General features: G+C 32.4%; 2 protein-coding genes across 2 annotated transcripts; one reads left to right on the forward strand and one right to left on the reverse strand.

Moving 5' to 3' along the window:
* Nucleotides 1-530: 530 nt before the first annotated feature.
* On the forward strand, nt 531-7876 carry LOC132718592 (CD109 antigen-like; the record flags this gene model as incomplete). The annotated part of the gene is given in 9 exon segments (XM_060702308.1): nt 531-720; nt 890-1089; nt 2468-2623; nt 3072-3140; nt 3507-3616; nt 3983-4130; nt 4593-4695; nt 7314-7429; nt 7752-7876. Coding segments are annotated over 9 exon segments (1122 nt in total), but the record flags the coding sequence as incomplete, so codon positions are not given.
* A 6719-nt stretch (nt 7877-14595) lies between these two features.
* On the reverse strand, nt 14596-55636 carry LOC132718593 (adhesion G protein-coupled receptor L2-like). Its single transcript, XM_060702309.1, has 29 exons — nt 55486-55636; nt 45472-45701; nt 43753-43981; nt 41133-41232; nt 40189-40243; nt 39500-39731; nt 38973-39230; nt 38198-38461; nt 37186-37323; nt 36648-36746; nt 35863-35951; nt 35196-35384; nt 34582-34653; nt 33947-34052; nt 33560-33679; nt 31576-31651; nt 29895-30000; nt 29061-29107; nt 26414-26546; nt 25638-25744; nt 24967-25069; nt 24192-24342; nt 23635-23704; nt 22625-22691; nt 19983-20068; nt 18372-18498; nt 16976-17017; nt 16464-16544; nt 14596-15347 (listed from the first exon to the last, which is right to left on the reverse strand). Exons 1-29 carry the CDS (start codon nt 55589-55591, stop codon nt 15321-15323), a joined length of 3510 nt encoding a protein of 1169 aa, XP_060558292.1. The 5' UTR covers nt 55592-55636; the 3' UTR covers nt 14596-15320.
* Between the last annotated feature and the right edge of the window lie 16453 nt (nt 55637-72089).

The following is a 72089-nucleotide window of genomic DNA, read 5'->3' on the forward strand; positions in this document are numbered from 1 at the left end:
AATATCAATTACAACAATACAAAATTATTTCACAACATGTTTAAGCATTTCGGTTTCACTGGTCCTGTTGGTTCATTTGTCGCTGCTGCACATGAACAGATTTGCAAGCATTTCATAGCGGAATAGTAGAAAGGGTTTCCATATAGATAATAATGAAACAATAAATAATAACTAGGTAGACTCATACCTTCTTTGCGTAAGCGCTGCCTATTTGGTTTGTGATAAAAAAATATACCTTATTAGTTTGAATACACTTTTCTTAGCAATTACTTTTCTCTTATTGTGATGGCGATTTTCATGTTTTGGTTATATACCTAAAAAACGCTGCAACAAACCACCGGATAATGTATACAAAATGGAAAGTTAATATTAATATGCGGACAGTACAAAGCATAAGATTAATCTTTAATTTAAAAAAAATAAAATTGGTTTAATTTGTTTTTGAAATTAAGTATAAATTTAACTATTGAATAAAATTAGCCTTTACTAGATATATCACCTAAATAATATTTTCTGTCACGTTTATCTAGTTTTGCGACGACTGTCTCAATCGACTTGACAAGTCCATTAAAGATGCCTCCAATTTTTTAGCTAACAATCTAGAGAATCAGACATCAGTCTATACTGTTGCAATATCAGCTTATGCATTAACCATAACTGACCATAATGGGGCGTGGCGTGCTAGAAATATGCTAGATGACTTATCTAAAGGCGGAACAGGTATACAATAAAAGTTTTTATGAATATAAACAATTTTCTCAGGAAGTAATAAAGTGTTGAATATTTGTTAAAATCATCACCATAGCTTAGCCAGATTTCAATTAAATATCAAATGTTAAAGGCGGGATTGATAAACAAATTGTTTAAATGTTTCTTATTTGCGTGACAGGACAAATGTACTGGGAAGAGCGAAACAAACCTCCAACGTCAATATTTCACTTTGGACGAAATACCCTTGCTGCATCAATTGAAATGACAGCATATGGTTTGTTGGCGTTTGTTGAGTGGGGGTCTACTGTTAAGGGCTTACTAATACAAAAATGGTTAATTGCTCAACGGAACCCATATGGTGGTTTTATTTCTACACAGGTTAGCTCTTACATAAAGAAAAATGCATTTATTTTTACCGAAATTTTACGAGCAATTCTGTTCTAGAGCAGATAATTTAATATTGTATATATATTAATGTTTTTAATATTCAAATAATAAAATAACTTTTATAATCCGTTGATTAGGTTGTTAATTTACTTTGGTAAATAGTTATTGTCTAATACATTGAAAGGCTAGTTTATCCACTCATAATTTTTCTGTCTCACATTACTAACTATGGTCATGATCGAATTTTTTGCATCATCAAAAAAACTTTCAATTAATTCATATTTTATAAAGTCAATATTATATAAATAACACATGGGTTTGTGGGTAATAGTAAAAATATCATCCCATGGATAATACTGTTACCCGAGGCGAAGCCGAGGGTAACAGTATTTTTACGAGGGATGCTATTTTTACTGTTACTCACAAACCCATGTGTTATTTATTTTATTACCCAGAACAAAAATACTGTGATGATCTGAAATTGTCAACTCACTCTAACTTTTACAAAAATAAACCAAAAGTAACAATAACTAAACTGCCCTTACCTTTTAAGTTTTAAGTGTACTTTAGGCCTACTTGAGAAGTTTTCTTTTTCTTTTATTCTTTAAGCAACTGATGATTTCTACAAATTATAAACATACAATAAGCTAGGTTTTATCTAGAAAGCAAAACACTAACCCATTTACACGGTTATGATCTGTGAAATCTAATCCTTCTGTTTCGAGAATATTCTTAGCATGGTTTGTGACAAATAACGATGATATCTTATGTCTGTCCACCATATCTGTAACGTTTCACTGATTAAAATTTTGAATAATCCATTGTTGCATGCTTAAACCGTCTGCATGTTCCAGTTTGACACATAATTATTTACATTGAAATTACTTCCGTTTAAAACGGATGTTCGTATTTTGACTATTCAACAAAAAGATATTTTATACGCGAAAAGCACACCAGGGTGCGAACAACTAAATTTTATGAGTGTCATAGTTACTCCTGAGAAGAAATTGATGTCCTATCGGTGTTTAACGTCGAAAATAAGAATGAATCGAGAAAAGAAATGGCGGCCATTTTATTTAATTCTATTTATAAAATAGACCACGTGACCAGATTTTATACTATTAAAAATACTGTTACCTATGTAACAGTACAAAATTCTAAGTCACGTGGTACACTTGCATTAACAGTAAAAATAACTCCCAGAGGCCTATGGGAAATTAGCATTACGAAAAAGGTGAGGGGTTAATAAAACAATATGTGCACAGGAATCAAAAACATTAAGAAGCAACTATTGAACTGTTTTTTTTATGCACACATTTTACATCTTAATTTTTTTGTATGTCATAGCTCATGACGTTAATTATTTTAGGATACAGTAATTGGTTTACAAGCTCTGTCTGAAATGGCAGCTTCAGTAAACTCTGCTAGAGATATGACAATAAAGTTGTCATACACAGACATTCGTCCTCGAGAAAAGACATTCCGAATAACTGAAAATAATGCAATGATTGTGCAGATGGAGGATGTAAGTTATAATCACAAGTTCAAACATTAAATATATTAACGTTGTCATTCATGGTGCTTTCGTAAAATGTGATTAGTAATATACACATGTACTGTATATTAAAAGATTACAACGCTAATTTACTAAGTTAGAAAGTATAGTATACTGTAGTACTCGTAGTAAAATTATTACACGTATAATTGTCATTAAACTAAATGTGAACAATACTTGGTTTTCGAATATTATGATATACTCGTACATTAAATATGTAGAACAAATAAATTTATTTCAAATGATTTTTCTCTTGTAAAGCATGAAGCAGTAGCCAATAGGATGGTATAAACTTGTACGTTACAATGTTGATAATTATGCAAATTTTGTTGTTCTAATGATAATGTTCCTACACAAAATTTACTATATGATTGGTTACTCTCACGTTGTTCATCATACTTTCTGTTAAAAATGAAAGCTGTCAACAGATACAAGTAAGATTAGCATATACGCCTGGGGAAAGAAGGGCTCAACAGCTATTTTCACCGTAAGTATATAAATTATATTTTAGTCTAGTGATTTTGGTAAATTTAAGATCAAGTTACATTAACATTTGATTGAATATAAGAATGAAGAAAAGAAGACAAGCTTTCAAGAACAATTGGTGAATGGAACGATATGAAACTTAAAAAATATTTTTACTGTAAGCAAATGTTGAATACAAGTTTCAAAGATAATTATCAAACTAATACTGAATATTTTGTGAGTGTTTGGGTTTGTTTACCCTCGCCACCGGGAAGAGACAATATAGGCGAGCACTTACTGAATAAACAATTTTAAAGGTCTTTATAAGTTAATATAGTGGGAAAAACATAGGAACAATTATAACTTACCGCTTCATTATTTTAAACAGGTATCTTTATTCTATAACATAAATATGGACCTTGAAGCCAGGAGTTTAAAACTGAACGTAACTGTACTCAAAGAAACAATCAATGGATTTACATTACGGTCGTGTGTCAGGTAATAATCAAAAGACATATAATGATAATATGTATTGGATTAAATAACTAGTGCTAATTAAATAACAATCTTGAAAATGGCAGGTCTCTCGGAAGTCAGGACCAATAAAAAGAGGCACGTAAATAGCCAATATTTCACTACTGCAGACCCGATTATAATGACTATGTTCATAAGTATTAATATAATACGGATAATTCTCAGTGAATGTTGACTACAAAGTATACACTTTCTTAATCCTTTTTTGCTCTCGTTATTGCTTGAAACAATAATACCGCAAAGTTTCTAATTGGCTTCCTTGAAAACACTTAATATCATGACGAAGACCTTCCAGACTTTCATACTTTATACATATGTTTCATATACCAGATGGCTAGAAGATGAAATCAGTGGCATGATTGTTGTTGAAGTTGGTATTCCGTCTGGTTTTGAAGCTAACAGGTGGAGCATTTCTGAACATAAGCTTCTCAAAAGGACTGAAATAGAGGACAGGAATGTCATTCTTTACTATGATGAGGTACCAGTATCTCATTCTCAGAATATTTCAACGTAAATATTGTTCTTACAGGCACATAAAGCTATAAAGACATAATTAAGTTGTTGAATATATATGTCATTATTTTCTCACAAACGGAATTCATAATAATTTATAATAACTGCTTTGTTCTTTCTTAAGAACGAATTTGTTGATACTTATTTTTTCATCGAAATGTTTGGAAACACTAGAAAATGGTTATTTATCATATCTCATTTAATTCATACATATTAGTAAGTCGTTATCAAATAGATTGTTTTCCACTTAGTTGATATTTAAACCTTGATAATTTAAACATTTTGATCATGTTTGATAAGTTTTTGTTTGTTTAGATTAATGAACTATTGATGATATATGAAGAAAAAATGAATCATTCTTCTATTTAATGTATTGTCATTCAAATATACTAATTATCTTTACATTGTAAATTTTAATGTTTTTAAGGTTACTTATGCGGATATATGTACAGACATTTCTGTTGTAAGGGACAAAATGGTTGCACAAATAAAACCGGTGCCTTGTAAGGCGTACGAGTACTATGAACCAAGTATATTATTTATTTCTGTGCAATGTTTTTTCCCGGGAAATGTTTCTCCCCTTCAAAGTATCATCTCTGTGACAGATAAACTATTTATGTCAAACCACCTTCTTAAAATTGTCTTTTAATTTTTCAGCATACTCAGCTTTTTACTGTCTTTAATTTCTGAGAAACTGCGAAAATTTTGATGTCTGTCCTAATTAACAAGATTTCAATTTTCTATACTGTTCATGATCGCTTGACTTTAGGCATCCCATTTTGTATATTTCTGTTTTGTCACCTCTAATGGCAGTTGTATATCAATGATCGCAAAACATTCTGTCACTTTTACAGTATTTAACTTTTTACCATGACCATAGGTGTTATTCAGCACTAAATTAATAACCATCTGCTGGATCTCGTCCTAATTTTATTGTATTGTGCTTATATGAGCACTGTATGAAGTACATACATGTACATATTTTTGCGATTTCCTTTAGATTATGCCACAAAGTGTTAGGCATACGGTAAATGTCGTCATAACATTAGGAAACTTTCATACGTTATTGACAACTTACTAAGTTTTGAAGAAAATTTGTTCTCAGTCGGCCTAAACTAATGCTTTCATATCTTATGTATGTAAGTAAGTAAGTAAGTAAGTATTATTAATTTATGAAAACATATTTGAGCCGCGTCATGACAAAACCAACATAATGGGTTTGCGACCAGCATGGCGCCATGCTGTTCGCTTACAAACCCTATTACAAGTAGAGAAACTGATAGCGAACAGCATGGATCCTGATCAGACTGCACGGAGGCGCAGGCTGGTCTGGATCCATGCTGGTCGCAAACCCACTATGTTGGTTTTGACATGACGCGGCTCATTTTACAAATCAAATTATACAACATATTAAATACAGCCGGTCCAATGGGCCTATAAGTCATCTTATAAACATGAAATATTTATAAGTGATTATATTAACAGGCTTATCTGTAGATAACGTAGCTATAACGTGATTGAACTATTATATATACTCTTTGATTAATTTTTAGTTCATAAGATATTTGATTTATATTTTAAATTTATCTATACATGCTTTGTCGTCTGTACAAGTATGCTTTGACAATGTATTTAGCCAAAGTTCTAGATTTGTTTTTCATCAAATAAACTAATTTTTCTGGATCAGTCTTTGAGTAAAAATCATTTGTATTATTTAGTTCACCAAAATATTCATAACGTATATGTCTATAAAATAAGCACTTTGCAACAAAATGTTCTTTGTTTTCGATAAACTGATCCGTACAAAATGCATGTTTACTTTCTTGAAATAATGTGTCTTAATCAACTTCAAAGTGATAAAACCAATATAAAATCGTATTAAGCACGGGCGTACATCTTTGCTTGACAACCAGTCAACCGTGTGGGACAATCCTCGTACTTTCATAAATGTTGATAAAACTTACGCCGCCAAACTTTTGTTAGCGCCGCATCCACATAGTCGCTGAATGTCTGACGTAATCATGGGGACGTGCATATGTTTCCTTCGCTTAAATATTAAAAAAATATTCGATTTACGAACTGGGAAAGCTTACAATAAAATGTAAGAAAAGATGTTTTTAGCTCACCTGAGCATGCTCAGGGTGAGCTTTTATGATCGATGTTTGTCCGTCGTCCGTCGTCCGTCCACATTTAGTTCGTAAACACTCTAGCAGTCGCATTTATTCCTCAATCATCATAAAACTTTGTCAGATTATCTGTCTCAATAATATCTCGGATGAGTTCGATCATGGGTGACCTCCGATGAAAACCTAGGTCACAGGAGCTAAAAAAAGAAAAATCTTGTTAACACTCTAGTGGCTGCAGTTTTGATTCAAATATTCTGGAAATTTGTCAGGAATGTTGTTTTGATGATTTCTAGGTCAAGTTCGAAGATTGGTCATCTCCGGTCAAAAACTAGGCCACAGGAGCTAAACATAGAAAAAGCTTGGAAACACTCTAGTGGCTGCAGTTTTGAACCAAATATTCTGGAAATTTGTCAGGAAGGTTGTTTTGATGATTTCTAGATCAAGTTTGAAGATTGGTCATGTCCGGTCAAAAACTAGGTCACAGGAGCTAAAAATAGAAAAATCTTTTTAACACTCTAGTGGCTGCAGTTTTTATCCAAATTACCTGGAAATTGGTCAGGAAGGTTGTTTTGATGATTTCTAGGTCAAATTTGAATAAGGGTCGTCTCCGATCAAAATTAGGTCACATTGCCCAAATATTGAAAAACCTTTTTAACACACTAGAGGTCACATGTTTGACCCAGTTGTCATCAAACTTGGCCAGGATGCTTGTCTAAGACATTGCTTGGATGCGGTTGATGGGTCAGGGGAGCGATCAAGGGCCATCATGGCCCTCTTGTTTATGAATATGCCTTGTCATATCGGATGTAGAAAATGTTGCAATTTTCTCCCGTGTAATATATAGAATATTCACGAAAAGCTAACAATTCTTTGTGTGGTAACCGTTACATTTGATGTCCCTTTTCAAGGTAGCCGTTTGTGAACGATTAACACTATCCTTTTTAAACATTTTTATGGGGTTGTTATTTTTGAGTGATCTTAAAGATTATTACTGTAACAATATGATTAATCTTTTATCCTAGGTAATCAAGTTACTGTATTCTACGAACCTTTGTCGGCAAAAAACTCGAATATCTGTAATATATGCGGCATTGAGTGTGGATGTAACGTGACCGGGGAAAAACTTTGGTTCCCACAGGTAAAACGTGCTATTTTTTCCCTTTTTCTTACAATCATTACCTCATTAAGTAACAAGAAATTATTACTGTGTCACGGTTCAGAACTGTTCACTATTTAGGGGAGAAGATGTGTAAGCGGCCGGATAGCTCAGTCGGTATAGCAGCGGTTCGGTATTCCGAGGGTACCGGGTTCGAGTTCAGGTCAGCTTGCACATTTTTCTCACCCTGTGACAACAGTTGTATACAAATTACCTCCCTTATTACCAAACGCTTCAGTTTGGGAAAACGATGATATGTTTTGCTTAGCATATATACTTTTAAGTTTACTTTATTTCCTTGCAGAAATGGTGCAAACAGAAGATGAAAGGTTAAAACAGGAGAAAATTAACACCCATGACTGCAGCGGAAGTACTTAAATTTTGATTCAAAGCTGTAATATAGCATAAAATAAATCTAAAATAAAACGAGGTTGTTTAACTATTGCTATTCTTTTTCACCGTGTATATCCAGTAACGCAAGAATGTGTAAATAACGCAGAAATTGTGCAAAAGTAACGCAGAATTGTGCAATTCAATTGGAAAAAATGAATGAGTGCAAACCTTTGTTGAAACATTGTACTTAAACCTCATAAAGAATATTTCCATGAAAGTGTTTATTTTTCAAGATTATTTGTGAAAATGACAAACTGACTATTGATGGCTACTTTTGATTCGTTGATATCTTTAAATACAATTACGTATGTATTATTTCATGATTTTTTATACTTGGTGTACCTGAGACATTTTCCAATCTTCTCCTGTCAAGCAAATTAGTCGTAATTGAGACCATTTTTACGACGTTACGCCGAATTCGTGAATGAAGCACTAAAGCAACGGCGATTATCTCATTAAAAATAACTAAATCTTATTTTACAAGCTTCCTTCTACACTCAGAGGCACTTATAACCCGACAGTTACATTGTCCGGTATAACTTGGTTACTTGTGAACAGATTTTGTTCAGTCTTTGAACATACAAAACTCAACATATCATACTTATTTGCTATAATTTAATTTTTACTTTCAATTCATTAACAAGAAAATAGAGAAAATAACACTGCAAAATGAAAAATCACAAAATGACTGTAAATATCGTTACACAATGAAAAGTCTCTAAATCCCACTGATTCTGTATAATAACCAGTTCTAATATTTTCTGTGTCATCCCATGGCTATAACAAAGTGTAAACACCTTTCTCATGGTTATGACGTAGTGAAGGCTTGAGAAAAAAAACTCCATTCCGGAATAAGGGCTTCCTCGAGTTCCAGCAACTTCTGTTTTCCAAGTCATAGATCTTAAGATCTCACTTGTCGGCTGAATTGAACAGGTGTGTGAGAAAGCGACCAAAAGCTCCTCGCAATTTGCTGGAACAAGAGCAAGCCCTAATTTAGGAATAGAGAACTATGATGCAGAAGTGTTTACTTCGTTATAGCCAACTGGGAGGACATACAAAGTGTTAGAACTGGTAAACATACAGCTTTAATGGGATTCAGAGACTGTTTATTGTGTTACAATTTTACAGTCATTTTGCGATTTTTCATTTTACAGTAGCCTATTTGTTATGCTATTTTATCTATTTTCTTATTAATGAATTGTAAATATAATTCCAAGTAGTAAGTATGATATGTTGAATTTTGTAAAGTCCAAATTTGATTAAAATCCGTTCACAAATAATCTATTTATACAGAAAAATGTCTGTGTTGGGTTATTAGTGCCTCTGAGTGTATGCTTTGGATTCAAGTTGAAAACGAGGCAGTAGATGGATGGTATTTCCGTGCAGGTGTGGCTCAAGAGTCGTTGGAATGTGTGCCCATATTGCTGCCATAGTATGGTATCTGTCCAACGGACGTCATAGCGGGAGAGAGAGTCAAACGCCACAAAATTTCAAATCGACGTTGCAGTTGACGAACCATCTGGCAGTGAGGCAGACTAATATATCATATCTTGTCGACGTTGCTTACGTCATTACCTTAAAACAATGTTGATACAACTTTCATCATTATTAACTATTTTATTTGTTAAAGTCTCTGTAAATAGCAAGAAACATTATTTATTTATACAGTGTTAAAAAATGGTGTAAGAAATGATACAGAAATTCTGTCTTTAAGGTGGCATGATGCTGAATAACAACAGTTGATTTTTTCACATATTTGTTCAATATCTAATTCAATTGACTATGATTAAGTTTCAAGCGATATCACATAAATTTTCTTTAAAAAGTTGTTATAGTTTTTATAACTTGTTGATTGTTGATATATATAATATTTGTTCGGACACAAATCCTTAGATATCGATTTTATTTTCTTACCCTTTATTTAAAAAGCAATGTTCGCATTTATCATCCTATTAATTACGCTATGTTAGCTGATGGTATTTTACTTAACAAGCATCATAACCCAATCATTTTTTTTATTTATGCGTTTATATTCATTATTTTATATGTTAAATATATGATATATGAATTTAATACTTATTGACTATTCCTGCAACATTTTTTTTTTAAATTTTGTTATCAATCCTTCTTAAGCAAATTTGTAAATCTAATTTTCATTCAATTCATATTCAAATTTTAAAAGTGCAAAACTTATGATTTTCAAGATATAACATGTGAATTTCACTCCTTTTCTGACATGACTGAAATATAATAAACAAAAAGGCCAAACTTGTCCAAATTTTGTGTATCCAAAAATTGGTTAACTGCTTTATTCTTGGAAAACATTAAATTAATACAGTTAATTTCATCAAAGCTATCTAGTAAGGTAAGGATTATTCTTAAAGGAAAAATTCACATTAAATATAGTAGACGTTATTTTTATTTTGCGCGATCAATAAACGTTTGATTCTAATATTAACCGGAATAACAGGAGAAAATTTTGACGTCATCGTTAAGAATTTTTGTTAAAAAATGTTTCTTTCATCAACTAGATATATTTAACCACTAATTAAAATGTTTTCAGCTATTTCTGAGGTTGGGCAATTTTCAGTGGTTAGTGAACCTAGCTCTTTGACATCATTATTACGGGTTTTTATAAAAATTTACCAGTACAAACATTCTATTTTATTTTCTCCAAAAGCAATCAAACAAAGTTGATTTTTCCCGTCTGCCATATTCACAATTCAATTACAACAAAGACTGAAAACATAAACATAATGCAAATCGTTTGTGCTAAGAAAAAAGAAATTTGAAAAACTGTTTGATATATACATACAGTTTAGTTGTTTTGAGATACACAATTCTAAACCACTAAAATATATATTATTTTAGAATTGAATAAAATAAATAATACCTTAAACTTTTTATGCAATAAAAGCTGAAAAATATTTTAAATTAAAATATAAAAACTTGCCTTTATAAAATATATAAATAAAGACAATCAAACTGAGAATCAATTTGCATAATGCATGAACAAGATACCAAATATTCGTAATTTATACTATTTATTTTATGATCACTTTATTCGATCTTTTTACCAATTAGATACTTTGGCCATTTAATGTCTCATCATTTTTTATCAGGTCAAATCAAACAAACGTTCAGTACTACGTTATAGTTATTTGATAACTAAAATGACCCTGTAATAACATTAACATATAATGAATGGGTTATTATACTCCTCTCTTATATCCTTTTATGAAAGTATTATCTAAAAAACAATGAGTATTACGTTTGTTAATGACTTGAAAACCCCGTTTTCGATGTACATGTATGTTCCAGAATGCAGATTAACTCAACACGCAACTAAATAGTTTGATTAAATGCTTTAATACTTAATATGCAGCGCGTATAAAAGAAATCATGCTATGCTAGTCCCCCGTTATAAATAAACGAACTGTTTTATTGATAAACCTTTCATAGTTGTTTCCACTACACGTCATAGGACTTCGGATTCAACAACCTTTTTAAAATTGTTGAGAAAAAAGCTTGTTGATACAAACAATACAAAACATGTTGTTATTGTCTGTGTTTTCTTTTTTTCGAAGACTATTGACCAAATACTTGTAACAACTTTCAGCTCCGACATCTAACAAGGCCGACAACTATAATTATCACATGCAACAACAGATTATTACGACAAGAGCAAGTGTCTATAACTATTTAGATGTGACATGACTCGGTGGAACAAATGATCTTAAAAGTAACTCGTAAATAAAATAAATTCGTACCGAAATTGCAGAAACTGCTGTCTTTCATATGTTAATATATTTTTAAGTATTTTTTTAGTATTGACTATACGTATGTTATATAAAATGTTACGAAGAATTAATTCTATGCAGTATATAGTTAACAACAGTCTTATGTAAGTAGCATGTTGCAAACGCTTTCACTTAAAGACCGATTTTACTCTGTAGGTCACGTGTTCTGATATTTATGATTTTTACATAATTATAATAATGTTCTCAATGTATATTTAAGTGAATGCCATTGTGAACCTGGAGTATGAAGTATCTTGATAATCAAAACAAAAATACCAAAAGAAAAAATAAATAGATGAAAAATAGAATGATATTTAGATTTTTTCATGACATGTTAATAAGAAATATATAACAGGAAAGTAAAGACTAATTTTACAGAATGGTTGTTGTAATCGCATGTGTCATTTGTATTGTCATCGGATATTTTGGTAACATACATTATCATTTTATTCCAGTTTAAAGATTATTGCGTTATTACGATACATTTGCGCACCATATTACAGATGCGGTGTATGATGTTTTTTATTTCTCCATGGAATTGTAATAACTGGTCTATATAGGCAAGTGTCTGGTCATGCTTGTCTAATGGCTTTTGTTTACTTAAATTACATAATTTAAATTACATAAACGGACACGCTTTCATTCACAATCATATTTTAATCGAATTATGGACACATATTGCCTCAATAAAACTAGTTTCATATGAAACCTATATATGTTATCAATCGGTTAATACCATCAAACATAAAAAATAGCAAATATATACCGTTTATTGTGTTTTTTTATAGTGCTTGATCCAAAGATATTCTTCTTGCATGGGTCAGGTCAGGTTGGCATTGTATATACACAATTAATTTTTGTATCCTTGAAGTAACGCAAATGTTTTGGAGACACAACTTTTCTTTACAATTTACGTATTCTTACAGAAAATTTCATTTTATCATTGATTTTTTCTAAACGCATGTGTCCAATTTTGACCATAACATTTCCATATATAGTATACAATGTTTGTTTGTTTCATTTTACGCCTTTAACCCATTACTTCATGAGCATTTTGTGAAAAATGGCTGTTTTCATTGAAAAGTCTCCCGTTACAAGTTCAAATTGCTATAATACTATAAAAACTGCTTCAACACTAATCAAACTTGGCACAAATGTTGACTGGACCATTGCCCTTGCAACAACATGCTCAGGCTTAAATTTTCTGTTACCATGGCAACGAGGGGACATCTCAAAATTGCCAAAAATCACTATTTTGCGTTGATTTTTTCCATCAAAATTGATTTCAAAGTGCTGTAACTTTTCAATGGATTGAGATAGAGTCAAATGCTTTTCAGCGTTGGTTACACGTTACCTTATGATCAATCTGGGGTCATTTACAGCCTCTCACAAGTCCAAAATTTTCTTGGCGATGAGGGGGACTCCGCCACCCTTCAAACCCCCCAAACAGAAGGGGGCACATCCCCCTTCTGGCAACCCCCTGATGTATCTTTTGGTTGGGGGGCCGCGCCGAAAAAGAGGTCACTTTTTTTAACAACATTATTCAAACAAAAACAAGTGTTTGGGGCCTAAATAAGGCATTTTTTCATCATTTGAGACAACAAAAAGGGGGGGGGTGATAAAGGCGTTAAATGGCGTGTATATGAAGTAATGGGTTAATATACAATGTAATCGCAGTAGCAAGAGGGAGAGTTTGTTAAATGTGGAGTATATTTAGGTGATATATTGCATACAAGACTAAGTGTGCATACTTGATCATCAATTTCAAATATAACTATTTTTCTCTCTATTATGTTTTATTCTTTAAAGTATGTAAGACAAAAGACAAAAACTTTTGATACAATCTATTATATTTTTATCAGGGCTGGTCATAAAATGTATCACCAATATTCAAGCTTTTGAAATGTGGTAAAATATTTTTTCATTTATAAATCTTCAAAATCTATTCTAAATTAAAAATAGCCACCATCCTGTAAATTGTCGTTTTCATGTTTTTTAATTGAATGACTGACTTTTGTTGTCTGTTTTTTGTGATATCATGGAAAGTGTACAAGCTGGAGCTTTTTGTTGAAGGGAATTTACTCTTACAAGATGTTATTAACAATACCATATGTATAGTTCTTGTTAATAATATTTTGCACCGTCTTTACACTTTATTTGCTAGGAAAATTGTGGTCTGTTTAAGATGTTGTCTGCTTAATTTTGATTTGTAATAACATTGGTCTGGAAAAACAAAAACTTTTTTTCCTTTCATATCAAGATAACTTTCATATAAGGAAGGTATCCAGTCAGCTTACTTCTATTCAGGTGCATGCTCGTGCTGTAATAATCCAAGAAGAGGAACCTGGGGTCACGGCACTTTATCAACACAGTTAAAGTACATAAATGACATTTAACATAAACAATGCCTACTTTTGATGTCTCATATCTAACAAAAAAGCGCTTATTAATATATAAACATTCAGGCGCAGATCTAGGTTATTTTAGAGGGAACAACAAAATTTGGCTAGTGGTCTTATATTTCCTGCCACTCAATCACTGGGTCATTGATTTAAGTTGCAGATAATATATACATGCTTTATTGTTGATGTATAAGTATCGATATGAAAAAATATGATACTTTTGATATCATGATAAAAACAGCAAAACATCTCTTATGTGGGTCCTTTTGAGATACTTTGTGCTCCTTATGTACCTCTTTGTTCCGATATATTAGTACAAATTCATTTGTTTAAACCCATTCATGTTATTAAACGTGTTATTCCAAAGGATGTTATTTTTAGTTTTGGTATTTTTGGATTTGTGGCAGGGTATTGGTTATGTTTGTCTACTTCCTAATGAAGACATTAAAACTTAAGACTTTCTTTTTTCTTAAATGAAACATAAAGTTCAATCATTTGCATTGATAACAAAATACAATTACAAATATGTTATCTACTTTAATAAAGTAACAGTTTTTTTACAAAAAAGGTGATACATATATAGATTTGTATAGTTTTAAAAAGTACGATAAATGTAAATTTAAAAAATATGAGCTACAATCACTATCAAAATATCAAACCATTTCTTAATATCTGAATAACAATTCGACATGAACCACAGTGACAATGGCTGTTCATTTATTCTTTATTCTTTGCAAGAACACATTTGTATTTATCCATATTATATAAAAACAAAAGAAACAATCACACATATTTGGAAGTTTATGCAATATCACGTACACAAGATGTTGTATATAGTAAAGAATTTGCAATCGTTCGACAGATCTATATTTGGAATACTACATTGATAGACATTCTGAAGGCTGAAAATTAGTAGATGTCTAGGAAATCGATGATTAAAATACTTTATCAACTGATCCATTGAAAACTATGATGTATCCATGGAAATATACAGACAATTGGCATACTGACATATGAAACATTCAATATTTGATTGGGAGGATAATTTAGAATATGAAAACATTCAACAAATACAACATTGATGGATCCATTGAATTTTGTAAATATGCGTATGGCCGACAAACATATATTTGAATTACTCGATGGATCCATGGAAAGCTCTGAATGAGCAGACATTTGACAAAATGATGTTATAGAAAAAACTCCAGTTGTAAAAATTCAGTATGCCCGACAGATTTATTTGTAGTCCTCATTCGATTAACTCAGTCTTCTTTGTCTTCAAAAGTCAGATGTGTCCTCTGTTTTCTTAAAAGAGAAATAAGAACGAACTGATTTTGGAAGTTGACACCCGGTATATGTAGATACAATTAATATTGAGTTCCTTTTTACCGTTTTTATGATAATTAACCAATTACCGCATGTGCATTTTGTGAACAATGTCTGTTTCAAGATCATATTGCAATGAAACTATAAAAAATGTTTTAAAATTAATCAAACTGGACCATAGCCTTTGTAACGGTATGCTCAATCGAGGGGACATCTCAACAGTGCCGAAAATCACTATTTTGCGTTGACTTTTTCCATCAAAACTGATTTCAAAGTGCTGTAATTTCTCAATGGATTGATATAGAATCAAAGGCTTTTCCGTGTTGGTTACACGTGAACTTAAGATTTTTAACAACACTTCTCAAGAAAGTACAACTGTTTGGGGTCTAAATAGGATACTAATTATGATATTTTTCACTATTTGTTGGAGTGAAACGTCGTGAAAACACGCCTATATGAGGTAAAGGATTAAGATATTGCACGCTCATTATGCCTCCGAAATGTTTTTATTTTCATTTCTCAAGTCCTTTTTAATTTTGTTGTCATCTTACAGTTTCCAAAAAGTCACTTGTCGGCCAAACACCTGAGTATCTGATATGTTGTAAAACTTTCAAACATATTTATGTTTAAAACTCATGTTTTCCGTTTATCAGTTCGAAAGTAAGAAAATTACTTTATTCGTTTTTGAGGCATAATGTGCCTATAATTCATTAGTCATTTGTTGGCCGCCGTTGTTTCGTAATGATTAAAAGCCTTAATCTGAATAATTGTTATGATGAATTTATCTCATTCAAAGTTTACTGAATTCAATTATCAATTAATAGAAACAGAACTACCAACAACATTGAACGTGGTCAAATAGCACGGACGTATAGGATAGCTTAGCTCTGTACTAGTGACAAATGCTTGTAAGTTTTGGTTTCCAGCAGGTTATGGTAAAATTAAATAACTATGTACTGAAATTTACAATTAATCAAACAATTTGCTAAAAAATGTATTGTAACCCATAATAAAATATAATTTTAATAGCATTGTTTTAATGAATCATAGTAAAGATCTTTATGTTCTTTAATTTATGAAAAATGAAGTCAATACATTTCTCTTTCCTTCAGGTACTCCGAAACTCTGCAACGACTGAAGCCACTTGTATCTCTGTTTTGAAAGCGCATCTTTTATCTGAAATTGAAGTCATGCCATGTTTTATTGAATTCATTGATGTTTATTTTCATTAACGAAGAAACAAACATAACTGTGACAATCTAGTAAGCAAAATGCTGTTGATTGTGACATCAAATCACATACACAAACTATTTTGTTCTAGACTTACTTTTTAATCTCAATTTAAATCATCAAGATTATGTCGCTTAGTGAAAAATCTGAAATCTACCGATAGCAATGATCATATAAACAAATAGCTTGACAACAGAGCTATCCAGATTACATTTTCTTTCAAATAGTAAAAGATCGATAAAACAAGAAAATCATTTTGTTTTAAACCTATCATTAAACAATGCCTTTTTCTAAAAACTATAATAATTTATTTCAACGGAATAAGACTATAAAAATAGTGATGATACCAATGTGTGGTAAATGAAAAAAAGGGTTACCTTTTTGTCCATCACACAGTGAAATATGAATATCAGCAGTCCCTGTAAATCATACTAATTCTCATCAATACAAAAAGGTCATTCAAAAATGGAAATTATTAATATTCTAGACAATGGTGTCATTTATTATATTATAAAAGCAACATACGAACATTTAGTATTATATAATGATCCGAAAAGAGTACAAAATAATGCTGTTATGAAAACGCTGGCCATACTTTCCTGTATCAGTTTGACACTATTGTCTGGCCCTTGATAACTTAAGGGATAACAATTTTTCTAATGCACAAATGCTATGCTGCGCAACTTTCTACGTTTAGAGAATTACACACCTATCGCAGTCTCATATGGTGTGTGTAAGTTTGTGTCATCAAACGGATTTTAGTTTGGACATAGCGAAGATGTAGTTCTTTATGTAAGAACTGGTTTTATAATGTATTAGGAAAGTTTCTGACTTGTGATCTAGACATGTTTGCTTAAATATGTACACATACATATGTATTATTACATATGTACACATACATATGTATTATTACATATGTATGTCTAAGGATTTTTTTGTAAAGACTATTGAAAAAATGATGAATGAATGTACAGTGCTTACAAGCCAAACAAGTATAACAGGTTCGGGTGGAAAGAAGAACTTACAGTACCTTTAAATCAGATTTTGTCCTGAAGCTTATTGTCATATGATAAAGCTTCCAAAATATTAGAAACAGAGATACATTATGTAGTGTTATTATTATATGCATGAGTATATGACGTATTAAGTAAGGCTATTATGACTGAACGTTACCTAAATGTATATGAGACAATTCTTAACTAAAAGGGGAAATACAACTTATTTAATTATGTAATTAGAAATGTGTGAGCGAATATATCTATTAGTATTTTTAACAGCTCCATCTTTAATAGTTAACGTAAACGTAAACAACACAAAATGAAAAAGAAAATAGCAGACATGATATAGAATAACAAGATACTTTAAATATGCTGTTAAAGGGGAAAAGCTTCACATACTATATTACATAAACTTACTTTGTATATGTACTGCAGATAAAATCGCATTTCTATGGTTTCAAATACATAAAAAAGTAGGATAATATAGCAATTCTCTAGATAAGAATTACGAGAGACTATACACATATAATTAACAACGTTAAAACATTTGAGACATTTGCAAATGTTAAACATTATTAATAGTTACTGTGACGCTATTAATATAATAGTAAAGGAATATGCTTATTTAGAACTTGTACATGACTTGAGTTCTGTATATTTCTTTGGTGTGCTATGCTATAAATCAAGAGGCGCGGGCTCGCCGTGAGCGATCAGCGTTAATCAATTGTATGAGATGCAATTTGTGCCATAAAGATTTTAATTGATAACTGGATACCTGGAAACTATTTAGAATAGCGAAAATGAACTGGAAAACAATTGTGTCACTATTCAGAGACAATGCTCCAAAACCCCATGTCAGACCCATCAACGGCATGAGTATCAATATGCAACGTAATGCTGCTCTGAAATCATATGATATATTACATTATATTAAAATCAGTTTTCACACTTTAAAATACTAAAAGTCCTTAATACACAAATGGAAAATGCGATATTGTATTTCTGTGCAGATTCACTTCAATAGGAAAGTAAAGACAACATAAGAAGGCATTTTTTTGTTATCCAAACATTACAAAAGTCAGTAAAATAATTAAACCTACTTATCATCTTGAATGTATTACTCAAATTCGTTAAATGTCCCTTTGTTAATCAATCTTCGTCTGTAATTAATATATTGATTTCATAAAAGTGTTTATTAAACACACATTAGATATCTAATTTGCAAAATTTTTAAACTGAAAGATAATATTTCAATTGAAATCACAAAAGATCGACTATTGAAAGTTAACGGGTATTTCGTATTGCCTTCACAAAACAAGTGAAGAAAAACATTACACAAATACAATTCGAAAGCAATGATATTGATATTTAAAGAAAGCAAGTTGCACTTAAAGGTTTAAACTAGAGCGATCAGTGATCACATGTGTCGCGTCATGATGGCCAATTTCATGTTGGAACAAGTTTTGTGACAGACGAACAGACAGACGGACAGTGCACAACTAGACTTGGTACTGATCATTCCTGTAAAGTTTGGATAAAATTGCACCAGTAGTTTATGAAGAGTATTCCGGACAAGCTTTTATATAACTGGCAACACACAGAAAAAAACACCTTTTTATCAAAGGGCCATAACTCGACCAAAACTCATCCAACCATAAAACCCGTGCAATGTGCGCAAGGACTTGAGCTACAGATCAATCCTGTAAAGTTTCAATAGAAATTGCATAAGTGGTACAAGAGAAGTAGTCTGGACAAACTTTAAAAATAAAAATCATCAAAGGGCCTTAACTCTGACAAAAATCATTGAACCGAAAATGCTTACAATATGCACAACTAGACTTGGTTCTAATCATTCCTGTAAAGTTTGGATGAAATTGCACCAGTGGTGTATTAGGAGTAGTCCGGGCAAGCTTTTGTGTATCTGGCAACACACAGAAAAAACACCTTTTTATCAAAGGGCCATAACTCGGCCAAAAATCATTCAACCGGAAAACCCGTGCAATATGCGCAAGGACTTGAGCTACAGATCAATCCTGTAAAGTTTCATTGAAATTGCATTAGTGGTATAAGAGAAGTAGTCCGGACAAACTTTAAAAATAAAATTTATTAAAGGGCCATAACTCTGAAAAAAAAATCATTGAACTGGAATATGCTGAAAATATGCACAACTAGACTTGGTACTGATCATTCCTGTAAAGTTTGGATGAAATTGCACCAGTACTTTATGAGGAGTAGTCCGGACAAGTTTTGTGACGGACAGACAGAGGGACAGACAGACGGACAGACAGACGACGGAGAAGTGATCCCTATATGTCGCCACTACGCCGTAGAGGCGACACAAAAGGCATTTAAAGTACAAAAATACACAAAAAAGCAACTGTCATACTTTGCCCGTCCTTTGGTTGATTTCTTCGACATTGCTGTAGTGCCGCACATTGTCCGAATCACTAAGACAACAATTATAAAATTAACCTGAAATGAATTGTTTAAAACAAGAACATGTTTATCAATATATTAACAAATCCATTAATTATCTTTATCATCATCTAGCAACCAAATAACTTGTTTGTTCAAATTTTCATTTTCTTAATGAAATATAACTTTAAACACATGTTGCCCTGACTTTGAGGTGTTTTAAATCGTGACTGACTTTTATTTATGCCGCTTTGACAACTCATGCCAGAAGCAAATACATTAGGGCCTAAGAAATGGTTCAATTCCATGAGAATTAAATGAATCTCTAACGTTCTAAATTGCACGGATAGTCGCCTCGGTTTTATGAAGACCCAAATCGACTTTGCGACTCTAGAACAACTAGATTGCTGATACTGATAAAGTTCATATGATTTCACATAGTCGTTAAAAATTATTTCAAAAATCAAACCATCTTAGAGTGAAACACATTTAATGCATATGCGAATTCAATATCTACTTTCAAAATTTGACAAAGCTCAATAATTTCATACCTTATTACTTCTACGTTGTGATCTTTAGGCTAATACATTTTTAACGGCATGATTTTTCTTAATTTCCGTTATATCCTTTGCAAACTTATGAAGATATAACTTGCATACGAAGTGCTTGTGCAGTCATACCACATACCATGGTCTACATGTTTGTTGCCAACATTTTTATAACAGTATTGAAACCTAATCAAATAACATTTTAACTTCCTTATCTAAAGCAGGACACGTGTTATTGTCATGTTTAGCAGGATCAATAGTAGGGTCTAGCGTATTAGCTTATATAATTTTAGAAAAAGTAATATTACCCAATAAACCGGTAAATAGTTGATGTCCTAAATAATAGACCTTAAGCTGATAATTACCTATGACCTAATATTCTTATCAAAGTCTGAATTATTAATAATAGTAGCCTTCGACAAAAAATATTCATACGACAGTTGAGGACATAGGTAATATTAATGTCATTATCATCCGAAGAAGCTCAAACTTAAGCAAGTGCGGCATTATAAAGATGATTAATTTAAAATGCATTACTGTCCAATAAAAATCGACATAAAAAATGTTCAAAATTATAAGCTGTAATAACGAGCACCGCTAGGCGGAGCATTATATGCCCGAAAATGTTTTTTTTAGTAAGGATGAAGCTTTTGTAAGACTTGGGAATTCGCTGTTCATCCTATAAAATTTAACAGCTGTAGGTTGATTTGATTAATACTTAAGTTATTAATAATGACCTTAACCTTTGATCTTGTGACCTCAAAATCAATAGGGACTTCTACCTTATATGAACAATCATCCTAAGAAGTTTGAATATTGTGGGCCAATTGGAACTTTAATTATGCTCTAGAAACTGTTTTCAGTATTAAGGTAAAAGTGACTTTGACCTTTGACCTTGTGACCTCAAAATCAATAGGGGTCTTCTACCCAATATGGACAATCATCCTATGAAGTTTGAATATTGTGGGCCAAATGGAACTTACGTTATGCTCTGGAAACTGTTTTTGGTTTTAAGGTAAATGTGACCTTGACCTTTGACCTAGTGACCCCAAAATCAATAGGGGTCTTTTGCCCAATATGGACAATCATCCTATGAAGTTTGAACACTGTGGGCCAAATGGAACTTAAGTTATGCTCCAGAAACTGTTTTCAGTTTTAAGGATATAGTGACCTCGACCCTTGACCTTTTGACCCCAAAATCAATTGGGGTCTTTTACCCAATATGGACAATCATCCTATGAAGTTTGAACACTGTGGGCCAAATGGAACTTAAGTTATGCTCCAGAAACTGTTTCCAGTATCAAGGTAATAGTGACCTTGACCTTTGACCTTGTGACCCCAAAATCAATAGGGGTCTTCTACCCAATATGGACAATCATCCTATGAAGTTTGAGCATTGTGGGTCAATTGGAATTAAGTTATGCTCCGGAAACTGTTTTCAGTATCAAGGTAATAGTGACCTTGACCTTTGACCTTGTGACCCCAAAATCAATAGGGGTCTTCTACCCAATATGGACAATCATCTTATGAAGTTTGAACATTGAGGGTCGAATGGAACTTAAGTTATGCTCCAGAAACTGTTTTCAGTATTAAGGTAAAAGTGACTTTGACCTTTGACCTTGTGACCTCAAAATCAATAGGGGTGTGTCTTCTACCTAATATTGACAATCATCCTATGAAGTTTAAACATTGTGGGTCAATTGAAACTTAAGTTATGCTCCGGAAACTGTTTTCAGTTTTAAGGTCATAGTGACCTTGACCTTTGACCTTTTGACCCCAAAATTAAAAGGGGTCTTCTACCCAATATGGACAATCATCCTATGAAGTTTGAACATTGTGGGCCAAATGGAACTTAAGTTATGCTCCGGAAACCAAATTGCTTACAGACGGACGGACGGACGTACGGACGGACGGACAGACAGACAGACAGACGGACGCCAGGGGGTATAACATAATATGCCCTTTCGGGCATATAATAAAGCACGCAAAAAGGAATAGGTGTTATATGTTCAAAATTGGTCGAAAGCTGATCTGTGTTACAAGAAAATAATTCAGTCATACATACCAGTATAACAACAAGAACCGGAGCAAGAAAAGCCCATATCAATCCAGTTTCAGTCGACAACCAGCATCTGGAACAAATCTAGATACATAATATCTTTAACATGAAAACATTGTTAATTCAAAGCTATATGAAACTTTGTACTGTTTATGTGTAACCTTTCCTAGGTCAATCAGCTAAATTCTTGTCGATAAAAGAGAAGTAACAAAAATACATGAACTATAATGTATATTATACTTTGGGTTTTTTTCTGATTGTTAATAACAGCATAGAGTTAGTCTTTATTGTTTTTGGGAGGTTGTTTTAACTACAACGTATTTGGGCTATACTAAAGAAGCACCGTTTTAAGCTTTTGGAAAAAATGTTATTGCTCTATTCGTACATTTATAACATTATATTATCATAATATAAACACAAAAGTAGCAAGAAGGCTGAACCACGAGTTCTTACAACATCAGCAAACGGTTCTACCGTGATATATGGTGTTATTTAATAATATTAAGACAGCTACATACTACCTGTTTTTGTAACTGTCTTAATATTATTGTAACTGTTTTAAACTTGCGCTTGTGCAATGGCATAGAAACGTCAAAGAACTGCAGTGCCGCATGTGATTCTATTGGTATATAGCAAAAAAATAATCGTACAACTGATAACAAGTTTCATAATGAGGCCAATAAGAAAATATGTAAGAGTATATACAGCACAAATATTTTGCATAATTTTGCATAATAACTGCGCATGCAAGTACACATCAACGGAGAGGATAATATGCTTTCGTTACACGAAAACGAAGGTAACACGTATATTTTTTTCTGCAATGCACATTATTTTCGTTCATTTGCAGAAGCCCTTAGACTTTCCGTCGCTCTGTGGGCACACTCGTGCTTCTGCTGATGCTAATGTACGGACAAATTATGCATTTAAGTTATATTCACAAATCTATCAGAAAACAAAAATGAAAGTAAAAAACTCAGTTTAAAAACTCGTTTCATAAAATAAAACAAACTTACGTCTGTTCGGTTCCATATCCATGAAGTTGTGATACACCCATAGATACCACGACTATTATAACAGCGATGACTTGAAAGTAAAGGATATAGTATTTAAATGTAACATACATACACATGCTATTGACTTCCCTTGTTTTCTGTAATCATTCAGTATTTTTTTTATTACTTACGTTTCATAACATAAGGAAATATATATGCAGGTAGAAACTAAATGAAATATATTGCCAGATTAAATGAAAGCCAACGCATCTCTTGTGTACAAATGTATTTTGATATAGTATATAACTGTGTAAACTTTCCAAGTGTCGATAAAATTTAATGTGAATTAATAATAACCTCATTGAATCAGACTTTATGACACCATCGTGGAATTTATCAGAAATATCCTATACTATACTCTACAGTAAGGAGATCGGACCTACGGAAATGACCGGTGCATTATACGGAGCAAATAATTGGAAAATGCCAAAGATAGTACAGAAATCCTGCGTACAACGGTAATATTATAATGTTAAAAGGAATATGAGTTCATCTGATTTACTCAAATACATATATACCATAAGACGCTATCATTAGTGGTATTCCAGGTTTTCTAGAACTCAGTGGTTTGAGAACCGTATATGAAAGATTACATCCCTCTGTCAGCATTCCGAAGAAAATTATAAGAAACACCAGGTGAAGAAGTACCGCAATTAATGTGCAAACGTCCTACAAATTGATAAAAATGTATCAGATTAAGAAAAACGGAACTACGAACTACTAAGAAACAAAAGATTTCTTACAGAAAATTGGACAAAGGTATAGAGTATAAGAATAAATACTGTATTATTTTATTTAAAACAACAATCAAATTGTTCATACTGAGATATATATTGGCCTATATATTCAAATACATCTGCTTAAATTTTTTAGGGTGAATTATTGTGGCAAATGCTGGAATAGCCGTTCACAACATGATGTCAATATTTAACATAATGACTTTGTACGTATAGAATTAACAATATAACCAGGAGATTAACATGTAGTAAACGTGTATGACATATGTCATCTCCTTTCTACACCCATAAGAATGCACAAAGCAGAATGGCGCGAAAACTTGTTCGGTGCTATACAGTGAACATTTTAATTACATTATTTACGATATATTTATATATTATTGCTGAAAAAAAACATTAAACATAAAGTAAAAGTAAAACATAAGTAAAAGTAAAACAATTAGAGAACTTTAGAAATGACATAAAGTTTATATTTACAACATAATCTTTACGAGATGGTCTTTAGATACTGTTACAGTGTTTGGTTTTAGTTTCGTAATGCTCAATTATGGATTACCTTGTTTTCTGTTCTGTTTATCCCGGCAAGAAACAGAATATATGCAACAACTAACCAACAGGATAAATTCATGTGAATGATTGATCGCACAGATTTAACGAACCTGAAAAAATTTTTATTTATTTTTAAAATTTAACCTTCAGAATGATGTAGTTTAAATATTATGCCTCCTGAAAATCGGCATAGTTCGCCATCTTTCGTGATTAATAAAGATCAGGAAATATTAAATGTTACTTCGAACTGCCACTGAAGAGACGAATATGAACCATCATCTCAATGGCACAAAGTTTTCTTTAGGTCAATCTATACTCATTTTAAAAGCCTAATTTGCCACAGAGAATCTTCTTTTTTATAAATAAAAGCCTTTTATTTTTGTGGTCATATTATCGCTTCCAAAAAAGAAGGTTACTTATCAGCCAATTACATAATATATCATATTTGTCTTCTGTCGTCTTTTGCTAATAAGATCATTATAGCGATTAAGTATTTTGGCTACTTTAACGACAAGTTAATTTCACATTCAATGCTAATTCTCGAGAATATTATCGTCTATTTTTTCTTTAAAACCAGTATATTTATATTTTAAGAGATATGGGTTCGATTTGTTTTGTTTTGGTTAAATTGTCATATTTTCATTCTTATTTTGTGTGATATAACGAATGACTTCAAACCTCCAGAAAAATGCATGTATAGCTAAACACAATACTACACATATTATGGAAACGATACATCCTATCATGGAAATGATTGATAGTGCGTTGCTTTGATCCTCGTCAATCTGTAAGTATAACATATATACATAAAAACTAAAAAAGGCCCGACCCTATTGTAGTTGATACGATATCTGAAAAAAATATTCTTGTTTTAAAATTTCTACGTTACTCCACAACAAATTGCCATGGAGACATGTAAGTAAATTTATAAGTAGAACTTTTCCAATTTCCTTATTTAACTCGTATTAAAAAGAAGTTGATAAAAATAAATTTTCTTCATAGCATTTTACTCCCTTGTCAAATACAAATGTATAACAAGCAAATCATATCTTTATTTGCACAAACGCACTCTACTTACAGCATACACTATGCTTCGGCAGTAAATATACTAAAATGAAAGTTACAATATTAGAATATTAGAATGGGCCTTGTGCAAGGATGACTACCATGCCATTTGACAACATTCTTGATCAATTAAAACAGTTAGAGGTATTTTCCCATTATAAGTCAGAAAAGCGGGTACTTTGGAAGAACCGACCTAGCTAGTAAGCTCTTTAGGAAAATATAGTTTATTAACTGTCTTTAGCGATTGTTGCGACAAGCATTGACTAAATCATGACTGATTGATATTTATTTGTCATCCGCCGGTGTGTCCGCTGATACTAATGTGTCTTCCTATAAGCAAAAACTATTTATATAAGTGAATTGTGCAAAACCTTTTAGTAATTACTAACCTTTGTAGAGGATGGACTCATAAGTAAAGCAAAATTAGTAAGATGATTGCAAACGCAAACAACAACATCTTTATCCTTGTTAACTATTTTCTGTCTACATCCCTCGTCAGACCAGTAACCTTGTGACGTTTCGCTTCATAATAAAGATACAATAATCAATATACTGCACATTTATTACATCGACTTTCATTGGACAACTTTGACGATAATATAACTTAAATACAGAAAAATGCAAATGTATTAAAAGAAAAGGGAAAGAAATTGTGCAATAATATTAGAATTTAATAGGTGATTTGACCACATATATAGAGAATATGCATTTTTATTTTTCTATAAATACAGGTCTTATTTTTATAGTGTGATTTCAAACTAAGTATTTATGAGTGGCTCTAGTCACGAGTAGAATATGATAAATTTCATACCACAAGATGAAAATAAATCCTGTTTTCACAGAAAAAAAACTTGAATTTTTGGGTGTATTCTATACATTTTATCTTTTTTAACATTGCCATATAAAAGACTTTCCCTTAAATATTGTGAATTGGCAGAATTTAGAAGGAAGTTGTTTCCTTGCAGTAAAAAATAAATTTTTACAGTGGAAATACGAAAAATGAAAATAAACATTTTATTTTATCAATATTTCTCAATATTTCCTTTAAAAGTATATAATGAAAACAGATATATTTGCTATATATATATATATATATATATATATATATATATATATATATATATATATATATATATATATATATATATATATATATATATACATTATAGCAGGGATAAAAAAGTGGTAACCGACTGTGTGTATTATTAATTAAACAGTGACAATTGCTAAGAATACCACAGGAGTCTATCTGAAAACATTTTACAGGGACACTTCCAGCCGGTTGACAATATATTTAATAATGATGATTGCGATATTAACGGTATTATACAAGAACTAGAACTCTCAATGGAAAAAAGTTGAACTGACTTTAAGAAAATAAGGAAAAGGTCGAGAGTATGAAAAATTGCATGATTTGATGCGGATTGTAGACAAGCAAAACGAAAATCATAAATATTGCTTAAAAACTTTAAAAAAAGAAAATGTAATGAAACGTTAAATGTTTATTTAAGAAGTAAACGATATAATAGAAATATATGTAACCATACACATTAGTTACATAATAAAAATAATTATTATAAAGAAGATTCATGTGTTTCCTATACATGTATATTGGAATAAGTAACAGATTATCTTTGTACAAAATGACTGAGGCTATGTGCACTAATTTAAAAGCAAAAAAGGTACTTTTATACATTCTCAGTTCATTTCAACATATTTCTTGTTTACCATGTAAAACAATTTTCAAGATTTTTTATTGTACAGTTGCATCCATAATATTATATGGATCAGAATTGTGGGGTCTTAAAGACAATAAATGTATAAACATTGTTCAATTATATGCTTGTAAACGTTTTTTGTTACTGTCAATGTTTCTGTTTGTACTGACGCTAATCTTGGCGATCTGGGTAAATACCCAATGCATATATTTACTGTAAAATGTTGTATTAGATTTTTTCGGATTAATTCTAGAGATAGATATATACTGTTAAGTAATGAGATGTGGTGTTTTATGACTGTATCAGATACAAAAATTAGGTGTTCTGATTAAATCTTTATGATACATATAGTAGCCAGTCCTTAATTATTTATAGTGCTATATGAATAGTGTCTTAATGACCAGTTTATGCAAATTTGGCAATAAAAGTGTATAGATAATGTAAAATTAAATCATTATACATGTATTATGTATAAGACTTCCTTTAAAACTGAAAAATATATTTCTGTAGTAGATATTGACAAGTATAGAAAGTGCTTTGCTAGTTTTAGAAGCTAGTCACATTGTTTAATGGTTGAAAAGGGTAGACATATTAATCTCGATAGAGAATCGTGATTTTATGTATTGTGAACCAATTTAAAAGGACGAATATCACTTTTTTTTCGTGTGTTCATTCTATGAAATTTACGTTCATCTTATATACTATTGTATTATTATTGATATCTGACTGCTGAAAAGTTTAACTCTTTGATGGCAACTGAAGACCAGTCATGGCACGTAATGTTGATATGTATATTTATTATGCAATGGAAGAAAGAGACAATTTCCTCAGATATTTTGAATAATGAATATTGAGATTGTATTGTATAATTATATAAGACATTTGACAATTACTATATCTCCAGCAATGCTGATTTGTATTGCATATTTATGTACTATGTATGGGCCGGAGGCCTTTTCAACAATAAAGCTATTGAATTAATATAATTGTGACAAAATATACGAAGCAAAGGTAGCATTTTTTGCCAGCAGTTACACAATTATTTTACAATCTAGTTATTTTGTGTACATAAGATAAATAAAGTAATTATTTTGATCTGATAAACAAATCTTTTTGGAAGTAGGATACATGTTAATCAATTAACTCTCTAGGAAATATGTCTCGTTATTAATCTAACTGACTCGCAAACTAACTAGTTAATAAAAGTAAAAATAAGTGTTTAAATGCTGGCATAATTACGCCACCATACAAAATACAGCAACAAAGATGAACTTTGATCTGCGAAAAAAATATTCTTGACATTAATATGATACTTTACCTCTTCGAGTCCTTCCAAAAAGAACATCTCGCATTATCCAACGAATGCTGAAAAAAAGAAACAATAAGTAAACGTTTTACGAAAAGGTTATTCACTTCTGTAGAACATCTCTTGCACTTTATGAACAGCTTTTTTGTTAAAATATCGACGAACTTGTTTTAAAAATACTATTGCGCAAGTATTACAAAACGCATGCCTATGCATTTTTTTAAAAGTCTATTTACCGATTGCTTTCGTAGCTAAGAGGTTAAGGACACCAATATAAAATCACTTGACGCTCAGCGCTGTGGATTCGAATCCCGTCAAAGACTTTTGATTCTATCATGTAAAACGGACGGACGGACGAAAAATGGTCTCCTTAGGTACCTGTTTATGCTTGAAATAATGCATTAAGTGACTGCTGTGGTCATTTGTCAGGCTTTCCAATTTTAATTCTGTCGTCAGTTAATACACCAAAACATCCAAATCAAACAACGCCATGAAGTTATTAAGCACATTTTATTGATCTATCTTTAAGTAAGACCTCTTGCCTGACCCTTAAATAACCAGATATACGTTTGGTGTTCAGTCATGAGTAAGAACTTTAAAGATTTTAATGAACAATATAAGAACAAAAAGTACCAATTTTTCATTTATATCTAAATTGAAAGTTAACAAATCCCGCCAAGATGGCCTAAATACGTCACCATGTACATGAAGTTTCATACTTTATAAAAGAATATATCGAAGTTATTTATCTTCAATCTTCAGTCGTGTAAACATTGCCCATGTACTTACCTAAAATTGCAATCTCATAACATTTTGGGACATTTGATGTGGAAAAAAATGACTTACGTTAAACAACTGAAATGTAATTTCCACTGGGTTAACAAGTTGTCGCTTAATGATGGGATAAAATGTAAATGATATGACCGGGGCATTCACACGAAGATCTTCAGACCTGATGAGAAACGAAAGAGAAAGAAATGGTTACGAATTGCTATATGAAATATGTATCAATATCTGTCATAAGATAATATCTCAAATAAATATTTATGAATCAAGTTCAGAACAATGTTATAAAGCAAGCATCTGGGAAATTTGATGCCATCTTTTTTGTTCGACACCTAAGGCAACGTTTTCAAGTAACATGGCATACAAAAAAATGTACCAAGTAGTGAACGTCGACTCGTCACGGCGCGTGCCCAAGACCACTTTATTCGAAACACCAACCAGCGCAATCGCATCCAAAATGCCAGAGATACTGCTGCTAACACCCCTGGTACACATAACAACAGTTTATCTGCCCAAACAGTTCGCAATTGCTTACGCAACGGTGTGCTATGTGGAAGTCGACCATTGTTGGTTGTGTTTTGAGGTGACGTCACCGCTTAAATCTTGTTAATTGGACATGAACACACCAACGCTGGCTTGGTCACAATTGAAAGGCATTCTTTTTTCTGGAAAGTCGAGGTTTTCATTCATCGAGCTTATAGAAGGATTTGTGTACACTGTAGGAGAAATGAACGTTTTGCCGACTGCTGCGTATTTGAATGAAACCAATTTTTGGGTTGGGGGATTTCTGTCCTGGTCTGGGCAGGTATAACATTCGGCTTTCGCACTCATTTCGTCGTTATCAAAGGAAATTGGAACGCTACCGAGATAAAATTCACGTGAGACATGTTATCCAACTGTTTCAAAATAATGCCAATATCACTCTTTTTCAACATGATACTACCACAAGCAATACACCTAGGGTCGAATAACATTGCATTTATTATTGATACGCCTGCTAAACGCCCTGATCTGAATTTCATTAACCATCTTTGGGATAATTTGGACCATCGTGTAAGATGTCGCCGTGTTTCACCGTCAAACGTCATTTAGATAAGACAAGCCTTAATCCTGGAATGGAACACCATTCCACAAGCGGAAATCAATACGCTGATCCCAGGCAGTCCTTCATGCTTAAGGTGGTTATACCTGATATTAATTTGTGATTTTGTAGGGCTCCCCATTCTGCAGTTTAACTATCATTTCACTACTCTTGGACTAACCCGAGGCAATATTTTTCACAAACAATCGCAATGAAATACTCTTTTAATACAAATAAATCTACTTTAATGCGATTTTCATATGCGTATCTCTCCTCTAAATACAGGGGATTTTTTTTGTTTTGTTCAGTATATACTATGATTTTCATAAAAACATGATCAATCAGCACAAATAATCAAACAATGCATGTCTGATAGAGCTTCATACCAATTCTAATTAACTGGATCAATTTGAACTTATTTATGCATTTGATAAAGTAAACAATTGGTCGCAAAAAAGTGAATTGGATTTTTTATTTGCATACAAACAAGTATTTAATAAGTTGTACGATCAGGTGAAAAAATGAAGTCTTGAAATTTTATATTATAAACAAAACAGTTAATAGATCACTGTGGTGATACTACATTTGCAAACAGGATATTATGAAGTTAACTTGAATTAATCTTCAAAGAAAAAATAATTTAAAGAGAAATAAACCTACTTAGTGCTGCTCGTAAACGACGGTATAATCATTGAAAGATTTCTGTACATTATTCCACTAAAAGATTCGACAGTGCCTGCAAAGTAGTAACATTTAAAAAAAACTCATCATTTAATATTCAAAAAGCATGAATTTAAAAATATGATAATTGTGTAGTGATATTTTCAAACATTACAATGTAAACAATAGAGATAAAAAAAGTTATAAGAAAATAAGTATTAAAATGATTATAGAAGGCTACTTAGAAAGTTGTTTTTATCAGGAAGTTTCTTCCATGTGTTGAGAGCATACGTTACACAGCTTACGTTGCTTCACAATACGTAATCATTTTCGTTTGAATAGCAGTTGATAAGGCTTCCTGTTGCTTTTACTCAATTAGACGGAAAAGAGTGGAGCATAACAAGTTATACTTAATGTTCACATATTCCTTCAATAAAATATTACAAGATGACAAGGAATTATAGAAAAATTGTGAAATTTGAGAATTTATTTAATTCATAAATGATAAACACATTTCTATGTAAACAATTATTATATTATAATATTCTAACGTTTAATAGTAAACAAGAGGGCCAAGATGGCCCTAGATCGCTCACCTAGCCAATCGAACTCATCCGAGCAAATTTGTACACAAGCACCCTGACCAAGTTTCATGACGGGTGAGTCAAAACTGTAACCACTAGAGTGTTAACATGGATTTTTCATATTAGAGCAGTGTGACTTAGTTTTTGACCCCAGGTAACTCATATTCACACTTGACCTAGACATTATCAAAACAAACTTTCAGACTAATTTCCAGGATATATGGATCAAAACAGTAATGACTAGAGTGTTAACATTTTTTTTCTATTTTTAGCACCTGTTACCTAGTTTTTCATTCGAGATGACCCATGTTCGAACTCATCAGGCAATTACATAGACAAGCATCATGACCATTGACCAATTTTGATGACAATTGAGTCAAAAATGTGACCACTAGAGTGTTAACAGGGTTTTCCAATTATTTGAGCGGTGTGACCAAGCTTTTAACCCCATGTGACCCATATTCGAAGTTAACCTAAAAATCATCAAAACAAACTTTCAGATATGTTGCCTGCTTTTTAAATTTGTCTTTGGACGTCTTATCTGTCATATGCAGGCTTCATAACCTCTGATCCCCTTTCAAAATTCCATTTTATTTAGTTCCGCCCATTGTTTTCTCGTTTAGGGCACACGCTTTATATTACTTGGGGACCGTACGCCGCTTTTCATGGAATTGCACGGAAGTGTCACATTGAGGGTTCCATGATAACCGCCTTATGAACACATCTGCGGATGTTTCTAAATTCAAAATTTTACTATTTCATGTTTTAATGTTGAATTCTGCTTAAGCCGATGCTAGGGGGCGTGGACGGTAACTTGCACTTTCCAGTACCGTCCATGAACAGGCTCAATCAAACCGAGCCTGCAACATTTTCAATTTTGTCGCGTTGGGCTTTCTTTAGGGATTCTAAAGTTATCTATTTCAGAGCAATTTCCAGAATATTTGGATGAAAACAATACCCACTAGTGTGTTAACCTTTTTTTTTTTCTTGTATTTTTAGCTCCTGTTAGCTAGTTTTTCATCCGAGATGACCCATGCTGGAACTCATCCGAGCATTTACCTAGACAAGCATCCTGCCAAAGTTTGATGACAATTTAGTAAAAAAAGTGACCACTAGAGTGTAAACAAGGTTTTTCCATAATTCGACGGTGTGACCTAGTTTTTGACCAAAGCTAAACCATATTCGAACTTGACCTAGAAGTCATTAAAACACAAATTTTCAGACTAATTTCCAGGATATTTGGATCAAAACAGTAGCCACTAGAGTGTTTACAAGATTTTTCTATTGTTAGCTCAGCGATGACCTATGACATTCAACTAGCTCATGTGAGCTAAAAACACATTTTGTAATAGTTATAGTTTGCAAACATAGTTTGATACATGTAATCAAGCATAACATACTGTCACAGTCAATCATAAGTTTGTCCTTCCTTGGTCTAGCCCACTCTAGGAAACTTCCTTTTTCACGTTCAGGGAAACTCAGTGCTTCGCTACAGGATTGTACTGATCCCATTTTTAAATCTGTCATATAAAACATAATTATTAAACACGTCATTATTAGATTAATGTATAATTTCATGTAAACATGAAATGAATTATTATTGATTATCTATATGACTTAATTCAAAAATCGATGTAAGCGATTGATATTAATTTTGATAAGAATTCAAAAGGCAGGAAGTTTTATATATTGGCAATTAGCATCTTATTTTTTTATAAGGATAACATCTTAGAGAAATAACTAAGAAAATGAGTTTATATCTAATTTTTGAAAAAAAAGAGGCGTACACAAATTTGACTTTGATATCTCTGCAGTGATATTTTTTGAAGTTGTCAATATCTTCTCCACAAAACTATCTGTTATCTTTAGAACAACGTCTGCCCCAGAGCCTGTCTAAATAAAACAAATTATGATCAGAACAATGTAATTATCTGTAAAATGTCAATATAAAACATACTTAAAGCAGAACAATGTCCGTCACAAACCTGTCTAAATATCCATTCCAATCCTAATATCTGCTTAAATAATTCTTTACTAAATGAAAACAATGTCTAACATGGAATACGTTTATATAAAAAATACTATGATGAGAACAATATATTCACTGCAAGGTGTTTATGAAAAGCACATCATGATCGTAACAATTTGCACCGCTCTTCATGGAATGTCACTAACGTTTCATATTGTAAGTTCCATGATAACCGCCGTAAGAACACATCTGCGAATGTTTCTTAATTCAAAATTTCATCAGTACCATGACTTAATGTTGAATTCTGCTTAAGTCTGCACTGGGGGACGGTAACTTGCACTTTTTATTACCGTCCATGAACCGGCTCAATCAAACTGAACCTACAACATATACAATTTTGTCGTTTTCGGTGTTCTTTAGGGATTCCGGTTTTCTCTATTGCATAACAATTACCTGATTTATGTTCACCTTCCACGTTTGTATTGTACTTTCATCCAGAATATTGTTGATTGTTTGTACATATGCCTAAAAAGAAACAATACATATTTTTTGCAATACCAAAACGTTCATTCAATTTTGATGCTGCTTCCTAGTTTCGTGTCCATATGACACTGTACATGTATAATATATGTAATCCAAAACATACAGTACCATTTTAGTATTTCGTATAGCTAGAAAATTGTTTTATGATCTGAACAACATGGCAATGTTTAAATACATTAAGCTATCAGTGAAATACTGAGCTGCCACACAGCATTTTACTATTAACATCCTGGCCTCAAGGTTATAAAACTTCTGTCTGAGTTCTGTCTCAAATCTCAGGATTTTCATTGGTCAGTGTACATTCTGTGGCAGTTTCTGACCAATCAAATACCTGAGATCTGAGTATGAGCTTGGAGAATTTCTTTATAACCTCGGGGCCTGTTGTAATTCTGGCGCGTTGGGCTCATATAAATATGGACTGGCATGTCAGAAATTAAATTAATCAATCACCATAGTGATGCTATTTAATACTTTTAGTTTTTTATAATATTTTTATACGATTAAACGTTACAAAGTTTACTTACGTTTGTTATGTTTTCAAGGTTTGTTGTGTTGACTGTTACCACATCAATTATCTTTGTAAGTATATTAAATGCAGTGACTATATCTCCGATAAAAAGTGTATTATTCTCGTAAGTGGCGGATGTCGCAATTGATAGTTCATCCAATACTTCAACTATATCTACCTGACCAGTCTTCATGTCCTCAATCAACTGTAATACAAGAACAACAACTTGGGAACAGCTTCAGTAGTTTAGTCATAAAGCAGTCATAAAGGTATAAAGAATGATTTCAATTTTAAATTAAAAAGCAAAGCGTTAGTAACCCTTTTTATCCTTAAGTTCAAGGCAAAAAAAATGTATTAATTGCCTTATTTGACTCATGTTCTCATAAACCGGTGTGAACGTATATATTATTTAATAATGTACATTTACTTCGCCCATTTTTCGTGGTAAAGTCATGACGTTTCCATTTGTAATCCAACTCATTTTTATTTCATTTTCTGTTGTTTGAAGACTATATCGTGAATTTATTGTAACCAGCATGGTTAAAGACTTTAAATAATTTTATGTAAGGAAGCTTTTAAGTCAGCATGGTTAGGTACATCTGAGATGTAGCTATCTGGAAATACTTAAAAAGTGAACAGTGTCTTTGAGACTAAACAAATTTATAATTCTTTAATTCTAATACCTTTTTGTAAATGTTATCAATTGAAGATTTCGTACAGTTGTACACGGGATCCTGATAACCTCTTTCTGTACAGTACCGTGATACCTGGCCTGCAGAAAAACGAATATTTTGGTATTGTATTGTTATAATACGCTTTTTGTACTAAATAAAAGTTGTACTTGTTTTATATTTTACTTTACTTGGCAAAGTTTGAACGTCCCGCGAAAAGATTCGAAAAAGTTCATTTCACTTTCTACACCTTTGTCTCGTATATACATGTATATATTTTCACACAAAAAAGCATAACATTATAATAGCAATTCTGTATCACACCCTGTATGCAATAATGAATATCGGCTGTCTTTAAAAAGTAATACTTGAAGTCAAACTGACTATATTTTATTGTGATTTAGACCAACACTTGAACGTTAGACCCGGTAATCCTTTCCCATTTGTTTAAAGTATAAATGACGTGAAAATAAACTTAATTTGATACAAGCTTCACATGAATTTTAAATCCCATTAAGTAGGGACATCAAACAAAGCAAACTATCACTTAAAGCTGACTCAGACAGGGCAAGGTGTGTGTTGAGTCTTAAATTCAAGTGTATTTTAAGGGCAAACGTTAGAATTTAAGGAATAACATTTCATTGTGCATAACAATGGAATACCGCCCATCAATCATATTGGAATATTATTTTGGTCAAACTGTAATATCTTCATGTTACAATCTCCAAACTGTTATTGTTGATTTTATTTTTGCAATATCAAAAATTCAAGTTAAGAAGTATTATAGAAAATAATACCAATATATCCAGCCGGGCATTCACGCCAAGTGGTCTGTTCTAGGGTCCCTGATTCCCATTGTATATTTTGGTAATCTGTATCGCTTAAACACTTAGTAACTGAAAGTGTAAGGAAACTTGTGTTCTATTATTATACAAAAACATATTTGGGTTACAGTCAAGATCGGTTTCTATTGTATGTTGTTAACATTTATTATTTGGCACTATTCATGTCCCGGCCTCTAAGTACTCTCCTGATTTTAGTTGATATCCTTCTCCAGGTAGGTAACTTTGCGATGGTCCTGTCTTTATATTTATGATTTTATTTTTTTTAAAGATGTAAATTCCTTTTACTTTCATCACATTGTTCAAATACATTAATTTAACACGTAACTTAATTGCATAATTTCTTATGTACACAATTTATCAACTACGTAGACACTTAATTTAAGTACGTTACCTAAATTCAAATATTTCTAGGTCAAATGGATTTACTTGTTTACTTATTTCCAAACAACTAAGAAATATAGTGGTATAGATTTTCACCTGAACTACTTACATTCAATAAGTAAAGAAAAAGTGGCATTTATTGTTGGAAAGGCTTTGTCTGAAGCCCTAACTGATAGAGTGCAATTCATGATGTCGCTCGGAACTTCATTTTGCAGTTTTACCATTCCATTATTAGTAATGTCAAACACTGAAATAATTGAATATCATTGATATTATATTGAATTTATACGTATTGTTTTTAAACTAAAATTACAATTTCAATGGATTAATTACATTTCATGGCCAGATGTCTTAAAAGAAACTATACTATAGCTTGCAAATAACACTTTTATTACCTACTGATGTATGCAGTTTGTCGATATGAAACAAACTAATGCAGGAAAGAGTTTAGCGGTTATAGTAATACTGTCCTATTCATACAAAAAAGGTATGAGGTAGAATTATCAGAATTATTTTTGACAAGTTATTTTTTTAATTTGTTTCTTGACGACTTCTAAACATTAGTTCAGGAATATGACCAACACGTGAATTCAATCAAGGCATACATGCACCCATTTTATATAAGCAGTCTGAAAATAGTACATGAAATGATTTGACATTGGCCCGCCGTGTGCCTATGTTGCCTGCTTTTTATCTTTGTCTTTTGACGTCTATCTGTGATATGCAGGCTTCATAACCTCTGATCTCCTTTCATAATTCCATTTTGTTTAGTTCCACCCATTGTTTTCTCGTTTAGGGCACACGCTTTTTGTTAATTTGGGACCAAAAGCGATAGCGATTACGTCGCTTTGAATGGAACGGTACTATCTGCGGAGGTTTCTTAATTCAAATTTTTAATTAGCCGGTCCTAGGGGGCGTGAATATTTTTCACTTGACAATATCATAAAGAACAGGCTCAATCAAACCGAACCGGCAACATTTTCAAATTTTGCAGTGTTGGGCTCTCTTTGGGGATTCTTTTTTTTCTATTTTCTCTACGGCGAGAATGTCACGCAAGGAATTTGGAGAAGTATGGTAGAAAGAAAATGATAGAAATGAACCTGTTTTTATATGCCACTTACCGCCTTGACACTTGTAAATACCACAAAACTGCCATCTTAGTTTAGGGTCTGTAGTGTAACACCACGGTAACCCTTCGCCGTCGGGATCTCGACAATAATTAGCAGCATCAGATACAGAAATGTCTGGAAATTTATGGGCTTTATTTCGTGAATGTTTGTGAGGAGTTTGTGAATCCCACCTCTGACACGTGTGCCCGTCGAATGTTGTGGTTTTAAAGCCGTTGTATCGATTAGAAGAAATCGAAGTCTTGAGACAATCTGAAACTTTTACGATGAAAACCATTTGATATGTTTCATACTGAATTTGAATTTTCCATTTTGTTCTTCCTGACTAGTATTTAAAATGATATCTGAATTCGGTGAAGGAACATTTGATTCAAATTCAGTATCAGTATATACAATCAACAGTATAGGAAAACATAAGCATGTAACCATAGAATCATTACGGTATGACTGACTTTTAAGCTATTTCAAAGGAAAACAAGGAAATTAATACTGGTATTAGTTATGACGAAATACAAACGCAGATCCAAAAATCAAAAACTTTCAGTAACAGCTATCTGAAAAAGTATGCTACTATTTTGAAGAAAACGACAACGATGATATAGTTTCGCGCACGGCAAAAATTGCCTAAACTGGTAACGACTGCACCTTTTTGTCCCCAATTTGTTTGGTTTTTCAAAGTTTGATGATTGCAAACCGGGTTATATCAATGATATTTTTAACTGTGATGTCGAAAATGATAGAAATGAAGCTGTATTAATATGCCACTTACCACCCGGACACTTGTAAATACCACAAAACTGCCATCTAACGCTAGCGTTTTTAGTGTAACACCACGGTAACCCTTCGCCGTCGGGATCTCGACAATAATTAGCAGCATCAAATACAGAAATGTCTGGAAATCTATCGGTTTGATTTAGTGAATGTTTGTGAGGAGTTTGTGAATCCCACCGCTGACAAGTGTGCCCGTTGAACGTTGTGGTTTTAAAGCCTTTGTATCGATTAGAAGAAGTCTTGAAGCAATCTGAAACTATTACATTAAAAACCATTTGTTATTTTTCATATTTTCTTCCAGGGTATTAGTTTAAATGTTATCTGAATTCGGTGAAATAACACTAACTCAAATTTGCTATCATTATATACAATCAATAGTCTGATTATATAAAAATGTAATACATAATAAAGTCTGTGATAGGATAACATAACTGTGTGGTCAAAACCCCGTTACATTATGACTGATCTTTTACTTGTATTTGTTTTGACGAAATACAAACGCAGTTCCACAAATCAAAAACTTACATTTACAGCTGTCTGATATCAAAGAGTATGTTACTTCTTGGAAGAAAACAACAGCGCTCATATAGTTTCGGGCACGGCAAAAATTGTCTAAATTGGTAACAATTGCACCCCTTTTTGTCCAATGAGTTTGGTTTGTTAAAGTCTGATGATTGCAAACTGGTTTTAAATCACCGATGTCTATAATTGTGATTTCGATTATGGAATGATCTTTTAAGCCTCCGCCGTCCCTCACCTTCAAATATATAGTCATATTTTTATTAGAATCCTTGTGCGGACAGGGAGAAAACATGTTGGGATTGACAAACCAGAGTGATGTTCTCGTTATATAACGGTAAGGTCTGCACGGATAAATTGTTCCTTTAATTAAGAGAAGGTAACAAAGTGAACACAAATATTTACGCCATCCAAGTGACTTTGAAACAAATGCATGTACAAGATATTTGTTTCTATTATTACGAAGTACGAAGTACGTGTTCAGTAAGCAGATACGGTCAACATGAGAAATTTATAGGCTGTTAATTCTATAATATTATTTTACTAAATAAAAACCGAGCAAACTGTATATATATGATACATTTTATGATACATTTCTCTTTGTTATTAATTCATTAATACAATTATATATATCACAATAAAGAAAACTGTAAAAAAGCACTTGAAGTTCGTGAAATAGAAAAAAACACGCTCACCTCGACTTCAAAAGTGAAGGTAGGTCCACGTCTTTCATTGTGAATGACATTTTGACTGAAAATGGTGTCTCATTTTAAATGTATGCAAATGACTATTCTATAAAATAAAGACAATAATGAAAGAAGCTCGTATTTACAAAAAGTTCAATACCAACAATTTATTTATTTATTTATTAAACGCTTTTTTATTTATCATACCGTTTTTTGTTCGTTCCTTTATTTTAGTAAGCTTTTTTTTGGTTATATATGATTATTTTAGACACTATGTCTTGCAAGAAAATTCATATAATAATTTAACATCTAAAGAGGATTATGACGATTTTAATACAATTTATTTATTCATTTTTTTGGGGACGGGGGAATTTTTATTATCAAAATAATTATCAGACTGGAAAAAAACGAACGGAGTGAGAATATAGTCTTATATTGTGTACACAAGTTACTTGTTCAGACCGTTACAAATCACCTCATTCGTCATATTAGAAAATAGTGGAGTCCCTTTAAGCAAGAGATATGTTATAGTGATTTTCACAAAATATTTCTTTTCCATAACGTTAACCGCACTTTATCTGTACGGATTGCGATGCGATTACATTTACTTTCAAAAACAAGATAGCGTGTGTGTTTTTACTTCTGGAACTTAAATAAACCACCTTAAACCACCAAAAGGTATGTCATCACAACGGTTAAGATCCAGAACAAAAAGTGCTACAAGTTTTGATTCCGTCTGTTAAAAAAGGTTACGGAATCGAATGCGTTTGAACATCTGAAAGTTGATTAAACGGTCTTAAACCATCAATTAATGTATCATCGCATCGGTTTAAAAATGCAAAATATTTTGATAACCTGATATTCTGTGAACAAAAAACACCATGTCATCAAGTTTGATGCAAAAGTGTATTTTTGTCAAAAGTAGTAAAAACAGAGTTTATATATATCTTTACCTGTTCCAGTATTCATCCGCATCTAGTACTGAAGCTGTCCTAATTTGGATAGTATCATTTGATAATTTTACTACTTCAAACCATTCATTTATATCTATATCTAGAAAATAAATCAAAAAACGTGTATTAACTATTATCATACTCAACAAAAAAAAAGAAACCTGACAATATTTCTTTTAAATGTTTTCTAATTTGTGAATTAAATCAAAACATGTGTAGTGAGTATTCATGTACTATAGATACACTATACATGTTTTTCGTTTTCACCGCATATTGTCAGTAGACTGCAGCTATGTGTAAATTTTTAGTTTTTGCCTGTGAACCCCGTGCATGCTGAACGATGTCAGATAGACAGTGATGTAAGGCACTATACATATGTCCAGTAACAATTTAGTGCCATTCACACCTAAAATTGATAGCTTTCACAATGCCACGTTTATCAGAAACAGAGAGAAATCAAGCAATAGGAATGCTGCTGGGTGTGACGTAATTAGAACGTTCAACTGCAGTCATAACACAGTTCATGAACTTGTAAGACGCTGTAGACTTACAGGTGATGTGCACGATCGTCCAAGGGACGACTGTTCAATTGTTTTAACTCACGTGACAGGTTCAGACCGGCGACCTTGACCGCAATCGAAATTAACGTAACTGCACAAACCATTCGCAATCGGTTGCACGCACAACAACGCCCGATTATAGCGCGAAGCCCATAAACAGGCGGTTTTCTCACTTAACGCCATCGTCAGGCCCGTTTTATGTGGGCATGTGCGCACCGTCACTGGCTGACGTGACTGGAATACTCTCCTGTTTTCAGACGAGTCTCGTTAAAATCTCAGTCATGCCGACAGCTGTGTAAGAATTTACCGTCGAAAGGGCGAAATGTTTGCAACTGCCTGTGTTAGACAGCATGATCGTTTCGGTGGTGGAAGCGTCGTGGTATTGGGTGGGATAATGGATGCACAAAAGACCCGGCTTATTGTTATACACGGCAACTTAAACGCCCAGAGATACAACAACGAAGTATTGAATGCCGAGGCTATTCCATTTATGCAAAGAAACGGTCCCTTTGTGTTAGAAAGACAACGCCCGTCCTCACACGGCGAGGATAACTCGCGCTCGCTTAGCTGCAGCCAACGTTTATACCATGCAATGGCCAGCAATGCCTCCAGATATGAACCCGATAGAGCATATCTTGAATAAACTTGACAGAAATGTCCGACGACATCACGCCCTACAGGATATTCTCCAAATGACAAATGCATTGATAGCGGAATGTAACAATCTTCCAAATAACCTTGTTCAACGTTTCGTCAATTCTATGCGTCGACGCGTTGATGTACTACTTAGAGCAAGAGGTGACCACAACCGATATTGAATTAAATGAAAAAATCGCATGCATTTTAAAATTGTTAATGAAATGATAAAAACCTATCTGCACGTAATCAAAAATGTTATAGCCACAAAATTGAATTTGACACCCTTTCCTAAGAACTAGCGTTATTTAAAAACTTAAACATAATTAATAAACAACAAAATGCATATCAATGTAATGTTGTGCATGCATCTCTTTTTCATGCCCTACATTCGTTTTTACATTTACGTCATAGATATCCTGAAAATAATAATAAAAAATATACACTGTCAGGTTTCTATTTTTGTTGAGTGTATATAAGTAAGCAAAATTATTTTCTTTATACGAAGAGGAAGGGAAAGTTTGTTTGTTTTTTAATAAAACTTACGTGTACGAACCAAAACCATATCAGTTCCGAAAATTTAGACATTCAAATTTGTTTCTTTCTTTTAGACAACAAAAGAGGCATTATAATCTTGTATTATATATCCAATAATCCATAAGAAAAAAAATTGTATAGATATCGACATTTGAAATTTTGCACGCCATAACCTGGAATGTCGCTAAAGAATATGAGAACAAAGACAAATTAGGAAAAACGACGACAATTAACGCAATTTTTAAGTGTAAAAGATATAGATCTATCTGATAAATATGTTATACAAATTTATACAAATTTTCAAACAGATAAATTAGGTTGTTTTAATAATCATTTTACTTACAATATAAATAATAACAGCAAATGTATGGCTTCACACATTTAAAGCACCACATGCGCTTGTCAATAATAGAAAAAGTTTCAACACAGCATTCGTTAAAAAGTGAGTAATGAGCTGATTTTTTGTGTGAATTTATTGTTATATTCAGCTTAACATCTGACCAATATTTAATAACTAGCTAGCTAGCGCGACAATATTCTATTGTTATTGAATGACGATCTGACTCGGCACAACATTTATTAGAGCTACACTGTGAAGATGGCTCGATATTCGGCAACAAAATCAATATTAAACAACATCCAGTTTTGTGGTTAAATCAGCTTATCCCTAGTGATATTAAATAACAAACTGAAATGTGGAAACTCAGTCCATTTTTAACGTGCAACGACTAACAACATATTGGTTTTGACGAATTGTCATAAGTAATAACATGTGAAACAAAATATATTTCCTATTAGAATATCTTTCAAATGTAAGCAAAAGAGTTATTATTAATGGAAGATATGAGTATGAGTATTTAAATGAAAAAAGAAGATTGTTAAACTACCTTCCCGAGTGTTCATTCCAACTTGTAAATCTCCGAATTTCCCATCATCCGGATCAGAAATTAAGAAGTTTCCTACGAGTGTACCGACTGGGACATCTTCACGTACTTCCGTTAAAAGGTTTTGCGGTAGAATAGTTGGCCGGTCGTTAGCTTCTTTCACATCTATCTTAATTGGAACTATATTTAGCGTTTCATTTCTGTACGGTTCTTTCAGTACAATGACATCCGTCTGTTTTCAAATAAAATAATGCATGATTCAGTTTATGAACGATATGGTGTATAAAGTTTCAATTTTACATTTGTAAAAGAACCAAAAATTTTTTAAGGAAGGACTCAAATTTTGTTAAAGCCTTTGACCGTTGCAACTAAGCTGTATTATAAGGTAATTTGTACTTTCTTGTCGGGGCTGAAGTCAATGACGGTTAGGTTGAACTTAACCACTCTCATATTACCTTATAATTTCGTCGCAGACTTTTACTTTATGTTTTTACGAGATCCTAACCTTCTACAATCAACGTAAAAATGATGTAATGAAGTAATATTGATTACAATAATAATATCTGTCATATTTTGCGGTTCGGATCGGAATATCCGTCCCGAGGTGACCCGCCCATTGGGCGGTAACGAGGCTTGCCGAGTTACTGCCCATGGGCGCGTCACCGAGGGACGGATTTTCCTATCCGAACCGCAAACATATGTCAGATATTTTTTCTTGCATATTCTACCATATTCCATTATATCTTAAATTCTTTATCTTTATTTTCAATAAAAATTTATATCATTACAACCGTAACTACTATCTTACAACAGCGTATGAATTGCAACTTCATTCATAACGGTAAAATGACGTCATCCTAACCGTGCCATTGTACAGCACGCGACTCATCTGGAACCCCCCATGCCAGATGAAATTTCCGGCATGGGTAAAACTCACGGAAATGCCAATCTGATATGCAGGAATGCATTATTCTATTCGGGAATACACTTGATGAATTACTTTCATACTTTTTAAAACAAAACGAGCTATTACTGTTAATATTGTTTACTATAATATAAAAACGTATCAAAAGATTTAACAAATAAAAGGTGAAATCATTAACAAGGCTATCAAGTTTAAGTAAAATTTATTGTACGATTGGTTTATCAAGTTATATATATTCAATTTTGTAAAAAAGATATTATTTATACGTGATTTTATTCCTTTTGAACGATTTTGAGACAAAAATAAGGATATGCATATGTAACAAAAAATATAATAAGGAAATATTAATCAATTTCAAATGTCTTGTTTAAGACCATCCCACATGTGCACATTCATATTATCAAGAAACAATTTAACACTACACCATGCATTTACAACCATTGTTCAGTTATACTGCAACGCAAAAGAATGTTCGTAGAAGCAATTTTATTTACGTCATTTAGTTTTTTGAAGTCACATCTTAAATCGATAGTGTCATTTGATGGGCTCAAGATAAACATATTTTCAAAAGTTTTTGATTTTGTTTAGACAATTATTTTTTATTTCTTGTAGGGTTATAAAAGTAAATAATAATGGAACCATATTTTATTCAAATTCGAATTTAAAACCAGATGGCATTACATCAAGAAATTGAAAAAAATTGAAAGAAAACCAACATTTTTTTAAAGACGATGAATGAAGATCTATAAGGTATGATCATAAAGAAAGATACTTAAATGGTAAATACATCTACTTACGTTCCAAGTGTTTATATACAATACATTCGTTATTGTTAAAATAAGGTAATTTAAATTCCCTGTACTGGCATGCTCTATAGAAAAGAATCTGTGTTCGTCATATGTATTTTTTAACCGAAAATACACGCTTATACTGTTCCAATTGTTGCAAAAGAATTGAACTTTAGTTGATCTGTCGTTCTTTGGAAGGTCGTCACTAATTGTTAGTTTTATAAAATCTGGTGTGCAACCTACAATAAAAACAGATTAACAATGATTAAAATTGTTTACACATTCAGTGTTTGACAGATAAGCGATATATATTTAACCAGCTTGAACTGGCGGTCATGAGCACTGTAAGAACTCTAAAACCAGGTCAGAGCATGCACATCCGGGGATTCTTACCAGACTCGAAACGGTAAATAGCACTTACTATTTTTCACGAAAAATTAAAAATAGAATTTTCCAATTTAAAAAAACATGACAATAGCTTCAAATTCAGAGGATCTTTCAATCATTAAAAATTTGCTTCAACAAAAATGTATCTCAGCGATTGATTGATTAAAAGGACATTTTGCCTTAGAAACAAACAAATATTTTCTTTTCTTAAAATGACACATATGAGTCTTATAATTTTAAGTTAATGGTGTAATGTTAGATGTATATCGCTAAAGAAAGTAGTGCTTTAAAAATAATATTCTTCATAAAAGTAACAAACTGGTAAATAAAGTAGTATAGAACTTGCATACAAAAGATTAAATCACTAAGTACTAATTGCCAAAAAGCAACATAAGAGACAGATGACTCAGGTAATTGGTCAATGGGTAACTTTTTTGAAAATATAAACCAAGAAAACAACAATAAAAAGCTTTTAAAATTAAAAGTAAAAACATTTCTGAGGTTTAATTGGCTTTTAATTGACATACAATAAAGGAAAGGGAACTAAAACTATTATAAAAGAAACCAAATATTCATGACAGTATGAACACTATATACCTTTGAATAATGTCTCATATTGAACAATATTTATACAAAAAGTGAGGAAATTATTTTCAGACGAGTCTCGTTAAAATCTCTTATTTTCATTACCCCAACATCATTGTACCGACAACAATGCCTTAATTTTCAAATTTTCAAAGGATTGTTTAATGTGATGATATCGATTTATGGTTATAAGCATTGCCTCTTTACCATGCTTATTATCTTAAGTTTAATATATAAATCTAAACAAAAAAATTACTTATATTGAGGAACATTTCTTAATACGTACTGGCTGAATTTCGAACATAACAGATTTAGTCCATACCATATTTACACCACGTTTCTAAAGCTCTAAATATTTAATGTGTTTGATTATTCAAAACTTTTTATTCTAATCTGGGGACGTACCCCTTTAACACCAGATTGTCGTACACTAATAGCATACAAGTATATAACATAACATAACATATAGTTTATTAGCATACTATGTGTTTACATACATAGCCATTTACAATGCATGAAATACAGACATGAAATTTTCAACAGAAGAACGTGATCAATTCAAATAAAAAGATAAGTACATTGATAAAATGTACATTCAGTCAATCTTAATAAAATCAATACAAGTTATCTGCAACTGTGTTTAGAGGTTTTCAATGGTTAACTTACTATAAAAATTTGCGTCTCTTTGTTCATTATATAGTATGATAGTATAAAATACTTAGTAATCGTCAGTGTATTTAAACATTGTTATTGTTATTTCGTACTTAAAAGGCAGAATATATGAATTTAGCAACATTGGTAATACTTTTTGAGGATTCACATGATAGAATGTTATGAACTTTTGGATTGATGGCCATCTACAATAATAATATGGTTTAAAGTATTTGGTTCTTAGTTCTCTATATTTCGGGCATACTAAAAAAAATTATGCTCATTTTCGATCATGCTCATATTACATTCTTTGCAAATTCGAAGTTGTCGATCGACATTTGTGTATCTTCCAGTTTCGATTGCTTGTTGATGAGAAGACAGTCTATATTTAGATAATGCTATTTGGTATTTTCTTTCATTTATACATTCTAGATATTTTTCAAAATTAAAAGTATGTTTAAATAGACAGTATGAAGATAATATGTTAGAGTTGTTGATATTAGTGTACCAAGATTGTTTATAAATATCAAGGATTCTCTGTTTGATGAAATAATAAGGGATGACTATATTATTTTGATTAATCCATATGTCAGCTTATCCTATTTCCTCTAGAATATGTTTTATCTGATAAGCCCAATTCATATTTTTTATATTTTATATTTTGATTACCAATCATTTGACAACATATCGTAAACCTTTTTTATTAATACATTGGAAGATGTCAATATTTTAATCCAGTATCTAATCATAAATAGTTTTCTATATATTTTCATAGGTACTCTTCCAACCTCTTCATATAGTCCTTCTAAATTTGTAGATTTTTTTACACCAAGCATCTTACGTAAACATTTACAATGTATCAACTCAATAGCTTTTGATTCGTGATTTTCCAATATTGGTGCATTATAATTTAGGACTGATCCAACTAGGCTATAGAACAGATTACATTTATCTTTATTGGTTAATTTTACTTGATTGAAAATAATGAACAAGTTATGTAAAGCATATGATGCGTACTGTGCTATCCTGCTTTGCGTTCTGTACCAAGAACCATTTTTAAATAGGTGTGTTCCTAGGTATTTGAAGGATTTAACAACCTCTAATTGTTGTTCACATAAAATAAAATTATGTTGTGTATGACGGCCCCTTTCGAAAATCATTATTTTTATTTTGTCGGTGTTTATTTTTAGGCCCCAAGTATCACAATATGCTTCTAGTTTGTTAAGTAAATCTTGAAGTGCATTTTGAGTGTTTGCAAAAAGTACCGAATCATCGGCAAACAGTAAAATGAACAGTTTTAGCTCGTCTAGTGTAAATATTCCTTCGATGTCTGTGGATATCATTTATAAAGGACTAGAACTTGGGTTTCCTTGTTTGACCCCAATATGAGATTCGATGAAGTCTGAGTATTGGTTTATATATCGAATAAATTGCTTAACTACACTATACATAGATTGCACATAGATTGCATAGCTTTAACAATTCTTGAACTGACATTTTCAACAATAAGTTTATGCCATAGAAACGTTTTATCTATTTTGTCGAAACATTTTTCACAATCTACAAAAGCTGTGTAAAGTTTTTTGCCACATCTGAATGATTTTGCGATGACTGAGTGTAATAAAAAGATATATTCTGTAGATGTTCTACCCTTTTGGAAGCCAAATTGATGATCGTTTAATTTTTCATTTAATTGCGACCATTTTGTGACTCTATTTAATAATACTTGCGAATATATTTTACCTAGTATATTTCTAAGACATATACCCCTATATTTGTTTGGATCATCTATGTAACTCCTTTAAAGATTGGTACAATTATTCCCTTGCCCCATATTTCTGGGTACTCCCCTTTATTAAACAGTCTGTAAAAAGTGTGTAATACTAATGCAATCTTTTTATATTAACATTTATAAATTTCAGCGCATAGGTCATCTATTCCACTACTTTTATTATCATTTTGCGATAAAACAGCAAACTTTATTTCATCATAGCTTATTTCTCCATCCAAATAATCGTCATATATTTGATCATTATCAACATTAATCTGGTGTATTTCAGGTACTTCACCGTATAAATTTCGGAACTGATTAAACAAACCATCTATACTTAGATTTTCGGACTGTAGGTTTTTTCTTGTATTGGTATTTAATATTTTTCCTTGTTTTTTATATGCAATTTTTGCTTTATTTCTAATCTTGTTATAATTACTTTAAGCACTTAAGAATATATGTTTATTTTCTAGAGTTTTGTTTCGGAGAAACTTATTTCTATCAATTTTATTTTGTTTACGTGCATTAAAACATTCGTGATTAAACCATTTTTGTTTATTACAATTCGGTTTTGTTATATTGTGCAACGTTATCGTTTTGCCAAATACGTCAAAAGATTGCTTACGTATTATATCAACAAACCCTTTGACAACATTATCTATATAAGTTTCTTCATTTTCTAATGACGATATGACATTTTGTAGATGTTGTTCATCTAGCCTATTTAAGAAGTCATCGATATTTGCAAGATCCCATTTTATATATTGCTTATATGAAGTATAATCATACGAGGATGTATTTGAAATTTGTTTAGACATTAAAGTACATTGTAGACCAGAGTGGTCAGAAAATTCGTTCGGTTCAGCTATTTCAAAATATGATATTAGCTTAAAGTCTTGTTTATCGAGCAAAAGGTAATCAACAGTGCTACAGCCATTTAATGAATGAAAGGTGTACTCTCCATGAGTATCAAAAAGCAACCGGCCATTACCTATGACCAAAGATGTATTTTTACATAAATCAATAAGACGTCGCCCTTGGGCGTCAATGACGTGGTCACAATTATTACGAGTTGGAATGTCAAAAACGTAATACAAGTATATAATCAGAACTATTTACAGCTATTGCAACTGAGTTTTGTATTTTGTTTGAAAAATACTTCAACTTGTCCGTATGTAATAGTACTTGAGTGAATATCATTAAGCAATAGACATCAATATTTGGTCTATTATAACAGTTTTAGAATTAATTATGTTTGCGCAGTTATAAAATCATACAAGCTGTTTGTGAATATTACACAGCATGCTAGAATTATAAATGTATTTTATAATTTAAAAAAAAAAACAAAAAAAAAAACAAAAAACGAAAAAAACGTGAAGTGACTAATATCAAATGAATGTTAAATGTCTGTGTTTTGTTATTTCGCTAAAGGTTAAGCTGTACAGATTGTAATTACTAGTATGCGCCGCTTCAAAGAAGAGTGAGTATATTGTTTTGCTTATGTCGGTCGGTCTGTCAATCTGTTGGTCTGTCTGTCCGTCTGTAGACCACATGGTTTCTGCTGATTATCATAAAAACTGTTTATCACAAAGTGTTCATATTTCACAAAGTGATTGGTCATTTATAGTAAATTTAATTGATTTTCGGGTCACTAGGTCAAAGGTCAAGGTCACAGATGTCTAAAATGTCACAGTGGTTTTCGATGATTATCTTGAAAAACATTCATAACAAAGTCTTCATATTTCACATAGTGATTGGTCATAACTAGTAGATGACCTCTTTCGATATTGGTGTCATTAGGTCAAAGGTCAAATCATGGGCCTTAAATTTCAGAATGGTTTCCGCTTACTATCTTGAAAACTATTTATCACAAATTCTTCATATCTAACATACTGATTGTCATAACTAGTAGATAACCCTTATTGATTTTGGGTCACTATGTCAAAGGTCAATGTCACAGGGTTTTTGAATGTTAGTATTGTTTCCGCTCATAATCTTAAAATCTAATTATCACAAAGTTTTCATATTTCTAATAATGATTGGTCATTACTTTTAGATGACCCCTATTGAATTTGGGTCACTAGTTCAAAGGTCAACGTCACAGGGGCCTTAAATGTCAGATTTGTTTCCGCTAATTATCTTGAAAACTATTTATCACAAAGTCTTATTTTTTTCTTTTTCCATAATTGAACACTTTCATATACCTATTTATGGCAAGTTTCTAGTTTCTATAACAACATTATCAATACTGTGAGACAAGAGCTAGAAAGATGGGGGGCATATGTGTCGTTCTGCATTTCTTGTTAATATAACAAATTGTTATTTTCGTAGATGGTGTGGGGTAAAGGAAAATAAGTGAGAAAAATAGGTATCTTCTTGCCTCCAATATTAAATAAATCTCATTGTATAATTGAAATAAACTGTGCAATTATTACTCATCCAAGGAATTGTATACCACTCTAACTAATATCGATCCTTCATTCGATTGTTTTTATTGTTTTGTTTTGTTTTGTTTTTTAAAAAACACATGGCTATTGAATATCTTCAAGATATTTTATTCATGTGAATTAAATTTATTTCCCAATTTAAAGTTCCCAGAAGAACTTTAACAGGTGCAAAATGTCATATCTGCAAAGGGAGGAGGGCGGTTAAAAGGTTACTTTGAACAATCTAAGAAGAATCTTGTATGCCAAATATGGTACATATGCTTCGGCCTTTTGATTTCAGAGAAAATGATATTCTAAGTACAATTAAAGTAAATCAATGACCACTGGACAGTGCAAATTTTGATTCTAGAATCATAACTTTAAAATTTTGGTACAAGTACTAGAAAAAAGCATGTCAAGAACGTAACATTCACAAGGAATAACTTTTATTTCTATACACTTTTACATACAGAAAAGGGTTGGGCCTTTTAACCTAAACATAATTTGGACCTCAAAATGATAATACTTAGCAAATCAACGCTTTAGCTATTGTATATACAGAAAAAGAATTTATGAATAAAGTTGCATTGTTATACCACCGTTTTGCTCTAAATTATTTAATGTAAACGTTTGAACATTCTAGGTTGTAGGATGATTCCTGTGAAGAATAGTTAAAAAAGACTTACACTGACAAAGATGGTCTTTTAATATATTGTTGGCGGCAAACGAGCATGTCGAACGACGTCGACGTGAGGGCTACGAGTATCAAAATAACGCACAACAAACATATTATGTATAGGTGAGCTAAACACGAAAACCAGTTCTACTTACATATCAGTATTTTATTTCCCCACATGTGGTTATGGCAACTACTTTCCTCATGCTTTGTTTATTGACCAGTGCCTACTGCATTGCAGCTTTTGAAGTCATCTTATATTGCTTAATATTGTCGGGGACTACGTTCCGTTTATATTATTTTACCTTTTACTTATATATTTCTTACTTACCTTACCGATCGCAGTCATACGTTCTGAAGCTTAGACAAGTAGAGAGATAGCTCTTCGCTTGCAGAAGAATAATCGCGCAAATAAGAAGACATATTAACAGGTCGAAAATAGAAATCGCCACATCGTTAAAAAATGAAAATATTGCTCTCGATTTTTTAGCTATTTAAAGGCAGTAACAGCAAAATATGGTTCACTGAAACTAAATCACCTTTCACCAAACGCTAAAAATAACCTAATGCCAGTATATCATACTTATTTCATTTAAATGAGATTCATACAATAACGTCTGGTGATGTTGTTGAAATACTTCTTAATTGTGTCACGGGTGAAAACCTTAAGGAATAATAATAAAAATATCCTTATCAATTAATTAAGTTACATTAAAATTTTAAGTCTGGATAATCATCATCATTTGTACATTATTTCAAAAGAAAATAATGACCGGGTCAGGTGGTTCTATAGAATAATGACCGGGGTCGATGGTTTTAGGTTTCTGAAGCAGATCAATTTTTCTTTGCAGGTGCAGTCAGTATTTTAAAGAAAATTGATCATCCTATCTTATAGTATAATGGCTAGAATACCCATATTCTATGGGGGTCTGTTTGACACCGGACACGACAGTGCAAGATCTAGACAAAAACAACAGCAAAGTATTTGAGATCTTCAAACTTCTTTTTAAATTTCGCTATCAGATCATATACAACAAAGCTTGTCATTCGAATATTAAACTTATACCTGTTAAAACATTTATAATGAAAGGTTCCAATATCTATCGGAAAAGAAAAGACTCCCTAACAAAGTTTCGCTGCTGATACTGGAGCTAATTAACTGCATCCGTGCAAAACATTGATTAGAATGTTTCATAGACAGTTCTTGCTTACGAAAATTGTGACTGAAGAGTGAATCGGCTCATAGAAATTCAACTGAATTTTCGGGTGAAAAATGTCTCTTAATTATGCAGTTCAAGCTACTAACGTTATTATGATCTTCAATGGTTGCGATTATCAGGCTACTAGGAGAACAGTGTCCGGTGTCGGTGCGGCAAAAGATTCCTTAAGTTAAACATGAGTATCTCTGGAAAAATGAATACTTTTTGTTAACTTCGACCGTTAGCCTTTTGAAACAATGTTTTAGCCTTATTCAACAATTTGAAGTTTGGCGGGAATATTGTGCGCCAACTTGAATATAACGGACGTGCAATCCGACCAAGCGTCGCAAAAAAACTTTAGAAGTGGGAAAATGTATATTGTTACAATATAGTTAAAGTCACGTTTATTTTGTATAGCTTGCCGGACATATAAAGAACATCCATATATGAAAAGGGCAGCGTAAATTGTGTTCGCATGAAAATACATTGACTTACATTTCACCATTTTAACAGTGAGTGAAAGGTCGGATGACCACTTTAAAATTTAATTACGGAAACGGACTCTTAAAAAGATTTAATTTCAATTAGTGTTAACCACAGTTTTTGGTTTTTTTTGAAACGGAAAGTTTGAATAAGAAATAGATGACATGCATTAAGTTTGTTTAAACGATAAATCTGCGGTTTGACATAATGATTTGTTCTTATTTTTACATTTATCTCTAAATTATTGGTAGTTAATTCAAACTGACACTTATTTATCCCTTTGTAACTAACTTTGCCTTATACTTGCGGCGAAGACTAATTTTGTTCATGAATATTTTAGGATCATGATCAGAATTCATGTTTTGAATCATAATATTTTAATGTGGACTTGGACTAAAATCAGATAAATCATGAAAAGGGTTTTGAAATAATTTTCTTAAACTGCCATAAGAAGTTGATTTAAATATTGAGCCTTACCTTAACGTTTTCATTAATATTGATCTGATCTGAACGTGTACTCTTATAACAATCCTGATGTTAACATGTGCTATTATCTTGATCTTGATATAAACATGTATTCTTTTATTGAGCTTGATCTTATCATGTACATTTATATTGAACCTAGTCACTGCGTGTACTACAATATTTATCCTGATCTAAATATGTTCCCTTATATTGATCATGATTTAATCATGTACTCATATTGATTCTTACCTGTTTTATGTACTTTCATAGTAAACATAACCTCCTCTATTGATTTGGGTCTTAGCATGTTATCTTGATTATTGTATTTTATTCCTTATATCTTATCCCGGAATTGTTCTGTTTCGAGGTAGAAATTATATTAAAATCGATGTGTTTGTCCAATGACGAACTTAAGCCTAACTATGCTGAAACCGAAGAGATAAGCCTTTGGCACCATTACACAACAAGGTCAGTCTGCAGATTAACCCATGCAACGCTTTGTCATTGCGCTGATTTTGTTTAGCTGATTTGTGTGATTTAGTATGGATTTAAAGCAGAAAGTCTTGTATTCCTATAAATATTACGTCGTTTTGAGATATTTTTGCCTCTTGGCAAAGCAACGTCATATCGAAATTGCTCAAAAACCCATTCCGCAAGAAAATCAACTAAAAAATAAATACCTTTAAACAGAATAATTAACTGTCACATCCGAAAAATCGTGATTAAATTCTCTCATTTATTATAAATCCTGATACAGCCGATAATCAAATGACCGCCATACACTGCGCGAAATCTGATTGGCAAATGAATTCAAATGCGAGCGTTTTCACGAGTCAGAAGTTTCTAACGCAATATGATTTTAACGAAATAATTGCCCATGCACCATCAGCATATTCGATTATATTTTTCTGTTCAAAAATTTGGAATCAATCTGTAAAGCGCTTTGCTGTTAATATTCACAAATATGGCCGATAGACGAAATAAACTGTTTATATTTTATTTTGAATTGATAAGTACATTGTTTGAGAGTTTTTGTTAATGATTGAGCATGAAATTGAAAGAAAAGAAGATAAGCTTTTGAAAAAAGCTTGAAAGGTAAGACAATAGACATTTTTAGATTTTTTTACGTTGCTATGTGTTTATGAGCAATAACTATTAGACGTCAGGCTTGACCGATATAAAACTATAACAAGCCTGTAACGTCTAATGCATTGGACTAGAAGTCTAGCAAAACAAAATGTTGTCTTAGTCGTGTTGAAAATCCAAAACTTGGAGTTCCAGCTGTTGCAATTGTCTGGTATTTTTTTATATAAAGGAAGATGTTTTCTAGTCCGTGACATTGAGTTCTCTGTTGTTTTTTAACAATATTAATAAACTTACCATTATTTGTTGGATTTTCTGTCGCCAGCGTTAAACTTCCAAATTTAAAAAATATGGTGTGTAACAAAGCTGTATTCACAAAAGACGCTAAAGTTAACTTAAACATTGTATGAAGTCAATAGTCATATTTTAAGAATATTATCCAGGTGGTTTAATTTCATTTTCAGTTGGTGTGTTTAACATGGATGCCTTTATATAAGCAATTAAGCGTTACACAATGTCAAGGATAACCAACTTTATTTGTTTCATGTAACTCTATAGTTGCAAACATATAATTATATATGTATGTTTACTTACGGGTGTATGATTGGTTATACGGAGTTCTAGCAAGTTAAACTGATGTATGTACACATTTCCGACAAGAGCAATATTTCAACCAATCGTATAAGCTAAGGCAATATACCTTTCAAAAAGTTTTCATAATTATCGAATGAAATTGGTGGCTGCTTACTTCGATTAAGATATAAATAATTACCCGAACTTTGCAGCTGGCCTGTATATAAGAAATATAAACACCATAGTTGTCCAATGAAAACTGGCATTACAAGTTCGTGAAATAAAGTCCATTGCCACGACCAATAAACATGATTGGCACGACTTTATGCAAATTACGGGGAAACATCCGTTTTAAAAGTATAATGTGTAAGACGCCAATACACAAAAACTAAGAATTCTCTGTAACATGAATATTTAGAGTAATGTTGAGGCATCCTACAGTTAAACTTGCTTTTTACACTAAGAATTAGCATCTTTAGGAACATATGGTGCTTGTGCTGCCTATAAGATATATTTAATAATAGTTACAGATTATCTAAACATTTGCAGAGCACTGCATGTCACAAGAATTATATTGTGTTTGCTTGGAACTTTTCGATCCTAGGTTTTCATAAGAGCTTTTGATTTGATGTATTTTCTCACTGATATTTTTTCTGACTGATTTATTTGTAGGATAGCAGAAGAACCAGGTATTTCATGCTTTAAGAGGGTGTTTTTTTGTTTGTTTTTTGTTTAATGTAAAAACTTACAAGAAGCATCATTTAGTATGTAAAAAATATAAACCAGATATCATTTTGTGCAGGGAAAGTAATGTTTGTAACAATTAACAATTTGCTTAGAAATTATACATTGAATTAAGGTTATTTTAGCGATGGAAAACAATTATTTCAATTTAAGCACTTGAAATAAGTTCTGCCTAATTTGTCATTTCCCGTGTCATTAAGTTGAATACGTATTAATGAAGTGTGTATGTGTTAATTGAATGTAGTAGCCCCACCTTATTAGGACGGCATGATATTGGTCAAATTCTAAGTGAGAAATTGATAAACGTTTCTTCGTACAATTAATCAACTATCGCTTTTATGACGGTGTCGTTTTGTTTATGATTCATGTAGAAAATATACAACGTAAACAAACTGAAATAGTTTGCTCAATATTTAATGAGTATAGTTTAATACTAAATTTATTGAACGAGTTGAATAAAATCATATTATGCGAGCCTCTAGCGAGCATAATATAGTTTTATTCAACGAGTTCAATAAATTTTGTATTGAATCTACACGAACATGATATTCTATGTATCACATATGTAAAATAAGAACAGTAAACTGTTAAAATGAGTATTTTTTCAATGACGCGCCCATAGTGTAACGCTAACATTAGTGCGCTTTAACGCTATGTTTCCATATAGCGCAAATGACGACACGTCAAGTGTTATTACACTAGTTTAATTTCGTTTTAGTAAATTGCTTTATCACATAAACCGCGGCGCAGGAGTGTCATAAAGCCATTTAATAAAAATATGCCAATACCTGTAAGTAAAGAGAATATTGAGTTCTGAAAAGTAGGAAAAATGAAAACTTTCTTCCAGGCAACATTAAACTTTTTTTGGCATTTTCATTTGACATATTTCTGGTAGCGGGCGATTATATGTTATCGAGTATCTTCAATGTAGATGTTGATCATATCCCGCTGTAATTGCGTAGACAATTTCTTTTTCAGCAAAAAATTCTTAACTGTAGCCTGCGAACATTTTCTGTTGTAATTATTATTGGCATAATTCACACCTTTTCTTTCAAGTCTTCTGATTATAAGTAAAATGATTTGAATTGAAAATACCCGGAGACATAGCCCGGTCATTTTGGCGCAAAAATATACAAATCGTATTTACTAAGCAATGTGGTGAGAAATGGAAGGTAAAAACTTAGTTGTTTTTTTTTTTGGCTACTATCCCCGCATTCACAGAGAAATGAGGAGTCAGAGTTTCAATAGGCTGATGTTTTGAATAGTTATAATAACCGAAATTCGAATAAAGCAGGAGATTATTTTGTCAATGAAATTGTATTTTCTTTGTTTATCATACAAACTGTAGCATAATTAATATCTTAACAATTTATATGATAACAACACCATAAGTGTTTTTAATAAACTATTTATAATTGTTTCTTGGACACGTGTCATGTGCCTTTTATTGCCTAAAGTGCCAATTCAAGATATTGTACAGGCTACTTGCAGAAAAGAGAAAAACAATCGGAAAGTCAGCCAGTCTTTTCTATGACTTTTTAATAACCATAACATACTTAACCGTATAATATGATTATGCGATTGTGTCACCTTTTCGTCGTATCTATTCCAAGATATTTCTTATTTCAATATGTCCTTGATATTGAAACATATACATAGCATACTAGTAATACATAATACATGTACTTTACTCAAACGTTTTGCGCGGGTTGCATCTTTTAACTACCGTAGATTCTATATAATTATATTTTTCTAATTTTGTCGTGGCTTTAACCTTTTCCTGAAAATGAAAATCACAGTTCTGACAATTGCATTATTTGTGCAAAAGATAAAAAATGATTAGATTTACATGTTGTAAAAGGGGCCTCAGGACATTGTTTTCAGCGACACCTCCCCCAAGCATATTGGCGGCTTTAATGTATGCTTACCTGTTAAGATGGCGAAATTGCCCAATAACTAATGAAATTGTGAATGCATTCGCTATGAAATGTGACTGTATATGTTATTTTAAGAAGAAAGTACTAAATAAAGGTATAAGATTATGTTTTATTACGTGTGTAATAGGTCTCGTCGCACCAGAATCAGTCTAAATATTTAAATTCCCAGTCAAGAACGCGTTAATACATTTTATAATTGAAATACTGTAAGTCACATACATCTAAAGAAATCAATGTACCATTTCTTACAATAAAACCTGTTTTTACTTTTGTCCGTGTCTCTTTAATTATTTAGGAGTGGCCTTACTTGGATAAACAATGATCTTATTATGTATCTAGTAGATCGAAATTGCAGAAACAGATTTTTGAATAATTATGTGAAATATGGATTTCGATATTGACGATAAATAAAATGATAAAAAATAGCTTCTCATTAATTTTAATGTTTATTTACCACACGTCATATGATAACAGCATGCTGAAAACGCTTTCAAACACATTCATTTTACAGTTACATGCACTTTTTATTATTTTTCAAAATTATAATAATCTTGTCAACAGTCACTTGGGAACAATCAAAGTTTATTAATCTTCACATTTGGGAATACTAGTAAGTCGCTGCAGTATTGTGTCTCTAATTCACTGGCACCTTACAAGATCAAATCTTTTTTGTCTTTTAAAGGTTAAAATGTCTCAAATAATTTATTTTTTAAAACTTGCATCTATTCTAATAACGCTTAAATACTAGTTAGGGTCAATAAGCAATGCAATATGGTCAAATGACAGACCTAAGTCCATTTCTAAGCAAAATGTTATTTAAGTCTAAGAACTAGGAAAAAGTCAAAGGATCCCATGCTTAAGAATACGGTGGATGTTTATCGACAGTTACTCGTTTTACTTTTAAAAAATATCAATTTCAGTAGCATCTTTGTTTGCGGGGGGGGGTTATCAGGCAGAAAGTACAGTGCATTGATACCAATCGAAGGAGAACTTTATTTCAAGTTTTCTTAACACGATATAATAATGCTTTGATAACAGATTTTTTTCTAGTTTTCTAGGCAGTATTTTGTCACTTTTAACTGAGCGTTTACTAGTCTTATTTTACATGAAGTTACTCTTGTAAGGTATTTTAAAATGTAAACAAAGTTCTAAATCGGTTGGCTACAATCATGAATTTGTATTATTTGAAGCATAGCAAAGTTTAAACAAACACAATAATGACGGACTAAATTAGAAAATATACTTCATTTTGCATTACATATTGACCCACCCTCGTATTCAATTTACTTAATTGATAAAGAGATTTTAATTCAGACAGTTTGATGATATATGTTCAATTTTATGAAATTCCCAAACATTTTTAAGAGTTTTTTTTATAACCAGTCCTGTGAACTTCAAAATTTAACTATTAAATATTAAGAGTAAACAGTAACGTTACAGAATTAACCCTTACTATGGACACTTTAAATCGGTGGTTCCATCAATTTCATCTGAAATATCTGGGCATTTCGACAAACTTGTAATTTGATGTTTGTCAACGGATATTTGAATGACATGCGTCGTTATTCTATTTAAGATTACAGAGCACTGCGTTGCTACTTGCGCCGCATGTTTTAGATGGTCTGTATAGATAATGCTCATTTCTCCATGGAATTTTGCAAACTCATTTTTAAGTTAGTTGTCTATTCATACTGATTCAAAGATTTTGTTAACAACTTTGAATACCTAAAAGATAGACTATTCATGCGCATTTATTTGTTTCATTGCTTAAATGAAAGTACATAGTGTCTCAATAAAAACTAGTTAAATATAAAACTTAAAACTTGATACCCAAATCCTTTGTATTCAACGAGGACAAATCAGTCATACAGAATATTTTATCAAAAGAACTAAAAGTATGGTAAAACACTTTACTTTTTGCTTAACGTCCAATAAAATTACAAATTGTAACAGTATCATGAGAAGAAAAAAGCAAGCATATTTTGATAATTTATATATTGTCATCTATTGGCCAATATTCTGTATGATATTCAGTAATTTATTCAATGATACTCCAAGAGGTAGTGGTTTGATTTGTTAGAGCACCACATGGACAAACACGCTCTGCGATTCAATTTTATTACATAGCAGAAAGCCACCCTTTGATTACATTTCTATGTCAGAGGTCTTATAATGATTTAATCTATTAACCTCTAGCTACATTAATAGACATGAATAATGAATTCAGTCACATTTTCAGTGACTTTTTTTAGGATCAAACAATTGTAAAAGAAGAAGAAAAAAGATAATTTAATTGTGTCTTGATTAATTTTTTCCTAATAATGTTGGCTTTACTTGAGTATTTAATAGACAAACTTAAATGAAGTCCTTCATTTTATTTAGATTGCAGACGATATGGATGTGTCCCAAACATGTATTTCCCTGCTATATCATTTTGTGGAATAATTATACTACAGATTAACATTGCCTTCAATATTATTTTAAATACTTTCTCTGAATACTAGGTCTGTGAATGAAGCATTTTCGAAATTCCATATTTTTGTCCACATATTCCATTAAATATCACTTATAATGAATGAAACGTGTTTTCACTTTAGAACCACATTATAATGGGAAAAAAAGCAGAAAGTTCCATTTTCAAAATTAAAGTTATGAAAATGTTTGATTCATGAACACGTGAATTTTTTATCTTTCTTAATAAGCGAATGTGGTTTGATAATTGTTATTTGTTTAAAAATGGATACTTTGAAACAAATTAAGATTTCGATATAAAGCAAATTTAGCAGAAGAGCCTAAGCAAAAGCAAACCGGAGTTTATTTAAAATTTCAACAGAAAAAATGAAGCAGTTTTCCATTTTGACCATTGTTTTATTCTACACATTCTCAATAACTATATACTCGTACATTATGATAGGGAAACGCACATCTCTAATCCCTAGTTTAATTTACACACATTTTACATCACAGGGACTTTATTTGAGATAATCTCATTAAAAACACAGAGGAGCATGCCAAACAATGAACAAAAATTTACAGTTGCTATTGTAACAGTTCTATCATAATACAGAGACATAACCTTCATTACTGCTTGTATTCTTTAAGCATCATTTCATTATATACGTATTTTTCCGAACAAATGTTCCCATTTATTTCTTTAGATTTTGATATAACCATTTCTATATATAGTATGCAAAACAGTCACAGTAACACCAGCGGGAGTATCTGGTACTTTTAGTATATATCAAGGTGAGACATTGCATACAAGATATGAGTATGCAAAATAGAACTATTTTATATGTTACCTTTTTCGTTATTCAATTTCTTCAACGTAAATTACAACAATGAATAACATAAGAAATCTATGATAAAAATGTTCAAATTAAAAAAGAAATGATATTAAGATTTTAAAATATGATCAAACAAATTAAAATGGAATACAGTATACCCGTACTGTTAGTTTTTATTGTTGTTTTTCCCATGATTTATTATTGGTACGATTTAAGTTCCTGCCCACAAAACTTTGTACAGTTCAGATAAATGACAGTCACTATTGTTACAGATAACAAATTTGCTTTTAATGGCACCATTTGTATAGGCAAGCGAAAAAATATATATGAAGTGTGTGTTATTCTTTCCCTGTATAAAAGCTATATAACGGGTATAATTCCCTGTTCACGATCATTTAAGGTTTGAGTCCAACATAGAACAATATCCAGAAACGTGTTGTTGTTTTTTCTAAATGCAATTTAAACAGTTGTTTTATCTATTAATTCAAATTAAATAATAATTAAGTTTATGAAGAGTCATACATTTTGCCTTAAAGTAAGGAATGCTGTTAGAGCCATCGCGTATGAATGTTTGATCTGAAACGCGATACTCGACAGTACGATGATGAAAACGAGAATTCACGAAACTACGATGGTGAAAATGCGAAAGTACGATGATGAAAGGTAAATATTACTGGGCCAGCACAGGAGCCCTGAGGCACACCAAACATCAGGTTTTCTTGTCTTGATGATTCATTGTTTATGATAACTTTCATGGTCCTATCAGTCAAGTATGATTTGATCCACTGTAAAAGAACGTCATCTATGCCAAAGTCATCATGAAGTATATGAAGCGCAATGGGGATGTCAATGGTGTCGAACGCAGCACTGAGATCAATCATAACGACTATTGTAATTTGTCTATCTTCAACAGCTTTCAACAAATCATCATACATTTTTATCAAAGCAGTTTCTACTCCATGGTTTTTACGATATGCACTTTGATACGATGGCAAAAGCTTATTTGTCTCAATATGTTTAGTGATTTGATTCAGGGAAGCTTTTTCCAGTATTTTGGAAAAAAAATGATAAATTTGACACTGGTCTATAGTCTTTCAGCTCCAGAGCGATACCTTTTTTCTTCAACAGGGGTCTTATCACTGCACTTTTCCAAGTATGCCAAGTATGAGGAAAGATGTCAGAAGTAAGTGACCTATTCATAATTTCTGTGACTACAGGCAGAAAGTACTCAATGTTCTCTTTTAACTTGGTAGTTGGCATGAAATCAGGTTCACAAGTTGTAGACTTTGATTTTAAATCAACTTCTTCACATCTGGATAAGAAAGCATCTCAAACTGATCCAAGCGACTGACACAAGACTGTTTTCCAACACTATTATTTTGATGTCCAGTATCAACATGTGTATTGTCAAGCTGATCTCTTAGATTTTTTTAATTTTGTCTGTGAAATATTGCAGAAAGTCATTAGCAAGATCTTGATCATTGGAATATGAAGGAAGTGGATTTTCTTTTTCTCTGCCAAGGAGTTTAGAGGTGACGTTATAGAGTTAATCACATTTCCTTCTGCATCATTCATCTTTGACTGATAAAAGCCTGATTTTGCAGCTGAAACTTCTCTAGTATAATGATTCTTCACAGGCATGAACAGGCTCAATCAAACCGAGCCTGCAACATTTTCAATTTTGTCGCGTTGGGCTTTCTTTAGGGATTCTTATTTCACTCTATTTTTTCACTTTCTTGTACATATTTTCAGTCAATGTGGATTTGTGTTTCAATTGTATCTTTTCTATACTTCTTTTGAAGTGTTTTAAGTAACTTGAATACATGGGGATATCTGGTCTACAAACAATTTGCCTTTCCTTCATGGGAGCATGCTTGTCAACAATGCTCGTGGTTTTCTCAGTCAAATCTTTCACTAACGTATCTGTGTTATTAGACTGATCAATGACAGACTTAAGTTCTGAGAGGTCTTTGCTCATATCACTAGTGCATACATTTTTCCAGTTTCTTGAAATCACTGTTTTTCTGATCAGAGGTGGACAGCTTTATTCTATATGACATGTTGTAAAAGAGTGATCAGAAATAAAATAGTCTGTAACTGGGTTTGAAACATTCAGCCTATCTGCTTTTCTGGTTATTATTAATCCAAAACATGACCACTTGTGTGTAGGTGTTTTGACATTCTTCTGTAGACCATATGATTGCAGACATTCAGCAAAACGCTTTGCGTTACAATCATCGTCATTGTCCAAATGTAAATTGAAATCTCCCAAGATAACCACTGGTTCTGTCGAGTAGTTTTGGAAATTCCTTCAGAAATGTAGCTTGAGTTACAGGATGTGACTTTGAGTAGGGAGGTCTATATACACCAACAATTTTCAATGTAAATATTTTACTCTTAATTTCCCATTCTGCACATTCAAATGATTGAAATGATCATTTGAAAGTCTTGAACATTTGAGGTTATCTCTGTACAGTAAGGCCAACCCTCCTCCTTTTCACGTGTGTCAAGTTATTCCCAAAAATTGTCAGCGTTTTAAAAGTTATGGAGCGGACAAGAAAGTGTTACGGACGGTCAGAGGCCATTTGTTAATTACCCACCTTTTTTGGAAGGATTATCACAGCCAACACAGAGGACCAGGTGAAAATAATAGCTCTAACTTTCCTCAAGGTTTAGCTTTAAAAGGATCAGAATTTTAGGGGAAAATGAAAGGAAAGATAATAAAAAGTATATCCGAAATACTTAGTCCTTGACATTTCTCATCAACCTTGTACATGGTGGATTTTATATCACTAATGGGTTCCACTGTGTGCCAAGACAAAAGTATAAAGTTGTCTTAACACTAATCTTCGTTCCAGTAAATCAATCATAGGCAGTGTCTTTCCTACACTTTTGGTATAATGACAGACCCTATCATGTGGAAAAAGTGGTGACTTTTGTAATTTTTGGAAAAGCCAAAATCATTTTGTATTATATACGTAGTTTAAAACAATCCTTAACAGTTTATTCAATATCAAAATAAAACTAGAACTATCACTTAATGTGATTAATAACCCCACAAGACTGCTTCGGAAATGAGGATGTTACTAGTAACGGTATACCTTGTAAAAGAATTGAAATATAGAGTTATGGTTGTGAGTAAGTCCAGAAAGACAAGGAAAAGGAACAAAGGGCAATAACTCTATAAATACTGTAGATGGAGTTATAACTCTTGTGTACTGCACTTCCTCTTATTGAATTCCAACCAGTACGTTTTAAGTTATGCTCCGGACAAGAAAAGAATCAAAGGACAGTAACTCTGTATTTTGTCAAAATGGAGTTATGGCTCGTGTGCACTGTACTTCCTTTTAATATCCTTGACAACTGTATGAAGTTGTATTGAATTCCAACCAGTAGTTTTCAAGTTATGCTCTAGATAAGGAAAAGTAACAAAGGGTAATAACTCTGTAATAAGTCAAGATGGAGTTATGGTTCTTGTGCACTGCACTTCCTCTCAATGTTCTTGACCATTGTATGAAGTAATAATGAATTCCAACAATTAGTCTTCAAGTTATGGTCCTGACAAAAGAAAGCAATGGAAAAGTAACAAAGGGCAATAACTCTGTAATTACTTTAGATAGAGTTATGGTTCTTGTGCACTGCACTTTCCCTTATTGTTCTTGACCATTGTATGAAGTTGTATTGAATTCCAACCAGTAGTTTTCAAGTTATGCTCTGGATAAGGAAAAGTAACAAAGGGTAATAACTCTGTAATAAGTCAAGATGGAGTTATGGTTCTTGTGCACTGCACTTCCTCTCAATGTTCTTGACCATTGTATGAAGTAATAATGAATTCCAACAATTAGTCTTCAAGTTATGGTCCTGACAAAAGAAAGCAATGGAAAAGTAACAAAGGGCAATAACTCTGTAATTACTTTAGATAGAGTTATGGTTCTTGTGCACTGCACTTTCCCTTATTGTTCTTGACCATTGTATGAAGTTGTATTGAATTCCAACCAGTAGTTTTCAAGTTATGCTCTGGATAAGGAAAAGTAACAAAGTGCAATAACTCTGTAATAAGTCAAGATGGAGTTATGGTCCTTGTGCACTGCACTTCCTCTCAATGTTCTTGACCATTGTATGAAGTTATATTGAATTCTAACAATTAGTCTTCAAGTTATGGTCCGGACAAAATAAAGCAATGGAAAAGTAACAAAGGGCAATAACTCTGTAATTACTTTAGATAGAGTTATGGTTCTTGTGCACTGTACTTCCTTTTAATGTCCTTGACAATTGTATGAAGTTGTATTGAATTCCAACCAGTAGTTTTCAAGTTATGCTCTAGATAAGGAAAACTAACAAAGGGTAAAAACTCTGTAATAAGTCAAGATGGAGTTATGGTGCTTGTGCACTGCACTTCCTCTCAATGTGCTTGACCATTGTATGAAGTAATAATGAATTCCAACAATTAGTCTTCAAGTTATGGTCCTGACAAAAGAAAGCAATGGAAAAGTAACAAAGGGCAATAACTCTGTAATTACTTTAGATAGAGTTATGGCTCTTGTGCACTGCACTTTCCCTTATTGTTCTTGACCATTGTATGAAGTTGTTTTGAATTCCAACCAGTAGTTTTCAAGTTATGCTCTGGATAAGGAAAAGTAACAAAGGGCAATAACTCTGTAATAAGTCAAGATTGAGTTATGGTCCTTGTGCACTGCACTTCCTCTCAATGTTCTTGACCATTGTATGAAGTTATATTGAATTCTAACAATTAGTCTTCAAGTTATTGTCCGGACAAAATAAAGCAATGGAAAAGTAACAAAGGGCAATAACTCTGTAATTACTTTAGATAGAGTTATGGTTCTTGTGCACTGCACTTCCCCTTATTGTGTTTGACAATTGTATGAAGTTTTTTTGAATTCCAACCAGTAGTTTTTAAGTTCTGCACCTGTACAAACTGCTGCGCTGAAAAACTTGTTCTAGTAACCTTGAACCTCTAACAAAACCCTCGCTGAATCGTGATCTTAGATGCGCTGAATCGTGATCTTAGGTGCCAAGGAAGAACATTTCAAGGAAAAGTATGAGTTGACCTTTTCCTTGCAACAATTATACTTTCGTGGCTTACTTATTTAAAATAGATTAACCGTAATTAAATGTTATATTTTGATTGTTATTTCATTCTAGTGTCAAGATGTTTTCCAAGTATTTCTATATTTGTAACATGCGTGGCTGATATGAATATAAATCGGAATAAACAATTTAATGTAAATAGATAAAGGAAGATATCACATCACATGACGCAGTTCGTTTTATATAGCAGACACTCTAAAACAAGAATATATATAATTGAGAGACAATTGTTAAGTGTAGTTGATGTGTGGTTAGACACTTGAAGTTGTTAAAATCCCATCATGCTTTATGTAAGATTAAGGGGAAAACAATATTTCCTTGACATTACATCATTTATATTATCATATTACATTTATATAAGTATCATGCCCTCAAGAGCCATACTTATTTTCATAACAACTAGGAAAATGTAATTTAAAAGTGAAGTATTGTGAAGTGTTCAAAGGAAGTAATTTACACAATGCATACAATTTTAAGTACTAATTAGATGTCAAAATAGGCAAAATAGCCCATACTCCATTACTCACACAGTAGACATATCGTGATTGTTTTATTTTATGAATATTTGCGTTCAAACCGCCGCACAAGTAAAATAAATCGAGGATTAAGTACAATTAATAATAGAATCAATTGATGAATAAATTAAAAAGCAAGGGAGATAATATGCATCCTTGACGTAAACCACATTTCACGTCAAACCACTCTGTTTTAAATGAATTAACTCTAACACATGACATCACAGAAACATATAAAGATTGAACATTAGATAACATCTTACCACATGTACCAATATCAATCAATCTTTTCCAAAGTATATTTCTATTCATAGTATCATAAGCTTTCATAAAATCGATGAAAGCGCAACATGTTGTTAATTTATTTTTCTTTCTTGTATCAATAATGTTATTAAGAGACAAAATATGATCTATGGTACTACGATGTTTTCTGAATCCATTCTGTTCATCTGACAATTTTGCATTTGATTCCGTCCAAAGATTCAGTCGCTTATTTAAAATATAACAATACAGTTTATACATTGAAGGCGCAAGTGATATGCTTCTATATGATAAAGGATCTCGTTTATCTAAGGTAGATGACTTTGGTATTGGGCAAATAACAGATTATCACCATAAAGTAGGAACTACGCCATTATCAAAGCAAATGAAAATAAAACATGCAAAAAAGAAAGAGCTGAATCATTGGTAAACACCTCAACCGGAATGTTGTCAATTCAACAAGATTTACCTTCCTTGGCTTAGCCAATATTTTATGAACCTCTATGACGGAAATATGATCATTAAAGGAAAAATTTTCTGAGTGTGCAGTGTCAACAAAAGTATATAATAAACTATCCGTATGAGTGACAGAATGGAATAGAGAGCTAAAATCTGTCTTCCATCTAGCCAATACATCATCAACCCTAGACGAAATCGAGCCAACCTTTTGAAGAACCTCAATTGGGATAGTGTTACTTTTAGAGCAATTTACCCCGATTTTTCCGATGGATTTCCTGAATTTAGTTGTATCGACGCTACACTCATCTCACAGGTGATCCTTTAGGGAATACCAGTAAAGACGTTTAGCTCTCTGAACCTCTCGGTCAAACAGTTTACGGATGCTTACGAACGCAGATTTCAATGTAATTTTAGAGCTCCTTATGTAACAAGACAACCAGGATTTTTCAGCAGAACATACTCGATTTCATAAATCAGTTATCTTTTCTGACAACCATGGTTTACCTGGGCTTCGTCTTTTATTGTAGTTACCAGAGGAAACGTTATTAAAAGTCAATTGGTAAGACTTTTGAAAATATTACACCAATCATCATATACGTTATCAATATCAGCTTTGTTTCTAAAACTACTTTCAAGTTTAGATATAGTTATATTTATATCGTTTATAGTATCATGGTTTAACATAAAATAATCTGGTGTATTCTTATCATCAAATTTAGTAGACGATGAATTAGAAACATCACTCTCAGAGTAAATTTTCATGTCACATTGAACAATTAAAGATCATTTAAGTAGTGAATGATCCGGCATTTCACCAATAGCTCTAATGTTATTAACTAGAGTAGAAACTCTACTTTAACATACAATGATTTAAAAAGCAGTAGTCTATCACAGATTTACCTTTCGTAGAAACAGAAGTGAAATCATTTCACACATTATTTCTACCATTCAACATACACGTATTAACATTTATCAAAAGTTCAGTAATATATCTCCATAGGCATTACAAGTAAAATCAATAATAGAATGTGCGTGGTTTTCATTTATTATTCCATCTCTTTATACAACCTTTAAATTTACTCTGTCAAGTGGTTGCAATACTTTATGCCAATAGTGAAAATTTGTTGTTTTATTTCGTGAGATTTTACCTATATCACTCAGAGTTTATACCTCATGGCGTTGTGAACAAAGCTTTGTCGAACTTTTTGTGGCCTACTTATTATATTTCTTGAATCAAAGACAATCACTGCGCTTAAATAATAAAAAGATCACCGCAATGATTTTAACATTTTTTTGCGCAGTAGTTCGTGTAGCCGTTGAACGTCTGGCGTCACTTTCTTTACGTGGGTCTGTTTCCCATGCCTAAATAGAATTATTTATCATTCTAAACGAATTTTTTTGTTAAATTTTTTAACGTTGAATGGCTTTATATTTATGATCCAAAAGATGTATAAAACATCTTTATTTAAGAGGGTTTTTTTTTTTTGTGCCCCATTCTTTTTAAAAAGTAGTAATGAAAAGTTGGCGATTTCCCCCAATTTTTTCCGCCCCGGTTTTTTTAGGACTTTAATTTGGCGTGAAGCCCCCCGCTGTAAATGAAAATTACCCATTTGCATCGGCGGGATGGGGAGCTGTCAAAAATTTCCAAAATTCTTTTAAAAAGTATGAAAAGTTTTGTGTAAGGTAGAACCCTTGCATATGATATGTAAATGACTTACCTTTTAAGATGCCCTGTATACCAGGTAAAAGATGCACAAAATATCCCTGTCTAATGAAGGTTTTAGTTTAAACCTGGTAAATGTTCCTGCGCACAAGGGCCCTTTCTAGAGGAACCCACCAAACCCCAAGGGGCCCTTTTGGGCCGCAGGGGGTTACAGCTAATCAAGGTTATGAAGCATAATTATACTCACGTACTCAACCTATCTCGTACCTAGGTCCGTGAGCACCACACTCCTCCCCATCCTATTTGAAGGTGTTGGTCCACCCTGACGACCTAACCAAACAGGCCTAATTTTTCTGGGATGACTTTCCTGGTTCTAACCAGTACTGGTATTGCAACTACTTTGCTTTTTTACAATTAGCACTATAAGTTACAATACCCCTCCCTTGTGATTAACGTACCAATTCTACCAATAACCACAATTTGCAGATCAAGGTCCTATACCAATGAAACATTTAAATCTAGATGATTTCGAGGCCTCTAACCATTGATCCCATGTAAGCACCTACGGCTTAATCAGACCTGTCCACTGAGAGCAACAGCCTCCCTCAATGCACAGCCTCAGCGCGAATAACCAGTCAGTTGGAAAATGCGCAACGTGACCCACCGATCATATCTTGGAGGTAGAAAACTTCTACCTTTCGGGGACTGAAAACATGGAGCTTTTGGTCTCCAGGAGTCGGAATACTCACCTTAATGGACCGTCTCCAAAAATGGTCGTTTGACCGCAGCTCACAGCAGTGAACTCCACACACATGTTCTGGAACTTTCTCCAGCCACCACTGACTGAATCCCAAGAGGTATACATCCAACTCACCTAGTGAATTGATCCACCATCACAAGTACAATCCCATTACCCCGTTCCATGGGGATTCTGCCTGGTAATCAATTGTCAAAATGGCACTTCTCCTGCCAGTCAACTTAACCCTGCTTACACTATGAAACAAGGCAGTTTCACATCACTGCCCAAAACCAAATACCAGGTATACTCCTCTTTAACTTGTTCCCTAATACATGTTACAACCTGATGACCTGAAGATGGCAGGCTATTGATCATGAGAAATAGCCTCCTTTAGCTCTTCGGCAATACTTATAGAACACCCTAGTGCTTAGGGTCATCAGATCCAGGCACTAACTTGCCTCAACCTTAACAATTGTTGCCTAGCCCAGTGATGACAATATACTTTAACATACACAATGTATCACAACTGGCAAGCTATCAAATTTACCCCTTGGTGACTGTTACACTCTTTGGTAAATTCTCTCCATCAGAGACTTTTGTTGCAAGGTATGGCTTGCCATTCCCATCATTGGTGTCAGATGGCTTTCAACCTTCAGACCCGTAGACAGTTGTTGCTTCGCCTAGTCCCCCCAGAATATGATTTAATGTCAATTTCTGGTCTGTATTACTTGACTAGATGCACAGTAAATCTACCTCCTCAAGAAGGACCCCCAATTATTCTGGGCTCTGTTATAAATATATACACCTACCACAAGGCAATTCATCCAGATGTGTTCCCACATGGTACTCGATACAATGACCCACGTCCGGACTTGTGGCCACTGCACCCCTTTCCCATGCTCACAACCTGGACAGTGTTGCAACACATTAATATACCGAGACAGCTCCTTCAACCACCTCTCCAATTGCCATTGTGGCTCCCGGTCCCCATAAGCCACTCAAAATAGAATGGTCATTCCTTACCACAAACAGTCTATTTCCCAGACCCTCGATCAGGACAATTTCTTCTAAAATGCCCCTCCTTCCCACAATTGAAACACAAATAAGGCCCTTTCTTATGGTTTCCTAAACCAATAACCTTATCAAACTTCTGTTCCAACTGTTGGATCGCCCTCATTACAGTAAGGTTATCCAGGGTGGAAGATGAGCTAACCGATGTAGCTTCAACCGCAAAAACATCGCGATTTTCATCATCGCGCCGCCTAGTATCCCTTCTTGCCTTACCATGCATGGCCTTGTACACCTGTTTGGTACTTTCTTACAATTTGAATTGCCCCTTGAACACTAGACGGGGACTGCATACAAACATGATGCCCTGCATCTTTGTCAAGCAGCCCTTGGCAGAAACGACTAATAACTTGCTCTTCAATAAATTGAGACTGGCAAGCGCTTGAATGCTTTTACCGCCAGAATCAACAGTCGTTCTCCAAAATCTTCCAAGACTCATCAGGTTTTGACAAGCCTGCTGGAATTGTGCTTGAAACGCAGCAGGTAAATCATGTTGCCCATACCGCGCTTCCAGCATTAAGCATAGACTCCTATATGAGTCTACAT

The sequence above is a fragment of the Ruditapes philippinarum genome, unplaced genomic scaffold, assembly GCF_026571515.1.
Source record: "Ruditapes philippinarum isolate M1 unplaced genomic scaffold, ASM2657151v2 ctg1515_1_1_1_1, whole genome shotgun sequence".
In the NCBI taxonomy this organism is placed as follows: Eukaryota; Metazoa; Mollusca; class Bivalvia; order Venerida; family Veneridae; genus Ruditapes; species Ruditapes philippinarum.

Excerpts from the sequence above, each read along its gene's own strand:
- LOC132718593 (XM_060702309.1), bottom strand. The coding sequence starts at position 55,591 with ATGTTTAAGTTAACTTTAGCGTCTTTTGTGAATACAGCTTTGTTACAC. Across the intron at positions 36,747-37,185 it reads TTTTTCTTTACTTATTGAAT|TTACTAAGTGTTTAAGCGAT; the intron begins GTAAGTAGTTCA and ends TTACACTTTCAG. Across the intron at positions 33,680-33,946 it reads GATATCAAAGTCAAATTTGT|ATTTAAAAATGGGATCAGTA; the intron begins GTACGCCTCTTT and ends TTTATATGACAG.